We start from the raw sequence: 72089 nt of genomic DNA, 5'->3' as shown, positions 1-72089 counted from the left end.
TGCCCATTTTGGCATTTAATTATTTTTTATATTACCTAGGTAAAAATGTTGTACCATACACCGTTTCTTAACCTTTTTACCCCAATAATCTAGAAAACATAATAAATTACCAAAATGGAACACCTTACCAATTTGTAGCAAACAACCCATTTCGAAATTTAATATTGTAGCAAACAACGTATTCTCGTAATTAATTTATAAGTGACCCATTTTGATATTTAATTTTTTTAGATTATTAAGGTAAAAATTTGTACCACACACAATTTCTTCTCTTCTAATGCAAACAAAGAAATAAATAATAATTATAAAGTAATAATATTGAACAAATACAAAAATGAAATGTACACTAATGTAACAACACATAACACAACTAATAAATCCATTCAGACAATAAGGATTACAATACAATTAAATAATAACTTAATTAAAAATTATAAATGTAATGTACGTTTAAATCTTAATTTATTGCGGTGTCCTTTCCTTCCAAATCACAAAATAAGACAAATTGTTAGAAAAAAAAAACAAACAAAAAATTTATATGTGCAAATTGTTATGATTATTTTCTTATTAAGTAGATGTCTATCCAAATAATGATAAGTAGAGTTCTATTTTATTTATACTTCTCATGTCTATAAATATAGACTTTGGAGAAACATTATAAATATTCGATTGATTAATAAAATACGCTCTCTTTTTGCTCTCATAATTTCTTTGTCATTCACTTTCTATCTTATAACACAAACAAATTAATTAAAATTATACCTTTAAAACTAAAAAGGTTGTTGCCTCCTATATACCTTAAAACACAAAATATAAACATTTATGTTAGTTTTAGTTTTAACACAAAATTAACTTAAACCCAAACAAATAAATGATAAAAAAAATATCTTTCTAACCCTTTTGAAGTTGTTGCCTCCTCTTTCAAACACCCAAATCTTTCTTCAAACCTTTTTTCTTCTCCTTTTTTTTCTTTTTTTCTTTCAACAGACATGCCCTTATATGGGCAATTTTTAAGCCTCAAAAAGGAGGCTCAAAAATTGGGCTGATTACCTGACCACCAATTAAGAAATTTTTTTCTATAACCGTTCGATCACTTCCACTAGGAATGCCACCTATCGCAGCCTCTCCACCAGTGCTGCCTAACGAAAAGGCACCATCCCTATTGGTGATGCCTACAAACCGTCCTCCACCCAATTAAAAAATTAATTACCCCTAAACTCGTATTTAACCCATATAATTTCAACACCGGTGCCGCCCTAATACTATCCTCCACCATTAAAAATATATTTTTTAAAGTTAATAACGATCATATGATTGGTGTCAGAAACAAGGGTGGTGCCACCTATTCACCGCCTTCACCATACCATTTTCGTAAATAATGGTGGTAGGATACCATTTTCGTAGATTATTTTGTTTCTTGTATTATTTAGATAAAAAAAAGCCTTATTTTTATTTAAAACTGATTTTCTAAAATTAATTTTAGTTTTATTTAAAATAAAATTTTGATTTTATTATTATTTTAAAATAAACATAAGTGAGATATCTCTCATGCTAAAATTTCAAAAATAAATTAAATTAGAAATAATTTAAAATTAATTTCAAGCAACTTAATTCAATTTTAAATCTTTAAATAAGAATTCAATCTAGTCTCTATTTTAATTCCTAATTTAAAAATAAAGTTATAACAAAAATGGAAACAATATGATGAGGAGACCTTTGATAATTTTTAAGGACAAAATTAGATTTCTACAATTATTATTATTATTACTACATTAACGTGGAGTTGTGCGGTTATCCAAGACTCAAGGAAGAATGGTTAGGATAAAAGAAAACCATTGTGTCTGAAAACTTTTAATAATAATAGTGGAGAATTTCTAATGGTTTTACTTTCATGGATTCTCCCCGCCATTTTCATTCTATTTTCCTTCTTGCACCTTTGAAAACCTTCTTTTTCACTACCTTTTCTTATTTTTTATTATTCCAATGTGTTGAAAAAAGGGTTTTCTTATATTGGATCAAGGATTTAGGAAACAAAAGCTTGGAATTTTTTGAGTTTGGATCACCAGACAAGGATTTTCATGTTTTTGTATGGCTCTATATCTGGGAAAATCTTGTAGGAACAAACATAAGAAGATTTAAACCATCAAAGGTAAGGATTACAAGGGAACTGGAGAATGTCGGACACCAAGGAGACGACAGGGACGAATGATACTTCGTTCACAATTTATTCTCCGTCTTCTAAACACAATGCAAGCTCTAGTGATGCCTACAAAAGCAATAAATTGTCAAAGCCCAATGATGATTCACCGCCATCAAACAAACAATCACCAAAAGTAGAGCCACCTAAAACGTCACCATCGCCACCACAAGAAGAAAAACATTCACCACCGCCACCACTAGGAGAAAAACTTTCACCACCACCACCACCAGAAATAACAAATTCACCACCGAAACAATCACCAAAAAGTTCACCCTCGCCATCTCCGCCATCATCATCTGGCTCACCTCCTACTCCTCCCAAGCAAGAATCACCTCCAAGTACTACACCGCAATCGCCACCACAACCACCTCCAACGCAAAAACCACCACCGTCTCATACCCCTCCTACCCAACAATTACCGCCATCTCCTAACCCTCCTAAGCAAAAATCTCCGCCATCTCCCAGTAGCCGTACTCATGAACCATCACAATCTTCACCTAAAAATTCTCCTCCTGAATCTCAACCCACTGAAAGTTCTTCAGATAACAAGCCGTCACTAGCACCGCCTTCTCCTGAAACCTCACAATCACCACCGTCAACAAACTCCACATCAACATCAGTAAATGGATCTGAGGAATCAATGCCTGGTTTTTCTCCTAAAATGGCAGTAGTTCCGCCTTCACCGAGCTCGCCCATTAGTCCTTCTAACTCAGTTGGAGGATCTTCCAATAACAATTCAGAAAGCTCTAATAATAGACAACGCACCATTGATTTAAGACATCCTAGTTATGGAATTGTGATTGGTGTGGCAATAGCGTCTATTGTTGTCATTGCATTCATTGCCTTTTCATTTATTCGAGACAGAAGAAAGAAGAAACAAAAAAGTCACTCTACTAATTTCGTGGCACCACCAGCTAACATTTCGGTGACATTAGGTAAAAATCGAGTTTTGGGTTGTTTGAAGGAAATACATCATCCAATAAGCTTTAAACTTTTTATTTATTTTTTTTGTTTATTTTTAACATTTTATGTTAGATATGCAGATGTGACTAAAGGACATCCAACCCAAAACGATTATGCCTTTAGTAATTCTCAGCACAGTTGGGATAGTCGAAAAGGACAAAATCATAATTCTCCAGATTCGGGTATTATATCTCCTTCTAAGACATCTTTTAGCTATGAAGAGATGATGGAAATGACCAATGGATTTGCTCAACAAAATGTGATCGGCGAAGGTGGGTTTGGTTGTGTTTATAAAGGCCAGCTGCCGGGCGGCAAAATCGTGGCAGTTAAGCAATTGAAGATCGGTAGTGGACAAGGGGAGCGAGAGTTCCGAGCTGAAGTTGAGATTATTAGTCGCGTTCATCATCGGCATTTGGTCTCTTTGGTTGGATATTGTATTGCTAACGATCATAGATTGCTAATCTATGAATTTGTTTCAAATAGCAACCTTGAACGTCATTTGCACGGTAAGTTCAGTTATTCGGGCGAATCCAAATTTATTAGCTCTCAACCCTAATCATGTCTTCTATATTAATTAATACTAAAAATATTAATTCAAATTTATTGTCCATCAGATACGGGACTGTCGGTGCTTGAATGGGCCAAAAGAGTCAAGATTGCTATTGGAGCTGCTAAGGGTTTGGCATATTTACATGAAGATTGTATGTATCTCTTCTTTCATTCTTATGACATTTCTATATTTTGAGATGAGCATATTATTCAATTTTAGTTTTTGACTACCTACAGTGAAATCGAAGGGGAATCATCAAGAATCTTTAGACATTCATATCCATTTTATTTTTGTTTAGAGAGTGGCATATATTTAATTGCTGGTAGTAGAAATAAAAGTGTTCAAACAAGGTTTAAAATATTATCACTACATGCCAACTTTATACATTTCTCCTCAAATCTAATAACAATGATTGGAAATACAACTTTAGATCATTCATCGGATAATTGACTTGCAAGAATCAATAATATCAATTGAAAAAAATATTAACTTGAATCAAAAATCAAAAGTTATTAAGATATTGGAATTCATAAGGTCTCGCTGTCGAAGTTCATCTAATACAGCAATGAAAATTTCCTTCAGGGTTGATTCATATTACAAAAGGAGGCTACATTTCTTTCTTTCTTTCTTTCTTTCTTTTAAAGTTAGGGTTTTTCCTACGATCCTACAAGCTTAACTTAATAAAAATTAAGCCCAATTACAAGCTTAATTTAAAAATCAATCCACTAGTGATTTAAAATGACGACTGCGTCAAAGCAGATAACTTAGTCTGGTGGAGCATGTGCATATAACTACAAGGATTCTATTGGAATGGAAAAACTGGTTTAATAGGGCATACCTTAAGAAGAATCTAATTCAATATTCTTCTATTGGAGCCACTAAAACTTGTCCGTTGGAGCAAGTGGCCAAGTTTGTGAATAAAATGTTTTATCACAATCTTCATCCTTAAATCTACAACATGATGACCACCTTGGTTCCATAATCCAATTCATCAACTCACTTATCTCTAACAATCATCCTACAACTTATAAGCATGTTTATATCTTTTAATCCAAAATCAAATAATGCAATTAACACAAAAATAAAATATACAAAAATAAATAAGAATAGGTTAACTTGATTCAAAAGAAAAATTAAAATTATGATACCGAATGATGCGAATCTCACACGTTGCCATAAAACCCTATCATAATAATTAGAAATATAACATTTAGATTATCAAAGATAAATTTAAAATAAATCAGATTGTTTATAGCAAAACAAGAACCAATAATTTCATTATATATATATATATTTTTTTATCTTTAAACCAGAGTTAGATGATGACAGAATTCTATTTTCAATAATTATTGTTGGATTTCATGGCAAGTGCATGAAGCTTGTATCTATTTATATATAATAAAGTGATAGATGAGATGTTTTGTTGATAAAAATTACATATATAAATTAAATTAATTAACTCATTTTAGTGTTAATTTCTTACCAAATATGTGGTATATTTTTCAGGTCATCCAAAATTATTCACAGAGACATTAAGTCAGCAAACATTTTGTTGGATGAATATTTTGAAGCACAGGCAAGTTAAATCTTATTTCATATGTCAAGTTCCTTTCATTTACTTATGCATACACTTAACAGCTTAAAATGGATATATATATATATATATATGTATACTATTATTAAATTTTATAAATTATTCAACTATCAACTTAATTAAAAGATATAAAATAATTTTCTTTAAAAAGTAGAAAATATTATTATAATGTGCCAAAAATAAATATTATTCTGATGATATTTTCATCTTTTAATATAAAATTATATTAAAAAACTTTCTAAACCCAAAATAAATCTAAAAATAACCATGCTGAAATTTAAACACAAGATAACAAGGTTCCAAAGCCTAACTTTACCATTTCTTACCACGTACACAATGTCAATAGCTTTTTTCTTTTTACTTAAATTTTTATAAATATATTTATGGGTGTAAAATAATTTAATATATACACACTCACACTATATATAATACCTTTGATTAAGTTTTGCATCACTTAGGGACGTTCGTAAATATAACACTATGGCCCGTAATCTTATATTTTGAAATGAGATTATGATATTTGGATTTCAATATTTCAACCATCCGTAATCTCACTTTATAGTCATCACGTAATATAGTGTGTAATCTCATTACGACCTCTTTTTAGATAATCTAATATTATGGGCATAATCTAAATTTTAAGACAAAATTAACTTTTATTTTTATTATATTTATCAATATAATCTTTTTATTATATTTTAAGACAAAACCATTTTTTTCTTCTTTTTTCCTCTCTTAAGTTTGAAAACCAAAATCCCTAATCTTCTCCTTTCAATTTTAACTCCACACTCTCCTAGACATTCACTATCATCTCCAATTAGGTAAGTTTAATATTTTCAATTTCTAGTTGTGCCTTCATATCGCTTTTTGTGGTTTATTGCATTGAGAGATTTTTTTTAAATTCCATTTTTCAATATCTATAGTAGGATTCATGCTTGTTGATTGTTGTAGATTTTTTCAATTTATGTTTGTTGAGTTCTTATGTTGTTAATTGTTACGTGTTCTCTTGTTTATTTTTTTAGTAAGGTTCTCTCGATTGTTATGAGACATTATTAATTAACTAAGGAAAGTATATAAAGAGATAAGTAGAAAGAGGAGACCTTGTACAATGGCCACCATCACCATCCCTTAATTCAATAACACTATTTGATTAAAAATTAGTTAAAAATCATATTATAAATTCACTACAATATATTTATAAAGTTGGTTTAATAATACTACCTTCCTTATTAGCTCACTATTCTTCTTTTTACTCTTTAAAAACTAGGGTAAAATAAAAAATTAAAATTATATATGAATTTTCATACAATTTGTAATATTATACATTAACTTTAATTGGGTACGAATATATATTTCAAACTTTAATTTTAGTTCAATTTTCACATTTCACTAACCTTATAATCTATGTGACACAATTTTCATTAACTCATATTTAAATTGTTGATCTCGCATTTTATTAAGTTAAAATAAACAAACAAATTTAAAAATTTCACATAGATTAAAATAATAAACACACTTGGGAAAAATAATTCTTACATCTCAAGATTTTTTTAAATCTAAGTGGAAATCATTTAAATTTATCGATCACATGACTTAATAAAAAACTATGTCACATAAATAATAGGATTAACAAAATATAAAAATTAGAGTAAAATTAAAGTTTGATATATATAAATAAACCAAATTAAAATTAATGTATAATTTTGATATATACAAATAGACCAAATTAAAATTAATGTATAACATTGCAAATTATATCAAAATTTATTTATAATTTTGATATTTAATTGTAAAATAGTTTAAAATAACTTTTATCTTGAGAATGTTGTTGTCTTTCTATCTTTAAAAGAAGCAATTTAAACTTAAAATAAAGATTTACCTAATTGGGTTCAAAGTTGTCAAAATAAATTCAAAAATTCATTTATTGAACATATTCTTTTTTATATAATTTTCTTCACCCTGTGTATAATATAATCTAGTTACTTATATTTTTCTTTTGTTCTCTCTCAGTTTGTGAAGGGTAGCATTAGAATGTAAGCACTAACTTGTCGAGTACAGGTTGCAGATTTTGGACTTGCGAGACTTGTCGACGCAAGTCAAACCCATGTTTCAACTCGAGTTATGGGGACATTCGGGTAGGTCATGGTTTCAACAGTTGATGGGCTCTTTGTTGGGGTTCGGATTCTCTCACAACCTTTTCTGTTGTCTCTGTAACCCGCTGACTTTAGAACCTGTTATATGCTGATAATCGAGTTTAAGGTTTTATAATTTTTACGGTGATTCTTCATTTGGGCGTTTCATCAGATACCTGGCACCAGAGTATGCGACGAGTGGAAAGTTGACGGATAGATCAGACGTTTACTCATTTGGGGTTGTGCTTTTAGAACTTATAACTGGGCGTAAACCCGTTGATCCAACTCGGCCTTTGGGGGATGAGAGCTTGGTCGAACGGGTATGGATCATTCAATTAACTTTTTATTTAAAAGTTTATGTATTTATAATTATAAATTGAGGTGTCCCTAAGATATTGGCAGGCACAACCACTCCTGATTCAAGCCCTTGAAACAGGCAATTTTGGTGAATTAATTGATCCACGACTTGAAAAGCGTTACGTAGAGATCGAATTGTTCAGGATGATTGAGGCAGCTGCTGCATGCGTTCGGCATTCTGCTGCAAAGCGGCCCCGCATGGCGCTCGTAATTCTCTCAATCTCCACCAATTTCTCTTCTTCCACTGTTGTTTTTGGTTTTCCACACTTCCATGCTTTTTTTTTTCATTCTATTGTGTTTATTAATCAATCTTGGTGAATGTCGGCAATGAATATAGTTGTTGCACATCTTATAGGTGGTAAGAGCATTGGATTTCGAGGGAGATCCCGATCTCTCTGATGGCATAAAATTCGGACAGAGCACTGCATATGATTCCAGCCAGTACAGTGAAGAAATTACCAAGTTCAGGAGGATGGAATTCGGCAGTGACAACAGTTCGGATTATGATATGTACGGTGATGATCACATTTCTGGGGAATCATCAGGTGCGCAGCCGAGTTCCTGGAAGTCCTGGTATAGTTCCGGTGAATCCCAACCTCAAGCATCTAAACCATCATCAAGTGGCAGCTATAGTGATGGCTCAAGGAACTATGGCAGTGGTCGCTTCAGATAAATGTCTATTGCCTGAGCTGTTCACACTCCCTTTGGTTCCGACCACCAGCTTGAGAAAGCTTGTAAAAAGGGTAAGTTCTAACATAGGTAACTAAGGTGTATCAGGTGAACAATCTCGTGAAAGTTCTCAGTACATTTTAAAATCCAGATATTAATCAAAATTCTTACTATTTGTTGTTTTCGACCTTTGTGTCTAAAGACATATCCAAACATGGGAATAGGAATATGATCCTTCAAGGAACTTCAAGTACATAAAACATTGAGAAAAAATGAGCATACTGGTGTCGATATTGTTGGACACACATCCATGTCTAACATTAACACCCGAATCCAAGTAACATACCCTAATCCAAGTTTTTAATCCAAATCCCTATCTAGTTAACCCACTTGAGGACATTGCGTGCCTAAGGTCTCTTGAACATGTAATCTCTAGCAATCTGTCAGCAACATGCATCCGGTATAATACTTAGCTGTTTGCATCACATGATATTGTTGAATGATTCTGACATGCTGCTGATTGATTATGCTATTTATGGATGTGAAGCACAAATATCAGATATAAACTAGAAAGAAAAGAAGTTGATATGTAAGAAAAAGAAGCCGAAATGAAACAAAAACCTCAACTATCTTCACAGAATTAGCAATTTGTATGTAGAATTTAGTAAAAACTACATGTGTAAGAACAAGGGGAGGAAAACCCACAAAAATTTTACAGTCAAAAGTTTCTAATCATGATTGTTGGAGCTGCTTGAAGTAAAGTTCCATCAATGGAATAGTTTCTTTATCTCTCGGCTGAAAACTGTCCATTTTTACTATACATTGCTTCATTCTCAAGTCTGAATCTACATTTTCTGTATGGTATATTGAAACCATGAATATGATTTATCTACTTTGTTAGGTTTGTCAAGAAGTCCCTCAGTTTCCTGGATTGAAAATCCCTGTTTGCCTTGCATAAGTTGAAAATACAGTGTTAGCAGAAAAATTTAAGTTTGTTTCTAAGACAGAATTTCAATAAATAAACAAGAATTGTAATGATTTCTGTTTTTGCAATCTTTGCAGTTGTGGTGTTTATGATAACACTGTTAGACTTTGCCCTTAGTGCTTTGCAAAGCTAAAAGTACTAACTGAATCAATATTGTTCTTAAGAAACATGTTGTTTTGACTCTTCATTTTTTTTTAAGTATTTGTGCCGAACACCCATGGCTGACACAGTTTTAGACGTATGGGGATATGGTTCTCTAAGAACCCTCCAAATACATGGAAAAAAAATTATCATACCGTGTCCAGATACTCACTGCTAAGTATCTACCATCCGGTGAGTCTTACCTCAACTTTGAACATGCTGAGAACCTTTCCATTAAATGTTGTGACATTAGCATCAATCACTTGAAGTCCCAAAGAATCTATGCCCTCCATCAACTTTGCAAAGCTTCCTCTCTTGTGCTCATAATAGAGCTTGATCAAGAACTCCCGTTTAGTTAACTGGTTCACTTCTACATGTACCTGAGAAAAGATTCAAAAACATTAAGTTTAGTTGAAAGTTTCATTGATGGAAACCGTGACAGAGGTAACAACAAACCAGTGTTTAATTTCATTAATTTCAGTTACCTCCATTTTTGCCATTTTGGCAAGGCTGGACGAAACTTGGTTTGGCTTAACGGCAGACATGTTGTCCTTAGGTGACTTGTCTAACAATGTAGACTTCAGTTCTAAGTTGCTCTTTTCACAGTTTTCTTCATCGATTTTCATGAGCTCATTTTCAAGTTTCTTCTTCTCCTCCAGCAAATCTCCGATATATTCAATGGCATCCGTAAGAATGGCAGTTCTATCCATCTACACAACAAAACCATTAGAGATATCAGATAAGGATGCAAAAGAGTAAATGTGACTATCATATTTATATATGCTTTGGTAGTTCAGGCCAACCTTGGATATCTTAGGGACTAAAGCTCGTAGCTTGAAGAGCTGGTCGTTTATCTTCTTCCTTCGATTCCTCTCCATGACAAGATTCTTAGAATGGAATTTCTCTTTTGCAGGCTGCTTGGTAGTTCTCGTTTTGTCTTTTATGGACTTGTTACCGTCTGGAGCAAACCTTGCTTGTTGCTCGGGCACATTTTTGCTGCATCTTAATCTTTTCGTTCCATAATATGTGCCAATTAGCTGCTTGAATTGCTCATCTTGAGAAATATAGGCAGAATCTGAAGCAAATGGTGGATGTTCAATTGAAGGACTGGAACCACTGTGTGATCCATCCAAGCTATGATGGGAGTTTGAATCTGATATTGGTGGAATCAATTCGATTCTCGGAACAAAAGTCGACAAGCTGATGGAAAATGGCAAGTTATAGCATTTGTCAAGATTTGCTTTTGCATAGTTTTCTCCAGTTGTGATTTCTTGTTTTAAAACTGCATTGCATTGAGATGTTACCAACTCTATGAGGTTCTGATCTTTCGGCATCTGAATCAAAAGGACAAATTACATGTTTATCAGTAGGAGAAGACTAATGGGTTTCATATGAATATCTTAATTTCATTGTGAAGTAATGGTAAGTCAAAAAGGCCAAAGAATCTTGCATGTTCCGAAGTGAAGAGCTCGATAAGACCACTGAAAACTGGGATCAGAACTCGGGTTCCTGTCATTTCCTGCAGAAAACTCATTGATCATATCAAAATATGGACACCGTAGAAGCAACATCTTCAGACAAATTATTGTCATATATAAGGTAAAAAACTACAATTCAAGTAGTCAATGCATGTAAGTGGTTTTTAAACATTCTTAAACCAGGCATGACAGCCCACATTTGCATCTTGAGAAAGCTAAAACTGCTTAATTTGACTCTTCATTTTTCTTGAAATAAATACTGGAATCTGACACATATATGGGAATGGATATAGAGATATCATCCTCCATATATATGGAAAACTTGAAGAAACTAAACATGTATATTTTGGGTTTATTTTCACATTTTTTTACTTTCACTTGAATCCGACTACCATATTTTCTCATTTCTATCTGTTTTGCATTGGAAACTGGCCAAAAGAAGGTGAAAAGAGTGACAACTACCACATTTGAAGACTGTGAACCAGAGGGATTGCCATGGTTAACCCAACTTGGCTGATTTGACATAGCTACCTCTCCATGAATCCTGGGGTTTTTTTCAGTGTCACAAAATCAGAATATTTGTCTCTATATCTTGAATTTCCCAAACTGAACCAAACAATTTTGTAAGTTGAGAATACTGTACCCAGCATAGAGAGAAATGGCGAAAGGAAAATGTGAAAGAGCTTCACAAGCCTTTGATCTTATGGAATGTTGGAAATGACCATCCCTGCAAAATGGCTTCTGCGACTCATCTTTTTCCACGTTGACATTAAAACAAGCACTACAACAACAATCTTTCCATTCAATAAACCTTCAAGAAAAAAGGGGGAAAAAAGCTTCATTTGAGTCGAATGACTCCCTCAAAAAGAACAAAGAATGAAGATAATACTGGTTATGGTGATCAATGGTGATGAAACAAGTAGCTTGAGAAGTACCTCGATGGATCATCACCCAATTTCCAAACAACACAAAAATCCCAACCTTTACTATCAACAAATGGTCTAAGCCATTCCACTGCTCTATCAAAACCTCTCATTGTCTTTGTAACCACTGAAAAACAACCAAGAAATTACTGAAAATCATCGACTGTCTCACTATAAATAAACCAATCACAAGATTCTAGAAAATAAATGGTAAAGATATAAAAAGAAAGGAATAATTTTTAAAGCTAAAAGGCACTGTTTTATGTTAAGTACAAGACAAAGGGTAACCAACTAATATTTGGGTACTCAAAAAAAGGGATCATCTTAAAATTGGGTACAAAATCTGTGACAGAGAGGCATCTGATGCCGGCAGTAACAGTGGCAGAGGCAGTTTTTTACTTTTTAAAAAATCATCAGTCTTTGTAAACAACCGTTCAAAAGCTCCTTGTGACAGCTACCTCTAACTGCAAAAACCCATCTTTATCCGGGTGAGTACCAGGATATTATACGATCAGACGATATGAATTTGATATAAAATAATTAAAAATATGTTATGAAAAATGATAATGGGTACCATATCAATAGACCTGTCCATGGGCCGGGCGGCCCGGCCCGGCCTGACGGCCCGCCCCAAAATATGGGAGGATTCGGGTAAAAATATAGGCCCGAAATACGAGCTTGGGTAAAAAACGAGGCCCGTTTAAAAAATGGGCCGGGCTCGGGCTCAACTTTTTGACCGGGCCCGGCCCGGCCCGAATATAATAAATATATATTTTTTATTTTTATTTTTTAATTTTAAAATACTTTAAAATATATTTTTTATTTTTTATTTTAAAATATTTTTGTGTTTATTAAAATCGGGTGGCCTGGCCGAGCTCTAAGCTTATTATTTTTCCTGCCGGGCTCTGGTAAAATTTCAGCCCATATTTTGGGTCAGGTTGGCCTGGGCCTAAGAGTTGGGCGAAAATTTTTTCAGTAGGTCGCCTTACCATGGACAGTCTACGATCAATAACAGTTGTACCAATAGATTTCATACCATTTCGGTTCCAGATTATTAACAATTCATTTAAGTTTAATTCCACTCAAATTTTCAGATATATTTTATATATAAACTTTTACTTAATTAGTATAAGATTTTTATATTTTAACAACTTTTGTTTCTTAACCTTTTTTTTCATAGTTACATGAAAATATATATACCCATTATATTAAATTATTTATTCTATTTTTTTTGAAAGAAAGGATACATATATTATGGCAGTGACTTATGCAATAGATAGGCATTAATATCATTCACTAGGGTTGAAAGGTTCAAGCAAAATAGAGAAAACACATCATACACAACAATCATACCCTATATACTTATGTTTCATATGCTAACTTTATTGTGACAATATGTGCCATGTTCTAATTAGATATATGCTTAATATTTTTGTAGTTAACGTGATCACTTATGATCAAGGTAATTGTTGTAAGTTTCATTTGAATTTGCTAAGAATTAAATGTTTACCTATGGTTGTTTTCCTTACGTGTAGATCCTTAGATTGTGAAACTCTCAAAGTCGAATCAGTGCAGATATCACACTATCATCAAGTCGGGAAAAGTATGTTCATTTTGGTACCTATCATTGTGGCATGTATATAGGGTCCTTTGTTATGTAAATGGTCATCATTAATGTAAATGGTTGGATTTGCGTATTAAGGTTGGTAAATGGCCTAGTTATGCCTAGTTTTTTTATCATGAGTTTTGTATTATTTGAACACTTGATTTCAAAAATTTCGTAAGCTTTATTTGGAATAGGTTGGCATGATATATTTCTTGATGAATGTGAAATGAACATATATGTTAAAATGTTTTTGGTAGGAAGCATTGAATGTGTTTCAAAGTGATATTTGCCAAAACAGGAGGTAACATCGCGGTGAAAAGCTCCCAACATTGTGACTTAAATTGACAGTAAGTGATGTTGTGACCTCAAGTTTCTGAAGTCGTGACAACACTCACTGATTGATGAGGTCGTGACAAGATTGTCATAGTGTCGCGACATCATCTAGTGAGTTTTGAAAACTTTTCCATTAAGTCCTGAACTGAACTTGGGTTAGCAAAAAAGTTTTGGTAAGTTTGTATAAGACTCGAAAATTATTATAAAACATATTGAGAATGTGTTTTATACTTGTAAGCATGTTGGAATGGTTAAATCATATTGAAATTAGTTGTAGTTTCTCCGGCAACGAATGTGACATCTTGTAGCTCAAACCCTGTGATCGGATCGGGCAAGAGGTGTTACACACCAACACACATAACTATTTTAGTGATCTATTTCAATAATTATCAAACCTCATAATCATATTATAAAAGGAAAGATAACAAATCCAAGGGTACTTACCTCTTGAATGAGCCAAAAATCAAAACAAAACTTCTCTAGGACTTTGTAATGTGATCCAACCCAATTCAGTTTTTCTATTTCTCAAAATAAACTTTAATATTTATATATAAAAAAATTCATCACTATTTTACCCCCAACAGAATTTGGATGATTTTACCATTGGTAAAATTTTAACCATTTTACCCTTAGTAAAATTTCAAGAAAATATGTTCAATATTTCACAACTCAACATGTTCACTATGACCGAATGGTTTATTTTTATTTTCAGGCTTCAAAATAGTCCTAAAACATAAACTCATTCGTCCAATCATTTTTTAAGTAATTCATATAGGATTGCAAATGCATCATTTCCATTTCCATTTCCATTTCTAGAAACCTACATTCATTTCCATATGATTCCATTTCTCCATTTTGAAGAAAACCATAATCATTCTTAAATGTTTCTCATTTCACTTTTCCTATTCATTTTGCTCATTTCTATTCAAACATGCAATTCATTTCTAGTTTCAACGAGCTAAGCTAGCTGAGGGATCGATTGGACATATGTAGTTGAGGCTCAAGTGATTTATAATTAAGTTTTGGCTTTTCGCCTATTAATTATAAACTCATTTAATCACGAAGTAATTCCACTATAGTATTATGACTGAGCTCTCCCCAACGATATACGATTACGAAAGTAACTACTCAGTGCTTGTTCAATGACCTTGTCATAAGTGTGTTACCCTCATAGGATATCATTGATCTCTTTGGGATCATATTCGTTCTTCCAATATGATCTTATTTTATCTCATGGTAATAATTACATCTTCCTTCATGCAAAGTCAATGTAACAGCTCATTTTTCAGTGGTGCCAAAAATAGTGGTTGCGAGACCACAAATCCAACGAGTGAGTTCGTATAATTAGGATTTAAATTATACGAGTTAATAATAATTTTTATTGAATTATGATTTGAGGAATTTTAACCAATTGAATTAAAAGTTAGTATGAGTGGTTTGGTTCAAAGTCAAGTGGTTATTGAAAATGAAATATTAGGACTCGTTTCCGTAATTTAAGGCCGTAAATATTTTTATTAAATATTTACAGAGTCATATTACATGTGAATTGAAGTTTGGCCCGGTAATTTTGATAATTTATTGTTTAATTACGGTAAAAGGATTAAATTGTAAAATAGGCAAAAGTCAATTATTATAAATTTAAAATAGTAAAAGAACCAAAGTGGTAATTAAACCATAGTCAAAATTCCAAGCAGTGGTGGCATGATTAAATCTACTAACCTTTGGGCTATTTGCTCATTTAATCCTAATTAGTTTAGGAGTAAATTGAAATTAAGCTTGTTTAGTTAAATTTTAAAATAATTGAAGGACCAATTATGAAATTAAACCTTTCTTGGTTGGTAATTATACCATATACTTATATTATGGACATTTATGGACATGATTTAATAGTTTTACAAGTTATAGCAATAGGGTAATTTAGTAAAAAAATTAAAATTAAAGAAATTAAAAGATATTATCATCATTTTTTCTTTCTTCTTCGTGGAGGAGAACCGAATACACCATGGGAGGACCTTGCAAGTTTTAGCCAAGCTAGGGTTCCTTATTTAGTAGGTAAATCTTGCCCGTTTTTAGTAATTTTTATGTTTTTAAGCTTGTATTAGCTTAATCTAGTTAACCCGGGGACTAATTTGTAAAACTATCAAATGTTATAAATTGTGCCATTGATGAATTTGAGTTGTTCTTAAAGTTTTATGATAGATTATTAAGCTTGGTTGCTAAATAGGAATATTTTGTAAAGTAGTTTTTGTTGATTTTAATGTTCAAGGACTAAATGTGAAAATAATAAAAGTAAAAGGACTTGATGCAAAATAATAGCAAGTATGGGCTGTAATGAGGGGATTAATTGATAGGCTAAGCTTGGATTTAATAGAAAATGGTTAAATTATATGATTTGGATCTAGGGGCTAAATTGCATAAAAATGAAATGTTGGGGGTAATTTTGTAAAAATATCAAAAAGGACTTAATTGCATAAAATGAGTTAATTTACTGTTGGAATTAGTTAATTGAATGAAAATATTATTTTTAGATTAAGAACATGTGGAAAATTGAGGAAAAGAGAAAATTACCAAATAGTCCATGTACCTTTGTCATTGTCGCAACTTACGGTGAGTTTGGATGGGCGGTGCGTTTACCTGCGGTTAGTGTAAAAATAGTGGTGGCGGTGAGATTAGATACTGTAGCGATACTATAGCGTGAGACAAAAAGTAAGCTAAACGCACCGCACCGCACCCAATCGCCTATCCAGACCCACCCTTAGTTAGGTAAGTTCGTTCAATTTAATTTTAGTATATAAATGTATTATATGAACCTAATTTCATAATGTTTGATTATACTGATGTGTGTAATTGAAAATGGAAATAATGAATTAAAATAACATCGATCACTAATTGAGATACTCTGAGCCGTTACTGCAAATCAATCCTGTAAGTTCATACGTTTATTTATACTTCTAATTATTTTTAAATCATTTTTTAATATAATTTTATTAAATGTTATGTTGTATAATAGTATGATCTTGAAAAAGAAAAATGGAATACTGAATATACTAAACGTGCTTAAAAGAGCAATGTCTACTGATTATACTGAAAGTTGCTCAAACAAGCGATATCCATTGATTATACTGAATGGGCTCAAATGAGAAATATCTACTAAATATACTAAACGTGCTTAAAAGATAAATGTCTACTGATTATACTGAAAGTTTCTCAAACGAGCGATATCCACTGATTATACTGAATGGGCTTAAACGAGCGATATCTACTGATTATACGAAATGTATGCTCGAACGAGCATTATCCACTAATTACGCGAAATGAGGTCTCAATGTACCGATGATTCAAAAATAAATACTAAAATAATGTTCTGATCACTATTCGTCTATTGAAAGTTGTGATTGATAGGAACTCTATTCACTAATCTTTATTTGAATTATTATTTATGTTGCTTTGATAAGCTTTATTGTTCAATCAACGGACTTACTAAGCTTTATGAAAGCTTATTCGTATCAATTGTATTATTTCTTGTAGATACGTTTTGTGGATTGAGAGATCGTATCAGCACGAAGAAATCACACTACTCGGGGATCATTTGGTAGCTTTTGAATACATCTTGACTTATATGGCATGTAATAGGAACAATTGGTCATGATTGTAATGGTTCATAAGTATTTTGCAATGAGTTTGTGATGTACTTTGATGTTGTGGTATGAGTAAATAATGTGGTATACATGTTAGTCTCAAGTTAAAGCAAATGGATGAACATGAAATGGTAAGTTAGTATGAATTAGATATGGTAGGTGAAATTGAATGCAAAGTATTTTGGGTGCGTAATGATGCATAATTGCTTATGTTGTATAACTTGATATTCTTATGTCCTTGATGTATTTATAACTACTTGATGCATGAATGTATGGTACCAACTTAGGTGCAAGTAATATGGTTGTGTGATGTAATAGGAAAAATGACATATTAAGTAAGTTTGTGTAAAGGGTCGTGAAGTAGAAGTAACATGTTAAGTTGGTATGGTTTATAAATGGTTACTTTGTTAATGAATAGCATGAACATTATAATCTAATTGGTATGTGATACTTTAGTGTGTTTTGATGAATAAAAATGGCATATTTTAGTTGTCCTAAAGTGTATTTATAGACTTATGAACATGTGAGATAAATCGGGTTAGGTACTTGTGCACATGGGTGAGATACAAGAATGAATTTGGACATTTTTGGGCACACACGACCTAGGACACGGGCTGACACACAGGTGTATGTTGCACATGGTTAAGCACATGGGTATGTGCCCTAAACATGTTTATGTGCAGTTTTCACACGGGCTGACATATGGCCTGCGACACAGCTATGTGAGGGTATTTGGAATGTTACACGGGCTAGCACATGGCCTGCAACACAGTTGTGTGGAATTGTTTCGAAAGGTGCACAGTCTGCCACATAGGCGCACCCCAGCACCACACGATTGTGTGAACCCTGTCTTTTTAAAATTTTTCAGTTTTTCCTGAACTTTCTAATTTGCTTCAAAATGGTCCATGATTGTTCTTAAATTATTTTTAAGGCCTCGTAGGCTCGATTTAGGGTCTATAAGTGTTTGTTTACTTCAATCTGAATTATTTGAAAAAAATATTGTTAATTATTCTAGTGAATTTGATGTTATTGTTACTGAATGTTCTGAAACGTGTAGTGATACTCCGTAACTCTAATCCGACGATGAAAGCAGATATGGGTGTTACAGTCAATCACTATCAAATAGTGATCAAGTCATCCATCACAGAGATGGACGGCCCGTAACTACATTTACTTTTCATCAACCATGTAATTCCAATAAGAGGATATCATTTACCCATGTTTTGGGCTATGAATTCCACAGTTGTGAATGACGTTATATACTACAGAAGTCGTACATTGTAACACCCCTAACCCATATCCGTCACTGGAACAACGTTACGGAGCATTAACGAAATTTACAAATCAAATACAAACATTTTCATATCATCTAACATTCATATCAGAAACCAATCATAATCAATCATATTGTCCCTTATATGAGCCTTGAGGCCCAAAATATGCATTAGAAACAAATCGGGACTAAATCGGGTACTTAGAGAATTTTTTGCAAAACATCAAAATTTTTCTAAAGTGCAGAGGACACACACCCGTGTGGCCAGGCCGTGTGTCTCACATAGTCAAGAGACACGCCCGTGTCTCAGGCCGTGTGGACATTTGAAATAGGGACACACGACCGTGTTCTAGCCTGTGTCCAAATTTGGGAGGTTACTGACTTGGGTCACACGGCAAAACCACATGCCCGTGTGCTAGGCTGTGTGAGCGTACTGACTTGTATAAATAAGGTGCAGGGGTCACATGGCCAAGCCACACGCTCGTGTGCTAGGCCGTGTGAAAATATCTGAGCATTCTGTTTTGAAATTTTAAAGATGCAGGGAACAAATGGCCAAACCACACGCCCATGTGCTAGGCCGTGTATCACACACGACTGAGACACACGCCCGTGTCTCTACCCATATGGACGAAATAGGCCATTTTTCTAGCCACATTTCTCACCCAATTTGTCTTCAACCTACATTAACACTTTAACACATTCACAAGCTAATATAAAACATTCAATCCAAGCCAAAACTAAGTCTTATGCATGACATATCAATAAATATATTCAATTATCCAAACTTACCAAAATAACCATACACACATAAATGCATATTTTACTAATTATACTATCTCAAACCACTCATCAATAAGCCTATATGATTTCCATCATTCATCCATTTCAAACACACATTAAACATGATAAGGCCATTTACTTACACATCAAAACATGTCCATCACAAGCCATTCCAATGGCTAGTTACAACCAAAACATTTTTATGCCAACATTGGCTAATTAGCCTATACATGCCATTATAACCAAAACTAAAATTCGATATATACCGAATGAGACGATGGATAGTGTGGTGTGGCTCCGACCAACTTCCAACCTTTACGAGCTTCTGAGTACAATAAGACAAGGGGAAATAAAACAAAGTAAGCTATAAAGCTTAGTAAGTTCGTACAATAGGAAATTAACTTACCATTATTTCATACATAAGGTAAGTAAACTAAACATGCTCAAACCAATTTGGCCAAATGGCTAAACACATGTCCTCATCAAGCATGTTAGTCAAGTAATCACATAATAACCATTGATCATGGATGAACAAGGTCATCAAATAAATTTCACATTCATGTAACAACCAGTTCATGCTTCAATAAGCCAAGTAATATCATTTCCATGTATTTCAGGTATATATTAGTATAGTTTAGTTCATACGTTCATTTTAAATTTATGTTGTCTCATGTCAGAACTTTGTCCATTGAACCATTTAAAATATCGATGGATACACGGGTAGCACACACAAAGTGTACAAAACTGTAATTCGTCAATTCATATTCGAGAATGCTCATACGAGCACATAAACGGGAAACTCATGTGAGCCATGTAATGGGAAGCTCATAAGAGCCATATTCAGGAAGTTCAAACAAGCCAATATCGGGAAGCTTTGGAGATTCATTGATCAGGAAGCTCATAAGAGCCAGTTATCGGGAAGCTCTGAAGAGCCAATTATCAGGAAGCTCGCAAGAACTATATAACGGGAAGCTCATGTGAGCCAAATATTTGGACGCTCGTAAGATCTGTGGTGTGTAAGTAACACATGCAAGATCACAACCAATCGGGATGCTCATAAGATCTATGTATCAGGATGCTCATGAGAGCTAATAACGGGACACTCTTGAGAGCTGTGGTGTGTCCACAACATTTGCATGTCCACAACCAATTCAGGAACCCTGTATCCATCGAATTTCATTTGTTCAAATGGGACTTAATACTTGTTAGACATTGTCGGATATGTAATTGATTTTATACATGGCAAAAACTAATGCGATTCCGGCCGCACCATGTTTCGATACAACTCGACGACCTCAAAATTGGCCTAAGCTCGAGGGGCTCAAGTGCAAAATGAAGCTTAATTTCAGCTCAGTGAGCTCAATTCTAGCTTCTTCAAGCTCGTCTAGTTAACCCCAAGCTCATTTAGCTTAACTTCAAACCATTTTTAATTTGCTGGAATAAGTATTTAGTTGCTGGAATAAATTACTCATCTTAGTTAATTAAGTTGCTTGAATAAATTACTCATCGTAGTTAATTAAGTTCATCTTAGTTAATTTAGTTGCTTAAATCATTAGTTTAATGAATTAAGTTGTTTTAATTTTAGTTGCTTAAATAATTTCAACATTTAATATGTTACAGCTTAATTAATTTGCTACAGCCATTTAACTTGTTTAATTGTGCTTATAGGTTAATTAATCATTTAAATCAGCTGTTACATAGATTCGCATCAAAGGGATGAATGAGTTCAGCTGTTATGAAGTTGAATTAAAGGCCAGCAGCTGTTATGAGCTTATTCAAGTAACCGTTTGAAGATTTTGACAAGGAGTTGATTACAAAAGCCATTCAGCTTCCAAACGTTTTTATGTGTTAATGACTGTTCCAATTCATCCATTTACTCCTTGAATCAGTTTTCTTCAAAGCATTCATGCAACAACGCTATTCGTGTGCCAAATTTAAGCCAATTGATGTTGCTGTCCATTTGGTTTCCCAAGAAGAAATAAAGGGCTGTTATAACCTTTTTTTTAGCTGATCAAGCATTGAATCAAATTCATTCAGCTCATTAGAGCTAATTATCAGCTGATTGGGAAGATTAAATGAGTTGTTAATAGCCGTTACAAATGTTAGAGTTTCTCAAAGGTCTTTTAATTTTAATTAGCTTAATTAAGTTCATCAACAACTCATTTAAGCTGATTAGTTTGTGTCCATTTGGCTGGAACATGTTCAGCCTATAAATAGTTTGTTTTTGTAATTATTTGAGAGACTTTTTGCCAATTTGTTAAATGAAACTTTGTTTCTGTGAGGTTAACTTCCTCTCCAATTTCGTACGAGTCTCGAGTGACTTATCTAGGGTGCTAGTGCGTCGACCCGAACTTGTTTCTGAACTTATCACCAGCCTTTGGTGTGGCATTCAACTACCTTCTCCCAAACCATTTTTCCAATTTGTTAAATGAAACTTTGTTTCTGTGAGGTTAACTTCCTCTCCAATTTCGTACGAGTCTCGAGTGACTTATCTAGGGTGCTAGTGCGTCAACCCGAACTTGTTTCTGAACTTATCACCAGCCTTTGGTGTGGCATTCAACTACCTTCTCCCAAACCATTTTTCCACCTTAAACAATATAAGAACCAGGGTGACACTCGTTATAGTGTCGAATCGTTCTTGATGTTTAAGTTCACTTGTTTCCATTTCCATTTACTATTTCTATTTCACTATCTTATTTGTTAAACCGAGCCATCCACTTATCATCCCTATCTTCATTTTTGAAAGTCGTCCATACCTTATTGTTCTATATCCATTTTGAGCCTTATTCCATCATATATCATAGACTTAGTCAAATCTACAATTATCTTAAAAATTGAACTATACTTTCTCGAGACGATCGGGCAACTTAGGTGACTCGACTCAACATCACCGAGCCGGTTCACATCAATAACACAATCACATACATACAATTCAATTAACACGTATATATTCTCAATTTAGTTACACGAACTTACCTCGACAATGTTCGTCTGCACAAAAGTTACTAATCCGTTACTTTCTGTTTTCCACGATCTAACTCAGTATTTGATCTATCTAGATTTATACGAATGAATTTAACATTAATTTACATTCAATTCAATTCAATTTCCATTTTTGGAAAATTACCATTTTGCCCCTATACTTTTAATTAATTATAATTTCATCCCTAGGCTCGGAAAAATGAAATTCATGCAATTTAATCCTTATTCCAAGCCTAGCCAATTTTTACATGTAACAATAGAAGCCCAAGGATTTCACAAAATTCAAAAAATTTCCATAAATTTTACATCTTTCCAATTTAGTCCCTAAATCAAAATTTCATCAAAATTCTCTTTACAAAAGTTGTTTATCTATCAACAACCTTTCATTTTCTACTGTAAAACTTCAAAATTCATGCATACTCATCCATGGAAAAACCCTAGTACTTTGATAACTTTACAAATTAATCCCCGAGATAGCTAGATTAAGCAAAATAAAAATAAGCAAAATAAGCTTGTACATCTTCAAGCTTCATAACTAGGGTTTTCATGTATTTTTGTTTTAGGAAAGATGATGAAATGATGATATTTTATTATTTAATTAATTTATCATCTTTTTTATCATCTTTCCAATTTAATCCTTTTACGTTTCTCAATTTCCCATGATGACTAATCATCCTTATCTACTAACTCCTCTAAATGGTCTATTTTCCATATAAGGACCTCAAATCTTGAATTCCATAGCTATTTGATCCCTTTAGCCACTAGAATTCAACTTTTGCACTTTGTACAATTTGGTCCTTTTCATCAAATTAAACATGTAACCGGTAAAATTTCTTTATGAAATTTTCATACAACATTTCTATCATAATGCAGACCATGAAATAATATTAAAAAAAATTTCTTCCAACCTCGAATTTGTGGTCCCAAAACCACTATTCTGATTTTACTGAAAGCGAGTTGTTACATACACCCAATGCACCAGCTTTCGATTCCTTTTCTATTTAAACTCAGGCTTTTACTTACATCAAAGTGTACGAGTCACGCATACATAGTCCACCATCCACTCAAGATTTAGGTATACCACATTATGAACGTCACAAGTGGATAAATCCATAAACGGATTCAGGATCTATTCTGTTTGGATCTTGTCTGATGTACTGTCAGTCTAGTTAGTCACATCTATGTCTCTATCTTCTGGGAGTTGTAACGTTCGATTTGTGCAAGTGTACATAGTCGTTATCAAGTAATAAGTAATTAAAAGAGTTATCGTCTCCACAGGGACTGTGTATGTTAATCAATTTTTTGTAAAATTAGAGGTAACAATCTAGTGATAAAAACACAATATTTGGAGTGATGATGTGTAGTAGCCTGTTTTACAGTAATGTCTGAAATAGTGACTTCGGGACCACAAATCTAACGAGTGAATTCGTATAATTAGTATTTAAATTATACAAGTCAATAATAATTTTTATATTGAATTTTGATTTGATGAACTTAACCAATTGAATTACAAATTAGTATAAATGGTTCGGTTCAAAAGTCAAGTGGTTATTGAAAACGAGGTATTATGACCTCATTTCCATAATTTAAAGCCATAAATATTTTTATTAAATATTTATAGAGTTGTATTATATGTGAATTGAAGCTTGGTTCAGTAAATTTGATGATTTATGCTAAATTAAGGAAAAAGATTAAATTGTAAAAGAGGTAAAAGTTAATTGCTATAGATTTAAAATAGTAAAGGGACCAAAATGGTAATTAAACCATGTCAAAAAGTCCAAGTGGTGGTGGATATGATTAAATCCACTAACTTTTAGGCTATTTGCTCTTTTAGTCCTAATTAGTTTAGGATTAAATTGAAAATAAGCTTGTTTCGTTAAAATTTAATAAATTGAAGGACCAATTGTGCAATTAAAACCTCCTTTAATGGTATACCATTAAAGGAGATAGTGGACGGTATTAGGCTTTAAAATGTAAAAATTAATGCGTAATTAAAAAGGCAATTTGGTAAATTAGGAATTAAATTAAATGTAATAGATAAAATAAGTTAAAAAGCATTTTAATTTCTTCTTCGTCGTCTTCACTAATTGAAACCGAACCCTAAGAAACCTTGGGAGGGATCTTCGGCTAACTTTGATTCTCTATTTGGGTGAGTAAATTCCGTCTGTTTTTAGTAATTTTTATGTTTTTGAATTCTTATTAGCTCAATCTAGCTAACCCAGGGATTAATTTGTAAAATTGTCAAATGTTATGGATTGTGCTATTGAAAAATTTGACTTTTTCTTGAAGTTTTATGGTAGAATATTAAGCTTGGTTGCTCAATAGGACTATTTTGTAAAGTAGTTTTTGTTGATTTTAATGTTCAAGGACTAAAATGTGAAAAATAGTAAAAGTACAAGGACTTGATGCAAATAATTGCATAAATGGGCTTTAAAAAGGCACTTGAATATTCGGCTAAGCTAAAATTTGAATAAAAATGGTTAAATTGCATGTTTTGAGCTAGGGTCTAAATTGCATAAAAGTGAAATATTGGAGGCAATTTAGTAAAAATGGCAAAAAGGACTTAATTGCATAAAATGAGTTAATTTTACTGTTGGAATTAATTAATTGAATGAAAATATTATTTTTAGATCAAGAACGAGTGTAAAACCAAGGAAAAGAGAAAAGTACCGAATAGTCTCTATACCTTTGTCATTGCTGCAATTTAGTCATGTAAGTTCGTTCAGTTATGTATTGTATGAACTTAGTTTCATAAAATTGGATTATATTGATGTGTGTAATTGGAACTGGAAATAATGAATTGAATGACTTCGATCACTAATTGAGTTACTGTGAGTCGTTACTACAAATCAATCCTATAAGTTCGTACATTTATTTATGCTTCTAATAATTCTTAGATTCTTGGTTAATATACTATTATTGATTGTTATATTATATACCGAATGAAGTTCACCGAGCGACATCCACCACCAATATACTAAATGAAGCTCAAATGAGCGTTATCCACTGATATACTAACTGGTGCTCAGACGAGTGATATCTATTGAATCTACTGAAACGTATGTGCTTTCGAGTCATACCTACTGAATCTACTGAAACGTATGTGCTTTCGAGCGATATCTGTTGAATTTACTGAAACGTATGTGCTTTCGAGCCATACCTATTGAATCTACTAAAATGTATGTGCTTTCGAGCCATACCTACCAATCCCACTAAAATGTATGTGCTATCGAGCCTTACCTGCTGATTCTACTGAAAGTATGCTTTATCAAGCCATACCTAATGATTCTACTGAAAGTAGCTCAAACGAGAAAATTCTACTGTTATACTGAATGGAGCTCAAATGAGTAAAATCTACAGATATACTGAAATAAAGCTCAATTAAACAAAGTCCACTGAGCATATTGAACTACTGAATTGGTTGTAATGACTATTATAGGTTGCATATATTGGGAATCTCTATGTTAATATTGGTTGATACTATGTTCGATCGAAAAGTTTTATTGAATTACAAAACAAACTTGCTAAGCTTCATTCGAGCTTACCCATATTTGGTTCATTTTGTAGATTACGTTTTGAAGACTAAGAAGATCAGGTCAACATCAAAGATCACACTATCCGAGAACCTTGGTAGATTTTAGTTCTCAATTTTGGTATATAACATGTATTAGGACTCTATGTATAACTTATGTCAATTACTTAGTTTGAGTAAAATGTTATGCTATGATGTGTTTTGAATGACTTGTGAGAATCTACATGTTACTAAATGGGACTAATAGTTAAAAGTATGAAATGCTAGGTTATATGATAACTCAAAGTTTGTAAGACAATGGTTGTTATTGTATGTATATATAATGTACTTGAGTTGCAAATTGGAAGTGGAATGAGATGAAATGTATTGAGATGTTAATGATAACACTTTGGTTAACATATTGGTTGAGTTTATTGACATGTTTGAGCGTGATTGAAGTTGGTTTTGGTCTATGTAATTGTGTGGTTGAATGTGTTTTAGGTCCTTAAGCATATGGGTGAAAATTGAACTTGGAATTGGACATTTTTAGGCACACACAGCCTGGGACACGAGAACTCACATGGTCATGTGAAGCACAAGGGAAACCCACACGGGCGTGTGCCCAGAGCGTGTGTAAAAGCAGTATAGGTGTAGTTTTCACATGGGCAGATACACGGCCTGTAACATGATCGTGTGAGGGTATTTCGATTGTTAAACTGGCTAACACACGGCTCGTGACACAGTCGTGTGATCCAAATCAAAGAGTTACACGGTCCATACACACGAACGTGTGTGATAGTCACACGACCATGTTAGAGCCACACGGGTTGGGCTCTGTCACACGGCCTGGACACATGGCCATGTGACCCCTGACTTGATTTTTTTTCAATTTCTTCCTAAATGTTCTGATTTGTTCCGAAGTGGTCCCTAAATGTCCATAATTTATTTTTAGAGCATCGGAAGCTCGATTTAAGGCCCGACCTGAATGGTCTCTTTCATATTGAATATTACTTGTGATTATGAAATTGAATTAATTATTGAATATAAATTATTATTAATTTTTCCAACTTGATTGGTAACATCTTGTATCCTATTCCGACAACAGAAACAGGATAAGGGTGGTACATGATGATTAAGCTATCTAAATGCAAGATGATCCCTAATGCATTTTAATCTAAATGCCATGTATGAAATGAAATTAGGAGCAAATACATAAAATTCAACAATCAATAACATGAATAGGCTAGGATAATTATATCTTTCAACTTAGTTCATTTTCTTCATGTTTAACAGTGTTCGAAAAATATTTCATGGCAACTCAATCTTTGAGTTTTAAAACCAAATTAAGTCCTCTCGAAATCTTTTACTTAGTAAAACATGCATTTTACTAATCATATTAAACTAAGGGTTTCTTAGAATTAATGTGAAGTAACAGGGACGGGTCAAGTTGGAGATAGTTTAATCACATAAACCTAAAAACTATGCAAGATACTAGAGTTCGTCAAAGTTATTATGAACCTTCACTTTAGTCAGGTCAGGATCTAAATTAAGCATGCACATTTCAATTATTGCGTCCATTAGCCGTCGTCTGGTCAGGATCGCTCAGCTAATTGTAATGATACTAAATCTATTTGTGATTATTGTAGAAAGTTCCATAATGGTGTATGTTGAGCTATGACTGAAGCCTATTTTTGTTATGGATCTACCGAACATTTCATGAGAGATTGCCCAAAGAAGTCGGGCATTAATGAAAATCAATTTGTTAGATAGATGCCTATTTCTCAAAGAGGTAGACGACCAAGACAGAGCAGTAATGCTAGAACTTATGTTATTTGAGCTAGAGAAGGGACTTCTGCCCCAGATGTTATAACTAGTATTTTTTCTCTCTCTTTTTGATGTTAATGTATATGCATTGATAGACTTTGGGTCGATTCATTCTTGGTTTTGAACTACTTTAGTATCTAAAAAGAACATACCAATAGAACAGATTAAATTTGATGTTAAAGTAATTACCTGTTAAGTCAGAATATCATAGTCAGTTTGATTTGTACAAGTGTCTACTGAGAATTCAGAGTAGTAATTTCTCCATTTGATCTGATGTTATTGTCGTTCCATAAGCTTGAGGTAATATTGAGTATGGGTTGGTTGACTCTGCATGATAATGAAGTAAATAATTGTAGTAAAAAATGAAATGATTAAAGATATCAGATTTAGCGAGTTGATTACTGTTGAGCCAGACCAAATTGATTGTGTTTTGATGTCATATATGTGATTTCTACTAAGAGAATAGTTTGTAAAAGATATGAAGCATTTTTAGCTTACATTTTACATATACAAGCATTAGAGTCGAAGATTGATCAGATACCGGTAGGTAAGGAATTCACTAATATGTTTCCTGAAGAACTACTCGGATTACCATCAAAATGAGAAGTTGAGTTTACTATTAAGATAATTTTGGAACTACTCTGATATCAAATTCTTCGTATAAAATGGCTCTGATTGAATTGAAAAAGTTAAAGGCACAGTTGCAAGAGTTGATTGATAGAGGTTTCATACGACTGAGTGTGTAATCTGGGAAAAATGATATTGTGTGTCTGAAAAAGAAAACGAGATTATGAGAATTCTATAATGATTTTAGATAACAGATTTAGAAACACCATGAGGAACCTGTATTTGTTATTTTATAGAAATAACTTAAATGCTTAAAAAAATGGGCTACTGTATTTTTTAGTATTGATTTACGACCATGTGGCTTTCTACTCAGAGTTATGAGTCAGATGTACCTATTGTTACTCTTTAGGCTTGATATAAACAATATGAGATTCTGGTAACACCGCTTAGATTATAGATCGCTCAGTCGCTTTATAGATCTAATGGACAGAATTTGCTAGCTATGTTTGAACAAAATTGTTACTATGTTATCATTAATATTCAACCTATGTGAGGAATGAAATTGAACATGATTAGCATCGAAAAATAGTGTTACAGATTTTGCGAGAGAAACAAGTATTTGTGAAGATTAGTCAATATGAATTTTGATTTTGAAAAGTTTTTTCTAGACCTTTTGATAACCACTACAAATGTCTAAGTTACTTTGAATCAACTACTGGTAATTGCGAACTAGGGAATTATTTCAGAAGTGTGTTGTTCTCCAGGATTCACTATATATTACAAATGATTTGTTCAAGCTTTTTTATGTTAGCTCTATCATTGATGAAGTTGTTACAAATGTAAGTTTTGTTTGATTGAATAAATACCAGCAGAGTTTTGAATAGACGAAAGTTATATGAACAGAAGTTTTAAAATTGAATCTGAGATAGTGTAGATGTCTAGAGTATTGAAAAACTGTTATATGATCATCGATTACCATCCGAGGAATTCAAGAATTATAGAAATATGATTTGAAATGCTTAGCAAAATAGAAATTTGTTGAAAATTATCAAACTTTAATGTTTAGTAAGGATAACTACAAGAGTACATGTTTTCGAAATTGTTGATATGTGTCGAGAAATTTCAGAGTTTACAACAAAATGGTTAGTTCCGTCAGACTTAATACTACTTATGATAATTTTTATCAATGAAGTAATAGAATAACACTACAAATTAGAATTGAATGACATGAAACAAGCAGTAATTGAATTGTTATATGAAACATAAGAAAAGGTTGGGTTATTTGAGATCAGTTAAAATCTACTTTAGATAATAAGAAGTCATATGCAAATGTAAAACAAAAAGATATCAAGTTTCAGGTAATTGATAGTGTATTACGAAAAGTATTTCCATAGAGGAACGTGTTACGGTTCAGCAAAAAAGAACAGCTCAGTCCAATAGTCATAAGGTTGTATGATATTATGAAGAGAATGGGTTTAGCGACTTCTAGATTGACGTTACCTTTGGAACATGGAAAGATACATGGTGTGTTTTAAGTTTCTATGCTTCATAGGTGATAATTCCTAATAAAGTTGAATTGCAGTTTGAATTGTTGTACAGTGAAGAATCCATAAAAGTATTAGCTCGAAAAGTAAAAGAATTGTGGAATAAACGAGTATTATTGGTGATTTTTTTTTGAAATCGACATGGTATAGAAAAAGCCACGGGAGAAATGGAAAATTTAATAAAATCATTGTATTCGAACCTATTTTCAAGTAAAAAATTTTCGAGTACCGAATTTCCTAAGGGGGAAGAGTTGTAATAGCCCACTTTTCAGTGGTGTCAGAAACAATGATTTAAAAACCACAACTCTGACAAGTAAGTCTGTAATTATTATTTAACTCATGCGAGTCAAATATATAATTATATTAAATTTGATTTGATAATTTTTGTTATTTGAATAAATAGTTATGTTCAAGTAGTTTGTCCCTAAAGTCAAGTGATTTTGGAAAACAAGGTCCTGGGATCTCGTTTCTATAAAGCTAACCCGTAAACATTTTACGGAGTATTAGATAGGTGTATTAAATTTTGGTCTAAAAATTTTAACGTTTATATAGTTAATTAAGAAAAAAAAGACTAAATTGTAAAAGACGTAAAAATTAATCGGTATTGATTTTTATTAGTTGAATGGTTTAGTTAATGATTGTGCAAGGGTTTAAGTGGAAAATAAACCCTTGTTAAAGATGGTAGACGGTTAGTGGAACCTAAATGGCGATTTTGGTTATTATTTAATTAAATAATTAATAAAAAATATGTTAAGTAAAAGAAAAACAAATCACCATCCATTTTTCATTGTGTTTCATCTCCACCGAAACTAAGGGTGTGCAAAATTCGGGTAAAATCAAAAAAATTCAGTTAACCGATCGAATTCGGTTAATCGGTCAATTAACCGAAATTTTTCAGTCGGGGTCGGTTAATTATTTTTTGATTTTTTTGGTTAACAGTTAATTCAGTTCGAAACCAGTCGGTTAACCGAATTTTTTCGGTTTAACCAAAAAAATTAATAAATAAAATTATAATATATAAATAGGCCCACTATTCACCTAAACCCAATCCAAACCCAGGTATCCAACCCAAACCAATTACCCAACCCAACCCAATCATAAAAATTACAAATAATTTAAGAAATAAAAATAAAATTCTAAAACTAAATATAAAACTAAAGTCTAAAAGTCTAAAAAAATAATTTAATAAATAAAAATAAAATTCAAAGACTTATGTTTTTAATTATGTAGTGATTCAATTCGGTTAATTCGGTTAATTCGGGTAATTCAGTGAATTCGGTTAATTCAGTTAATTTTTAACCAAAAATAAAAAAAATATAATTTTCAGTTAATTCAGTTAACCGACCGAATTAACCGAAAAAATTTTGATTCGGTTAACGGTTAAAAATTTTGAAAGGTCAGTTAATTCGGTTAATGTTATTTTAATTCGGTTAACCGATTGAACACCCCTAACTGAAACCATAGGAAGCCATAGCCATTTTTTCTCCCAAACTCCTTCGACTCTCTTGCATGATCAAGGATTGAATCATGCAAAGGAAAACCAAGGAAAAAAAGGGAAATTGTAGAATAGTCCCTACGAACAAATTTGCTTCCTGGTTGTGTTAGGTAATTTCATAGTATAGACATATATTTATATTTATGATTTGTGTTATTATGAATTTATTAATTAAATTATGATTGAAATGCTAATGGAATATTGAAGTTATTAATCATTTATAGTTAAGTACATGGCGAGTAAGTACCTATTCAGAAATTGTTGAACATATGTGAAACATGACTTATATGATATCAGAAAGAACATAATTGATCTACAACACGTGTACAGATATTTTTGAAGTGCGTCTGAATGTTAAATGTGATAATTTTCTTAAAATGCCCGTTTGAATGTAGTAAACGATTAGGATACAATTGGCATGCTAATAGGGTTAGAACGCGCACTTGCACGGGTTTGCAATTCGATGCCTTTGTTTCCACTTTGATGCCTCTGTATGTGCTTCAATGCCTCTGTTAGCATTTCGATGCTCTCTAGTGTGTTTTGGGGTACCCGAGTATCCAAGTCATGTTACTATAGTTCATCGGGCCATTTGTTTAAAGAAAATATATGTTTTGAATTCATGAATTATTTGGAGATGATATGTTTATACAAATATTGAAATGTTAAATGATGAAATTGAGTAATTAGTGATTATGCAGTTAAAAGTTGTTTGAAATGATATTGAAACAACTGGAAAGTTTATAGTTATATGTATGAAACACTCACTTTGTAAATGCAATATTAGAGACAGAGTTATTTGTTTAAAAGAAATGAAATATGAATATTAATTGACATGATCAATTGGTTGATACGATTTATATGTCGAATCTTTCCTATTGAATGATACATAAATATGTCATATTCAATGATTGAGAGATTATACGATTGATATGTGAAACAATCACCTTATTGTTGTAAATGTCTTGACAGAATTGTATTAAATTAGTTATATTTGTTTACTTAATTGTAAACCGAGGTAAGAGTTTTGTTTAAGTATTTATGAACATACTAAGCTATATAATTCAAATTTTTAGTTGGATGTGTAATTAAGTTAATGTTATTATATGATGTTATGTTTTATGTTTCATGTTGAATTTGTGATGAATGTGATGTAAACGGTCAAATTTGTTGGGAAATGTGCCCATATTATAGTAAGCATGTTATTATTTTCTATTTATTTGAACGATGAATAAATAAAGTTAATTTCGCATTTCACTATTAAGTCTTTTGTACTTCTGTCTTTTATATTTTGCATGTATAACAAAATTGTGACAAGCAAATATTAGCTCATTGATTGTCCAAGTTCAAACTGAAGATAAGTGGTATTGTAAGAACGTTTACATTGCGAGAAAGACAACTTACTTCAATAGATAATCTAAATAAGTCCATAATCCCGTAAAAGAATCGAAGTGAGCATTTTATCCAAATATTGAGAAGGATTATTATGTTGTCTACAATTCCAATTGGAGAGATGGCTAACCTTGGTTATCGGAGTAGTTGACTTCACGGGTAGAGACATAGATTTATTCATTGGTAGAATGATACATTGGACTAGATCCAAGATGAATTAATTCTAAATTCGTTCGTGAATTAATTCTGAATTCATTCGTGAATTAATTCGCTTGTGACGTTCATGATGTGATTTGCTTAAATCCTAAGTTAGTCACTGACCATGCGTATGCAACTCATGTGTTTTGATATAAGTGGAGGCTTATGCTCTAAAGATGATCGATCCCATAGCCGGTATGTTGGGTACACAACTTGCGTATGGCATGGCTTTACTAGAAATAGTGAAATTCATAGCTCAATTAAAGAGTTAATGATATCCTCTCATTGACATTATGTGGATTGATAAATATGGAACGTGACCACGGGTTGCTTGTTCTCGATCGAGCAAATTATCACAGTCATTTGTTGACAGTGATCATATTAATCATTAAAAGGATACAATTGTGATAATGAGATAAAACATGATTGTATTGAGTGAACAAATTTAACTCAAAAGAATCAAGGATATCATATGAGGGTAACACACACATGACGAGGTCATTGGACAAGATAGTTGGAGGAATTGTTCTCGTAAAGAGTATACAATAAGGAGTTTTTAATCATGGTACGTTTTGTGGACTGACTCCATGATTAAGTCATTGTGAATTATCGGGCCGATGCTTCTAGACATAATTGCAATTTCTAGACCCTAATTGTATATGTTTGATTGGTCCCTCTGCTAGCTCAACAAAAGCTCGCTCGGACTGCATTTGAATCAGAAGAAAATTCTACGACTTTGGAAATAATTTAATTGAGTCAATTTATTTGATGTGAAATTAAATTAGGTGGTTGTGAGAATTGTTCAACTAGGAAATTTGATTAAAGAATTTTCTTGAAAAATTAATTTGGAAAATCTAAGTGATTTTTGGGAAAATTAATTTTGATCAAGTAAAATTAAATTAATCAAATTAATTAAAATTAATATGATACTTTTGAAAATTAATTTTCAAGTCAGATAATTGGCCCAATGAGTAATTGAACTTGAAAATTAGACCTAAGATCGTAAATTGGGCCCGGGAGCCAAAATTGAAACCAAGACCCAAAAATTGGTCGAACCGGGCCCAATATGTGAAATCAAGCCGATGACCCAACCGGTGGCTAGATTGGACCGGTCAGGTCGTCATTGAACCGGATCAAACTGGCAGTAACCAAACTGACTCGGGGTGTCAGAAGGTGTCAACTTTGCATCACTGAGACAGCGATGCTTGGCAATGCGACAACGGCGTTCTGGTGGCCGGTGGTGATTGGTCTTTAGTGGAAGAGTTACACTCTTATTGGGATTCTACCAAAGAATTTGATTTGGGATTAATTATTTTAAAAATAATAATAGTTTAATAGTTTAACATTGAATTTAATTTAATAGTTATCTTAATAGTATTTTATTAATTTAAAATTAAAGTGATTATCTTAATATTAAATTTAATTTAATGCTTATCTTGTAGATAAATATTCTATTATTTTAATAAGATTTAGTATTAAATTTAATCTAATATTTATCTTGATAAATATTATATTATATTAGTTTAATATTAAAGTGATTAAGTTTAATTATAGTTGAACTTTCTAAACTTTCCCTATATAAAGAGAGTCTTGGATCATTATTTTACACACACTTGAACTGAAGAGAAAGTTGTAGAGAGAAAATTCTCTAAAGAGATTATTTCAAAAAATTTCTAGATATATTTTTTGATTTTAAAACTTGACCTAAAAGTTTAGAGAAATTGTAAAATTACCCCATTAGTAATTTTTGTGAAAAATTTTCTAATTCGAAGCGAGCCTACACTCGGCAAATGTGAGCTTGAGGATAGTGGATAAGACTACTCAGTTGAAGCGCTCATCCTAGAGGAATCGAAAAAGTGCACTTTTGATTAAGTGTTTATTTTAGATATCAGAGTTAGATTGTGTTCTATCTATAAGTATAAACAGATAATCAAAATAAATTTCTCTTCTTCTTGAATGATATGATTACATAGAAAGTGGTATTCTTTAGATCTTATGCATGTTTTGAGTTATATATGGGAATGTATGCAATATTATATATTTGTTATATAATTTTTTTTATTACCAAGGTTGTGGTTCTTAGGAAATAGACCGTGGACTGTCATCTCCACGTAGGGTTTTTTTTTTTAAATTCATAGATTTCTTGTGAGTCGGAAACGGATATAGAAATTAAATGTAATTTTTCCAAAAAGAGTCTACGACAAGGAAAAGATGCGATGACAGTTGAAGACCCAATGACTGTCTTGTGGGAAAAAATTATGTAATTTTATTTTCTAGAAATAGAACTATGGAAATCTTGGCTGACAATTTTATTTTAATTACTTATCTCATTATATATATTTATAATTATTTATAATATTTATATTATGTAATGTTATAATTGTGATATATATATGAGATGGTCCACGGTTGATCGATTAAAAAATAAGAAGTGTGATAATGAGAAAATACATGTGTTGTATTGTTCTATTCTATTCAATTCTTTAGGTTATTCAATAACTGTGAGAAGTGTGGTAATGAGAAGGTGCATGTCTAGGATTGACTCTGGCTAAGAAAGGTTTGGTTTTTAAGCGGTCAAATTTGACTCAACTCCTTTTCTTGGGGCTGTCCTTGGTGCACGGTTCACATTCACTTCTTTGGTTTTTCCCTTAAAATAAAAACTGTGGAGAATCAAAATTGTTTGTTTTTATGATTGATTGATTCCTGTGAATGAATGTGAATATTATAAAATCGTCATAACACGCCATGCATATATTGGAAGTATGTCATTTAGATTAGATAAGAATGCCACTAGGATTATTGTATGATCATTCTTGAAATTTGGGATAAAAAGCCGATTCCTACCCTGGCTACACCCTAAGGTAAACTTTGTCATGTGGGTTCACTAGATGGGATTTCCTTTTAAGGACAACTAGTTATGCATGACTTTCAGAGAGATTGTCCTAAGATTACTCACAAATGAGATGATGTTCATGATGGGTGTTGATTCAATGGTTATACACTCAATATCATCTTTTATAAATAGTTTCCCAAGAAATGATATTTAAGCTAGAGATAATGGCTAAACATTAGCGGTCGATAGTTCGTGTGGAGTCTTGAAAATTAATGTTCACGAACTAATTGGATGTAATCAGTCTTCTTGCTAGTTAATCATAGGAACCCAAGGCGACATGGTTGATGGGTGTGAGAATGATCGCAGCAACAAAAAAAATATTTTTTTCAAGGTTTTAACACAAGACGCATGCATCATACTGTATTCTTGATATGTTGCTGAAATGAAAATATATTTGCTTAATACAAAGATAGTAATTAGTGAATCTTTATTTTTTTCAGTTTAAATATGTCTCCTACTCCTCTTGTTAGAATTCTTACTGAGAATAAATTAAATGGGGATAACTTTTGAGAATGGAAACAGAACTTGCTAATAGTTCTTAGCTGTGAGAAACACAAATTCGTTCTTGACAAAATATGCCCTCCTAAAGCTCAACCTAAAGTGAGAAATCACTGGAGAGATTTTGAATCGATTGCTCGATGTTATATGTTAGCGAGCATGAGCAGTGTGTTACAAAAACAACATGAGAATTTTCGTACTGCCAAAGAGATCATGACAAATTTGGAGGATTTGCTCGAAGGCCAAGTTGCATTGGCTTAACAATCCGCTATTACAAATTTAATGAATTCTGAGTAGAAACCCGACACTCCGGTCAAAGAACATATGCTTAAGCTTATGGAATTCTTTCCGAAAGTGGAGGACAATGGGGCTGAACTAGACGTGAACCATTTGAATATTAGACATGTGTTAATGATTTGTGAAACAAAGTGTTAGATGGTTTTGGTGTTTTCCTTATGAATATGTTTAGAAATGGTCATTTTAGTTTTGGCTATTTTTGGTTTTGGAATGGTTATGTTGGCTATTAGAAGATGATATGAAAGAATGGTTTTGGTGTTTGGTAATTGAAACTTTAGTAATGATTGAATGAGTCTAACATGTTGATTATGTTGTTGTTGAATAAGGTTGTTATATATGTTTAGATTGTGATGCAAATGAGGGCATATTGGTTAGGCATTTAAGATGAATGTTTTGGTATGTTTTAATCTTGTTTGGATGTGTTTTGAAGGCGTGTAAATGTTTGATTTTGGTTTGGCTTGGCACCTAAGGAATTGGTAATGTTTTGGCTTGTTTTAGAAGTCATTTTCAGTGCATGCATACAGGACACGGCGCTTTACGGCGGACATCATGCTAATTGTGTGGCCTATTTAATTTTGGTACAAGTTTGTTCAACACGGTTACAGGTTGTTACATGGCTTGGCGATATGGCCATGTGATTCTATTTTGAATCAAACACGGTCTAGCACACTATCTATGACACGACCGTGTAATCTTATTTCGAATTGCACACGATCGGGCACATGATCTAGCGACACGGCGCTGTGACCTTATTTTCGAATTGTGCACAGTTTAGCCACATGGCTTGGGCTTTGTCACCCGGCCTGGCCACATGGCCATGTGACCCTTTTTACCCTATTTTCATGTTTGATTCAATTTAATCACTGGTTGTTTCTAAACCATTTTTAATACCCTATATGCTCAAATTAAGTCCTGTTTAAGTTTGAATGGCATGTTTATTGGATGAAATTATTGATGATCGATTTAAAAATAAATTTTTAAACTAAAATAATCTATGTTTGTTCTGTTATTTATTGTAACTTCCTTTAACCCTAATCCGATGACGGAGACGGGTTAGGGGTGCTACACTATGATCCTATCACGTAATATTGTTTAGTATTAGCTAAATAATAGACAACCAATGAGCAGCATTTGCTTCTATTTTGTTTTGCATGCAAAAATCATTTGAGAACAATAATACAAAATATATTAATGTAATTTATGAATAATTTTATTAACTAATATGTTCGAAAAAATTACAAGTGTACTTAGACAAAAATATTACATTTAGGGCACCAGATCCAACATAAATCCCTTAGGGTAGATTAACGAGTGGATGGGGACATGGTTAATAGAGAATTTAGGGTTTCTCGAGAGGATTAGTTGGTATAGACTACGCGTTCTTAAACCTTAGGCTTGATAACCCTAGGAAATAATCATAGGGGGGATGAGATCGGAAGATAAGTCAAACCAAGTAAATCGTAGTTTATTCTGGTTGAGAAAGTGAGGTTGAGAGGTAAGCGAGTACCAACCAATCGATTAATTAGTTAGAGGCTAAGAGGTAATAATTGGTTAATCGGTAGCTAATCTACCCTAAAACCTTAATCCGAAGTTAATTACAAACCTGAAACAAGTTAATATTTCTATTGATTTTATTTGTTTAGTCATTTGTTTATTTTCCTTGTTTATTTATTTTAGTCATTCAAATTCTCTTATTAATCTATTTTATGATTTGTAATAATATATAAATTAATTATTACTATTTAGACTTATTATTGTAAAAAACCTTTTCTATAGATTTATTACATCCTCCCTTGGGTATGATCCTCGGAATACTACTTGCGTTCTGTTGTACATAATACTATATTATAATTTGACTCGTATACTTGCGGGCACTGTCGTTCTAATTTAATATATCTTTGGTGTGCTATTTTTATCATAAACGATAGCACATTTATAGGCGATCAGCATGCTATACCGAATGAAAAAGATTCTTATATATTATATATTATTTGGAATAGAGGGGAGGAGGAGGAGGAAAATAATAGAAGAGTTGTAATGCTAAGAAGATGTTATATGAAATTGCTAATACATAAGAGAAGTTTAAACAAAATTGTTGAAATATTAAGTGAGTAATTGTTATATGATGAATTAATGAAGTATTAGTTGATAAATTGAAGTATTATATAGATTTAAATTGATTGGCACATGTGTAGGATTATGTGATATTAATCTTAACACAAAAAATAAAGACGTTTTGACTTAGCAAAAGAGGAATCAAGGTCACGACATTGGTCCTATTTTCCTGTTCCTTGTTCTTTTTTATTCGAAAGAATCTCACACGAACCTTGAATGTAATCAAACTTTAGAGAAAGCCTAAAAATGATCTATAAAATCTTATATGATTTTAAAAGGTCTTAAAGATGAGAACTTGAATAATAAATTTGGTTCTTGAATAAAGTATTTATCCTGAAATGTAGTATTCCTTGCTCATGTTTAGGTATGAGCTCGGGTAAAGGGTGTTACAGTGTTTGATACCAAACCTAAAACTATGTATTTATATGACAAAATTCACATAAGGGAGAAAAGATAAAAGTGCCCTTAATGAATTAAAGCATTTTTTTCTATTAGTAGATTTGTATTGCAAACTTCTAGTCTATTTTTGGGCACATTTTTTTTTGTTGGCTTTGAATCACGAATTAAGTCTGATTAGATCCTTTAGTTCCCTTCAAAACGATATATTATAAACTCAAATCAAAATTTTATAACTTAAGTTATAGTCAAAGTACTAAAATAGTATCAAGTTAAAAGTCCCAATAGAGAAACTTATCAAAATTAATATTTAAGTTTATTTTTCTCCAATTCTTTCACCTAATCCATTAAAAATCAAATAAAATAATTAATAAGTCAAATAACACAAACAAAAACTATCACAAATAAATTAAAATATATGAAATCATGATTACAAAAACGCAAACCCACGTAATTTTATAATAATAAGATGTTAATAAATCAATCATCTGACACGCTGCTTTATCAAGAACTAAAACCTTTGAATAAGAAAACTTTCTTTAATTTTATTCGGAACTAACACTATTAGATCGTCAAAATTGAACAAATTTCAATAATGATGATCATACTCTACATAATAAGGCCCCCAATTGTTTGGAATAAATAACAGACGTAAGGCTTCAGCTTGATTAGATGTAAAACGGTGAAATCATTATATGCCCACTTGCCCCAAATCAAAATCAGTCCACCAATTCAATACAACTACAGTTCAATAAGGACAGGTGTTATCATAGCAGACTTGATGGGGTTTTAAATTTCCGGATCACACAATGATTTAATTATTAAAATTATAAAATAGTTTGATAATTTTAATAATTTATGTTAAAACCACAAATAATAATAAATTTAACCTTTAATTTTTACATATTATATCAATTTAATCATAATTTTAAAAAATAACCCTAAAAGTTTACAAATAATATCAATTTAATCTTAATTCTAAAAAAATTCAAAAAAATACATAAAAATCATTTTAAAAATATAATAATAAATTTAAATTTTATATTAATATTAAATAAAACAAGAATCCCTATCCCCATCTCTCTCCTTCTCTTCCTCTCCCACCGGACCTCCCATATTTTAAACAATCCAAAATGCCTCTGCTGTTCTCTGTATCTCTAGTTTCCTTTACCCATTTTTTTTCTCTTCTTTGTTTCTTCTAAATAAACACAAAATAAAAATTAAAAGAATCTTCCAAAAGTTTATTTCAATTTAATTTTTGGGAGACAAAATAAAAAGAAAAAAGCAACAATTCTCATCCCTTGAATGGGGTGAGGGAGTGAGTAGGATGGTGGGAAAGAAAAGAATAATTAAAATGATCTAACTATCTAAATTTGGATGTCAAAATTGTAATTTTATTAGTTTAAATATAAAATAAAAACTTTTTACAATTGGACAAATGTACCCATTTATATTTGTTGAAAAGGAAAAAGGAAAGGTGGACACGCGGTGAAGTCTAAAACCCCAAGATATTATTACATTTATACAGAAGTAGAGATTATCCAAATAAAAATGGAACCCCGTTAAAAAGGAAGGTCTCAAATTAATAAATTAAGATCACAGTCCAGAATTTAGACGTGTTGTACAGGAATCTTCCGTTTCTGGGGGTTGAATGGTTGAAGACTTTCTTATTTTCTGAAGACCAAGCTCGTTGCCGCCTTTAAATTAATTGCGTGTTTCATGTGCTTCAACTGTTTTGTCGCTTAACTTCTATAATTCTAAAGCAAAAGCAAAAAGTTTTCTACTCACAATTTCCTATTGCCTAAACTACTGATTTTTTTTTCACGTGGAATCTCAACTGGAATGAATATTCTTGTCGCCAGATTCACATTGTAAGTTGAACCCATTTTTCTCTCTTTTTTTTAATTAATTTTTCATTGCCAGTGTTGTTAGATTTCTGCTCGGATGTTCATGCGTTTCTGTTTCTGGGGTTTCTAGTCTACGCCTTTATCTTTTGATCATAACATTTTAGGTTGGCCTGGGAATTTGGATTTCAGATTTTAAAATGGTGCAAATTCGATGATAAAAACTTATAAAAAATATAATTTGTCGATTTTTTGGAGTGGTGAATTTGAAATACGTGTAGATAATTATGATCTTGAATTTCATATTTTCATAGTTTATATAACAAATGAAATTTGAATTCAAATATTCTATTTCTTGTTTCAAAACATACTATTTGATGGATTGCGGTTCCAGTTGATCTTGGATTTTGCTAAGAACCATTTACTGCTAAGAAGTTGTCATAGTTTCATTTATGCATAAATCTTTTATGTGGCTTTTTTTTTAGGAGATTAACTTTATTTGATTAATTGTTTCGAGGGTTTGTATTTGGGGATTATTGTTGGTTGAATTTGATTGCAGGAGTCTTTCCAAGGTTTCCTTGTAAACATATACTTTCTTTGAGAGGTGTACTTTCAGTTAACCAGCTGATGAAAAGCTATATTGCCATGACTCTTATTTTTTATTAAACCATGTTTGTCACCCGAATTTGGCGCATATTTAGACAGTGGTAGAGTGTATAGATCCTCATAAGATCTTCTAAATACATGAAAATCTTGGAAAAATATTGAACATATTTGTATTGGATGTATACTCGCGTCCGACAGTCACACCAAATCCAAGTAATATAGATGAAATTAAAGATACTTTGTAATGTTTTTGATCCAACCTGAACACCGAATCCAAATATGATTTCTTACTTATGTTTATGTCCTAAGGTCCTAGGTTACAGATACAAAAATCCTAAAGAGTGTAGCGTGTGTGATTTGCTAGTTTAACTAAGGGTCTGTTTTTTCTTATCTTTGGTAAATAGGATCTATTTTGCTCCGACTCTTTAACTTTTGTTGAAATATTGATATCCATGTCGGACATATTTTTGGAGATGAGTATGATGATATGATCCTCCAAAGACCTCCCTAATAAATGGAACAATGTAGAGAAAATGAATATCATGTGTCTAGGACACATACTTGTCCATCACTCTCACCTGAGTCTGAGTAACATAGCATAGAATGACAAATTTACATTTAACCTTGATAGATAAGCTTTTGTTCTATGTATATCTTTCATCCTGTACTTAGGTGCATTCGAGAAATTGATATCTAAGTGCCTATGTTACTCTTACTCGGATAAAGGTGCATTAAATTTTTTTTATGAAGTCTTGAGGGATTGTATTTCCATACCCATATCCAAAAATGTGCCAAATATGGGTATTTTAAGAAAAATGAAGAGGCAGGGTAACAAAACTAAGTGCTATCCGCTGTTCCACCGAAAATTTCAGAATATTTGGAAGAAGAACATTTTTTTTTTGAAAAAAGAACATATCTTTTAATTGGTAATGGATTAACATTTGTATTAATGTTCAGATTTCACAGGTAAGAATATGGAAGGGAAAAGAATAAGCTTAGATACTCCCAGGAATGGAAAATCCAAGGTTCTTGATCCAGCATTTTCTGCATTTTTAGTTCAACTTCCGTGCAAACTTCAAAACTGCCTTAAGGTTAGTCATATCTCTTATTTAACGGATGCCATACTGATAGATCAGTTTTTCTTTATTAGACTTTGATTGAAAAATTCCTTTTTTTTATTTCTTACAGTCACAGCTCAAGAGATTAGCCAAAGATGGTGACAGAATAAAACCGTTGAACTCTTTTCTTGAGAAGAAGAACGGTTCATCTTCCGGATTGGGGATCAATCTAGAGAAACAATTGCAAGCTTGGAGAGAAAATCCTTCATGGGTTAATCCACCTCCAGAAATAGAGGTAAGGAGTTATTGGGAAATTTTATGGTTTCATTAGGAAGAATGCTGCTAGTCTCATCCTCTGTCCATAACATGGTGTCTGGACATAGGTATTGGGATATGATCCTCCAAAGATTCTCCAAATACACAAACCTGCTCACATCTGAGTTTGAGTAACAAAGCATGATACTTTTGTAGTACTATTTCATTCGTAAAAGCGACATTGAAGTAAAACCTTTGTTTCTAATCATAAAAGATAAATTATATATCCAATGTTTACACCACATTGCTGTTACTTACTTTCTTGGGCTTCATTGGATATTTTTTCCTGATAATCGATCAGTTTGCTAAGTACTAAAATTCTAATGCTCGGCAGGTCAGTGTAGCGAAAGGTTCTCTTTGCTACCTTAAGGCAACAATTGATGTCGGGTTGCCCCCTGATGCTGTGTATAATATTGTCACTGATCCTGATAACCGGAGAGTTTTTAAAAACGTTAAGGTGAGTGTACTAGTTTCACCCACAATAATAAATCAGAAGTTTTGTATCATGTTACAATTACCCTATGTTGCTTCTACTCTTTATTTTTCCCAAATCACCCATGTTTGACAAGTTTTCAGATGTGGGTACGAGGATATGATCCTCAAAAGACCCTTCAGTGCATGAAAGAATTCGAAACACACTCAAGTCCGAGTAACATAGCAACTATCCTTATGAGGGAATGACATCCCCACAGCTTCAATGTTTCGAGCAGTTTCAGAAGTTTGGTTTTTAGATTTTTCGACCTGATCTTTGGTTTCAGGAAGTGATATCAAGAAAGGTTTTAATCGATGAAGGTCAAAGACAGGTGGTTGAAGTGGAACAAGCAGCTTGGTGGAGATTCCTTTGGTGGTCAGGAACCATCTCAGTTCATGTTCTAGTGGATCAAAACAGAGAAGATTACTCGGTATGGATTTGTTTTTCCCAGATTATTTGCTTTTATAGATTCCATGAGAGAGCCTTCTCCAGACTTCTGTTTTTGCTGGGTCGAGTTTGTAGTTTGAGCTTGTTACTTTGACTTTTCATGTTTCTCGAAAGTACCCGTCTCCGAGGCAAAGTGTCTAATGCATATTGTGACACGATAATGGAGATATGATTCTTCAAGAATTCCTTAAATACACAGAAAACCTATATCTGACTAAAGACCCGTGTCCAAATAAAACTTATCTTGGTTGGATTACTCAATGCATAAGTTTGCAAAAAGATCGCGCATGGGTTACTAGTGGTTAACTCTTAATTCTAATGATCATGGTTTAACAGATGAGGTTCAAACAAATGAGCACCGGATTCATGAAAAAATTCGAAGGTTACTGGCGAGTCGAACCGTTTTTTGTCGATGAGAAAACCTGTTTTCCTTTCAAACCTAAAACATGGGCGGAGTATTGTTCGTGTACTGGAGGTAAAGGAAGGATTGGATCAAAGGTGAGCTTAGACCAACTAATTCAACCAGCCATTGCACCTCCTCCGCCCATTTCATGGTATCTAAGTGGAATACCTGCAAAAACCACTGAGATGCTGATAAATGATCTACTTGCCGAGGCCGACAGACTCAAGGGTGGCCGTGACTCGGAAATTTCAGAGGAGCTTCGGTTATCGAAGGAAATAGGTGGATACCATCACCAACTCGAGCAGGTCTCTGACATTAAAGAAAGATGGAAGTCACATAGGAGAAACAGGAAGCTATCGCGGCATCGTAGGAAGCTGTTGACGGAGGAACCCTCGAGTGCTTGATTTGTTCGAATTCATTTGTATTTTGTTGCACGAGTATTTTTTATATGAAATTTGTTCAACAATATTGTAATCATATTCCCATTTTAACTTAATCTCAGTTTTAAACCACTTATGGATAAACCTGTTAATGGGCTAAGCAACTCGCCCGAGCTTAAAGACTCCTTGAGAGAGTTTGGACAATAATATTATGTTAAAAAATAAGCATCAGTAAAAAATATGGGTCCATTTAAAGTATGGGTCGGAATTTGACTTAAATATTCAAGGTCCAAGCTTGGTTTGATCCATATTTTAGTTTGTAATGTTTTATATTATTGTATTTTTATATATTATGTAATTTATAACTCATAAAATTTAAATTTATAATATTATTATAATGTAAACATTAAAAAATATTAAAATGATCATATGTAAAATTGCAATAAATAGATATATATAATTATTAAATATTAAATTAAAAACAACATAAATATATTTTTAAAATTTATTTAAAAATTAATATGATCGGGTTTAAAATGAGTTTGGATTAACTACAAATAGGAGGCTATCTTCCTCATATTTCACACAACAAAAAACATAACTTCTATCATTCTTCTCGTCTCCTCATTCTTTTTTCTCTAAGAGCTTCGTTATTTTACTAAAAATTACATTAGAAAAAGTTTTGTCTAGGAGTTTGGGTTTTAAGTAGAACCGTCTATGATCCCTCCAAACTTTCCTGAGAATTGATCCTTGTGTGGTTTTTCCAGACAAATTTTTCGACCACCTTTAAACTTATGTTGATCTTATTTCTCGTAAATTTAAAAAAAGAGTAAGATCAATTAAGTTCCATCTTCCTTATTCGAGTGTACAAATTTGGAAACATTGTGTTAACCTTGGAGGCGATGTCCATTTTCGATTACACCGATCAGGGAAAAATCGCTTCTAAGGTAGGGGTTCTTCACGGCACAGTATTTATTTATCTTTCCTTTATTATTTGTACTTGTGCTAACGTCTTTGTTTTGCAGTAGTAATTTCTAACAATTTAGAAGCAATACTTACTACTATAGAAACAATGTCTCTCGTCATTAACAACTACATTTCTGATCTATCCAAACTCAAACCACTAGTGCACCTAATTGAAGATCCATATGAGGTGATCGCCGCTGTGGTCTCCAAGATCAACCTGGTAGAAAATGACACTGAGTGGATAGTACACATGTTCTTCTAAACATTTCTGCGCCAACAGAGAGATGTTCACCAAATTTGAGAATGTAGTCGAAGGTGAACAAGTCTATATGGGTAATTCAAGCAATCCGGAAGTACTCAGTAAAGGAAAGATTTTACTTAAGTTTACTTCTGGCAAAATAATTGCTTTAAATAATGTGTTGTATGTTCCTGTTTTACGTGGAAACTTGATTAGTTGTGGACTTCTGAATAAGATAGATATTAAACTAGTATTTGAATCTGAAAAACTTGTACTTTCTCATAATGGAAACTATATAGGAAAAGGTTTTCTAAGTGGAAGGTTGTTTGTGATTGATACTGTGTCTAATGTTTATACTTCTGCTTACACTATTGAGTCTCTTATGGTCAAAAGATGAAGCTGATAAATCCTTTCTTCTTTATAAAACAAAAGTATAAAATCAACTTGATAGGAGAATAAAATGAGTCAGATCTGATAGAAGATATAAATATAGCACTAATTTCCTAAAAGAAGTATGTGAGAAACATGGCATAATGCATAAGACCACTGCCCTTTATACTTCACAACAAAATGACATAGCTAAAACAAAGAATATAAATTTAAAAGAAATGACAAATGCCTTACTTCTAAGCACTAGCTTGTTTGACAATATGTAGGGGGAGCCGTACTTGCTGCAAAACACATTCTTAATAGGGTGCCTCATAAAAAATTAGACTGCACCTCATATGAATTATGAAAAGGTTATGCCCTTAATCTGCTATACTTGAAAGTAGGGGGTGCTTAGCTAAAGTAGGTCTACCCCTGCTTTTAAAAAGAACACCATCGGGTCTAAAAAATTTGATAAAATTTTTATTGGTTATGCTTTAAACAATGTGTCATATAGATTTATGTCCTTGCGTGATCATTCCATTTGTAAATCTAGAAAAGTTATTTTCTTCGAAAAATATTTCCTTTAAAGAAATATGTTATAATGCATGACATATAATTAGATGAACATGCTTTTTCCTCTTCTAGTAAACATGCTAAAGATGCTCAATATGATGATTAACCTAGGAGGAGTAAAAGACAAAAAGCTGCAACTAGTTTTGGTCCTGCCTTCCTTACTTCTTTTATAACCGAAATTAAAAGACAAAAAGCTGTAACTAGTTTTGGTCCTGGCTTCCTTACTTCTTTTATAACCGAAATTGTTAATTTAGACTCAATAAGTGATTCTGTTGCTCATACTTTCCTAATAGATGAGGATCCAAAAACAAATGATGAAGCTGTAAAATCAATTGATGCTAGTTTTTGGAGAGATGCTCTTAACGATGAGCTACAACCTATTATGTCTATTCATACTTGCGAGTTACTGGACTTGCCTAAAGGTTGTAAACCTATTACTAATAAATGGGTTTCTAGAAAGAAATTTAGCCTAGACAATCAATATAAAGGTATAAGGTAAGACTATTTCAAAAATTTGGAGTTGATTTTTTCGATACATACTAAGATCTCAACCATTCGTGTTTTGTTTGCTTTAGCTTCTGTTCACAACTTACTTGTGCATCAGATGGATGTGAAGACTGCTTTCTTTAATGGTGATTTATATTAGGAAATCTATATGGAGAAACCTTTAGGCTTTGTGGAACCTGGGTAGGAAGTCAAAGTATGAAAACTCAAGAAGTCTCTGTACGGTCTCAACAAGCTCCAAAACAATGGTATGAGAAATTTCACAAGACTATCCTTAGTTATGGCTTTGTTGTTAATGATGTTGATGCATGTGTGTATTAAAAACGATTTGGTTTATATTGTGTTATCATAAGTCTACATGTGGATGGCTTATTGATTTTTAGTACACACATAGAAGCCATTAAGGAAACAAAAAATTTCTTATCAACTAAATTCGAAATGACTGACTTGGGAGAGGTAGATGTAATACTAGGGATTAAGGTTACTAAAATAGATAAGGTATTTTCCTTAACCAATCTCATTATATTGAGAAAGTGTTGAAGAAATTTAAAATTTTGATATAATCCCTATGAAAACTCCCTATGACCCTAGCATACAACTGAAGAAGAATAAAGGGAAGAGTGTATTGCAACTTGAGTATGCTAAAATTATTGGGAGTCTTATGTTTTTAATGAATCATACTCGTCCAGATATTGCCTATGCTATTAGTAGACTGAGTAGATATACCCATAACTTAAGTGGTGAACATTAGAATGCTCTTAAGCATTTGTTTGAGTACTTCAAAGGTACGACGACTTGGGGATTGCAATTTATTGGATACCCTGTAGTCCTAGAGGGATACTGTAATGCAAACTGGGTATCTGATAATTATGAGGTCAACTTTACCAGTGGTTATGTGTTTACTTTGGGTGGATCAGCCATTTCTTGGAAGTCTACGAAAAAGACGTGTGTTGCTCACTCCACCATGAAATTAGAGTTTATAGCTCTTGATTTAGTCGGCAAAGAGGTCAAGTGGCTTAGGAATCTACTTACAAAGATTCCTTTATGGGGGAAACCTGCACCTCCTGTGTCTTTATTATGCGGCTCACAAGTCACCATTTGTGTTGCTCAAAATCAGGCTTACAATGGCAAGCAAAGGCATATATGAATAAGACATGAATGTGTGAGACATTTAATAAAGAATGGAGTAATCACCTTGGAGTACGTAAGATCTGAGAGTAACCTAGTTGATCCACGAGCTAAAGGGTTATGTAGGAAAATGGTTCTTGATTCATCATGGGGGATAGGTCTTAAGCCCATTAGTTGAGGAGTTCACGGTGGATACCCAACTTAGTTTTCTAAGTTCAATGTGGTCAAACGAAACCATGGATAGACTCATAATATACATCTTTACTTATCCCTATGATGTATAAGGATGAGCTCTGTGCTTTTAATGAGTTCATAGCCCAGAGTTTGGATGGTCCTATTAAGATAGACTTGATAAATTCACCAAATTTATAGGATGAACTTCTAGATGTTTTTAATGAGTTCATAACCCAGATTTCGGGGGTTCCTATTGAGACAAACTTGATGAACTTACCAAATTTATAGGATGAGCCACTAAATGTTCTTAATGAATTCATATCTCAGGCTTTGGGTGGTCCTAGTGAGGTAGACTTGATATATTCACCGAATTTTTAAACTGAGAAGTTAAGCTTAATAAATGCTCTTAATGATTTCATAGCCATGGTCTAGGTGGTCTATACTAAGGTAGACTTGATGGAATCACCTATGTAAGTGTGAAGGATTAGCCACCTTCTGTGAAAGACATTAGGTCATTTTTCTAGAGCACTTACCAACATCCCAAGGTATAACGGCTAAATTGTTGATCTATCGTGGAACTCAATTGGACTTGAGATTAGTCGTGTGTTATGAGTTTACTCGTATTTTAACAAGTTCCAAATTCGTTCACTTCTTAAGATAAGAATTGATCATTTCACTATGTATTAGTGTCAATCTAACAGATACTAGTACTTAAGCGACTAATTCCACATCTGCATTTTTCCCTATTTTTCAAAAATATTTATTTCTTTGCATTAGTGGGGGAATGTGGGTAATGCAAATAAATCTCACATTGATTGTGTATAGGATAATGAAAGGGTTTAAAATAGACTTACTCCTTACCCTCATTGAGTAATTAGGCTAAAGGCCTAACACACTCACATCGTCGTCGCCGTCTAGCTCGGTGCATGTCGGTGTTAGGACGTTTCTACATACCGCACATGTTTATTTTTGGATAAAAGTCCTGTATTATTTTTCAGAAAGTAAAGAAAAATCTGGTCAACAGAAAATATCTTTTTTTAACTTTTTTAGAAAACTATATATGCTAGTTTTAACTTTTTTCCCCTGCAGTTTTACTATTTTGCCTTTCAACTAACAATATAAATATGAAGTTGTCTTCCTCATATTTTGCACAACAAAAAACATATCTTCTATCATGCTTCTCGTCTCCCTCGTTCTTCTTTCTCTAAAAGTTTTGTTATTTTACTTAAAATTACATTAAAGGAAGTTTTGTCTAGGAGTTTGGGTTTTAAGCGGAACCGTTTGTGACCCATCCAAAATTTCCTAGGAATTTATCCTAGTTTAGTTTTTTCGACCAAATTTTCCAGCTACCTTTAAACTTATGTTGATCTTTTTTCTCATAAAATTTAAAAAGAGAAATATAAATTGAGTTCCATCTTCCTCATTCAGGTGTACGAATTTGGAAGATGTAATGCCCCAAAATATAAGCTTTTAATTTCTGCATGTTATGACACAAATTGCTTGTTTGCTTTAATGGCTAAGTGATTTGGGTGTGTATAGGAGTGTTTGAGAAGCCTTGGCTTTTGCAGAGTTTTTAATTTTTCTCTTAAATGAACCTGGTCGCTAGTATATAAGCTTTAAAAATAATAGTGTTTGTTTTATGACACAGCAAGAGCTTGTGGTCTAGTGGCAAGGTGGTGTGTTGAGTAATTGTGAGGTCTGAGGTTCAAGTCCTATGTTGGGCAGTAGAGTATTTATTTTGCTATTTGAGCTGGGTAGGTGGTGGAGTTGGATTAGAATACTGCTTAAGGGAGTTTGAACTGGTCATAGAGGGAGTTGGGGAGGATTTGATGGAGAAAATCAAGGAGTTTGTGGGAGAGGAGGAGAGTGTGCCGTTTGGGGGGTATTCCAACTTGGAAAATCAACTGGGGAAGGGGTTTTATGCCGAATTTGCTCTTTAGTTAGAAGGGTAATCGATTTGGGGGTCTTTCTTTACTCTGTTTGCTTCGATTTTGTTTAATTTTTCTTTCTCCCTTTTGTTTTTTTTGTGCCAATTTTCGCAAAGGACCTTGGGAACCTCTCGGGTTTGCTCATCTACTTTTTCCTACTTTTCCTATCTTTTTCTTTTTGATTGGGGTGGCTGAATAGTTTTTGTATCCTCTACTAGATCCTTTTTCCTCTTTCTTCTTCTTTTTGTGTCGAATCTTCTCTTCTCATCTCTTCTTCTCCTCTCCATTTTTGTGTTGCAAGTATTGTTGACTACGGGTAAGTGCTGCTTTTCACTCTGTCCTCTTCTTTTCTCTTCCTAAAATTGGATAACCTCTTCCATAATACTTTGATTTTTGACTGCTGATGTTTTTCTCTCGATACGTTGCTTGTCGCGGTGTTAAGGTTTTCCTCGAGGTGTGGTGCAGTGTGAGCGTTGTAAAGTCGTTGATATCTCCCTTATTCCTCGATCAAGGTAGGTAGGCTAGCCTTCTTTTCTGTGATGGCCGAATATTCTATGGTATGCATATGATCATGTGTGGTTTCCAACCACAGAAATACGCAATACTGTTTAATGAGGGGTTGTATTGCAGATATTTGTCGGCAAGGTTGAAGTCGATCGTCATCGGTTGTAAAAGAGGGCTGAGCCATTTTTGTTAGTCGAGGCAAGTGTTAGTTTAGTTTTGGGTCAAGGTTGTAAAAGAAGGGGATTAGCCTTATTGTTTATCGATTTATGGAAAACGTGTTTGAATGCAGATTTTGGGGTATTTGGGAATCTTAGTGCATTTTCACAAACAGGTGTGCGATTGAGACCACACTGAAAAGCGGCAAGAGCCGAAAAGCCGTGAACACGGTGATTGAGACCACACGGGTGTGCGAACGCTCGAGTGGTAAGCCCAACTTTCGATTCGTGGGTAAATTATTGAAATACCCTCGAAGGGTAAAATTATCAAAATACCTTCGATGGGTAAAATTACCAAAATACCCTCGATGAGTAAAATTACCGAAATACTCTCGAAGGGTAAAATTACTGAAATACCCTCAAAGGGTAAAATTATCGAAATACCCTCGAAGGTAAAATTATCGAAATACCCTCAAAGGGTAAAATTACTGAAATACCCCTAAAGAGTAAAATTATTAAAATACCCTCGATGGAAAAAATTATTGAAATACCCTCGAAGGGTAAAATTATCAAAATACCCCCAAAGGGTAAAATTATCGAAATGCCCCCGAAGGATAAAATTACCGAAATACCCTCAATAGGTAAAATTATCAAAATGCCCCCGAAGGGTAAAATTACCACTATATCCCTAGCAGATGAAATGATTGTTAAGGCCTTATGCTATGTATGATCATTTTGCTTTATGATAATTATATTATTGTTACTGAGTATGACATATTACATACACGTATGATTTATGACATGACATACTGCATAGGGTTGGGGTTCTGATATAGGGGAAGTGTACTGTTCTGGTGGCTTTGCCACAAATCTTCTTGGCGCTCTGTTGTGATATCGATCTTGGCGGCTCTGCTGCGACATTATTCTGGCGACTTTCTTTGCATTATTGATCTTGGCGACTTTATTGCGATATTGGTGTGTTGGCTAGGTGGGGCGATTTTATCCCCACATGGTGTGTTGGTGGTACGGAGTGGTGTGTTTGCTGGATTGGGATAGGTTGCATTACTGCATTTGTACTGGTTAATGTATTGGGCTAAGGCCCACACTCTGTAATTGTATTGTGCTATGGCCCACACACTGCTACTGTATAGGGCTCAGGCCCAGACTGATTCTGCATGTTGTATGTTGATTGTTTGGTAGAGGATTACACATTGAGTTTTTCGTAAACTCACCCTCTCTTTTAACTGTGCAGGTAATCTTCAGACATAGGCGGTTCGGTGCAGCGAGAGACTCGGAAGTGGCCACACAATCACTGCTGTACACCTTAGCTTCTATTTTTATTTTAATTAATAAGTTGGGTTTTGGTTTTTGTAATAAGGCCTTTTAATTTGGTTTTAAATTTTTAATTGGGTTTTTAATTTTATATTTTATATTGCTAATTATTTGAAAACAGATTTTCAAAATAATTACTGTTTTCAAGGACACGAGCTTTAAACATTAGAGTTTTTAACACGCTTCCGCATTTTAAATCAACTTAATATAACAAGAAGCAGTTAACAAAGCAAGCATATGAATAAGTGCTCCGTTGTTTATTAATAAGAGGTTTCCAAAACTAAGAAATAAGTTTGTCAACAAGCCAAATTTTCGAGAGACACTTCAATGTGACACACCAGATAATACCATAACGTCTAGGCCTGGTTTGTGGTATTACAGAAGCACTATGTTAACCTTAGGGGAGATGATCTGTCGTAATTTGATACATCAATTTAGGCTCTCCATTACACTTAAGGAGCTTATTCTCAAGCAATTTAAGTGTCTTATATATATATTTTTGTCCATTTTTAATTTTGTTGTTAATAAATTGTTTTTCTTAGTTTTAAGTCATTTTTGCGACACAAATTGGCCAATCGTGTCATAGGGAACCTAAAAAGTTGATTGAGTGTTATAGGGAGTTGATAGTAGCCTGAACGTGAAAAAAACATCACTTGGAAGGGAGGTATCGTGATATCAAAGCATGGAAGTCGTGATACCCCTAACAATGCTAAAATGAGGAGATATAGGTCATCTATAGTGGTATCTCATACCAAACCATGGGTATTATGATACCGAGACCTCCAATACTCCCAATCTCAAGCCTGTTGTGGGTACCACGATAACCAAGCATGACAAGTGAAAAAACTGTAAGGATAATTTTGTCTTCAAACAAGCATATGTCTTCTTTTTACTTAAGGGAAAAATGGTCATTGTTAGGTTAAATGATAGTAAACTATAAATACAACACTATAAGCCTTTCATTTAAGATTTTATTAGTTAATAGTTTCCTCTAGTTTTCCATAGTTTTAAGGTTAGGTTTTCTTTTCATTTTTAATTTAGGCTTTCTCTTTTCTTTTTAGAGTAGATTTTATTCTTGTAATTTTCTTTCTTGTTTCTTGGACAAAACTTTGTAAATGAAGATGGATGAAACTTTTGGGTGCCATTGGTTCCACATTTAAATGTGCATTTCTTATCCTTATCTCTATATTGTGCTTATTAACTGTTTGATGAAATATTCGTTTGGATATAAGTTTTATCTTGTGCTAAATTGTTAGATGGTTGGGTTGATTGGTTGTTTGTTAACTTAAGTTAATGTGTATTATTGATTAGTTGGTTGTTCGATTATATTGAAATGCTTAATACATTAGAATTGACGGCTTTATGGAAAAACCTAGATAAACGAGACCAATAGGAGAGTTTATCCTTAGATGGTTCAATATAGTTTTACCGAGTAGTGAGATTGAGAAGTAAGGGTGTGCAAATTTTGGGTAAAACTGAATTTTTCGGTTAACCAACCAAATTCGGTTAATCAGTCAATTAACCGAAAAAATTCAGTTGGGGTCAACTAATAATTTTTTGGAAGTTTGGTTAACGGTTAATTCTGCTCGAAATCGAACAATTAACCGAATTAATTGAATTTAATAAATAATATTATAATATATAAATATTAGGCCACTACCCACCTAGACCCAAACCCCAACAACCACCGGCCTAGCCTAATATAAACCTAATGAATCCAATATATATATATATATAAACCCAACCCAACTCAATCCTAAAAACTACAAATAATTTAATAAATTAATAAATAAAAGTAAAAATTCTAAAACTAAAACTAAAAATCACGATTCAAACTTCTCCTTATTCAAAATCCTTAAGACCCTAACCCTTTCAAAATCCCTAATTTGAAAGCTCCCAAAATCTTCAATGTCAGTCACCTCCGGGAACCGTCTGGCGCCACCAATCACACCTTCCGACGTCCACCAGATCACCATCATTGTTCGAATTCCAACTCCTTACACTCTCTAATGTAACCTAAAAAGCTCCAAAATTTCTTCAAAGTTTACTCTTTTTCACATTATTCTCCAGTTTCCAGCATTGGAATCCTCAAAGAGGTACCGTATTTCTTCACTCGATCCCCTTTTTCCCTTTTATTATTGCTTAAACAAAAATTATTTTTCCATCTAAATTGACCTAGATTTGATGGCTCATGATATATCCTTTAAAATACTAATCTTGAAATCTTATTGTTGTTGAAGTGTTAGTATGATTCTGTTTAGGTTTTGATGAATTGGGTAGATATGGTTTTTGGGTAAATTGACCTAGATTTGATGGCTCGTGATATATCCTTTAATTTTTTTTGTTAATTGCAGCCAAAGAAGTGGTGAAAGCAAATAATTTAGCTAAAAAATCATTGTATTGCACGGGCGAGTTGAGGTAGGCTTTTCCTCTCAGGTTTGTAGATGTCTATGATCCTTAAATGGTTGCAAGAATATTTGAAAAAATAATAAGCACCTATAGCTCTTAATGTATAATTTTTAGCTTTCTTGAACATAAACCAAGAGAATATTGAACTACATAAAGGGTTATTCTGAATTAAGTAAGAAAACAATTAAGCATTAAAAAGCATGATTGATAGTTCTTCATCTATTAGTAAAATTTGAAATCTATTAAATTCAGCTACATTAATATGATTGAAATGCAAACTCTAGCTATGTTGACTTTTTGTGTATGCTATACCCCTACTAGGATCCTTATATATATAATACGAATTAAGCATTGAAAAACATGATTCATGTAAAGTTGTGTACGTGTCAATGTACTTGGACTCGTTAAATGGATAGTCGTGTTTTCTTTGCAAGATATCATCTATAGTAAGCAATGTAAGGCCATTAGGATCATTCGAACTTGTTTGATATTTGTAGTTTAGTGGTCTGTATTTTCATGTAATGCAAAGATAATGCTTTTTGTCTTTTATTATCAAAGGCCAACATCAAGTAATTTTGCCAATGGTATTTGGTCATTGTTTCATGGTTTTCTATGGCAGCTTCTTAGCTCAATATTGAGTATTGACCATGCTTTGAAATATGTTAGTAATAACTTGATTTTTGTCATTTCTTTTTTCCAATATACGAGGAATACAAGTTAGTGGCCTAAAAGTTTTGAAAGAAAAACTTGAACAAGAAGTAACCTGTCAAGGATTTATGTTTTATAATATTAGTGCAATTTATAATTTACTATTTAAGCACATGTATCAGTATTTTGTAATTTGGTTCTGTAATTCTACAGATGAATGTTGTAAGTGATTCAGTTCAAATATTTGATTTTTTTAAAATAGTTTGAATTCTATTTTTCTTTGTTGGCTCTGTAATTTTGGAGATGAGTTTTGTAACTGATTTAGTTCTAGTATTTTGATTCTTTATTTTTTCTTAAAATTTTCAATTATTAGAGTTTCCATTTGGCTCTATAATTTTGCAGATGAGTATTGCAACTGATTCCCCAATACACTCATCTAGCAGCGATGACATTGTTGTATTAATTAACTATTTGCTCGTTTCTTAATTTGGAACTGAAAAGGGAGTAAAATAGAGTAGCATCCCATGTTCTATGTTTTGAAGCATTGTTGTATTAATTAACTATTTGCTCGTTTCTTAATTTGGAACTGAAAATGGAGTAAAATAGAGTAGCATCCCATGTTCTATGTTTTGAAGATAATCCATCATTGTAGGTCCATTTAGGATCACTTCACATGCATACTTGTGTTGGTTAATTTCATTTCCCATCAATCAGTAAACCGGAACAACCCCTTTTCAGTGAAATCAGAATAGTGGTTTCAGGACCACAAATTCGAGGCAGGAAGAAAATTTATTTTAATATTATTTTATGGTCTACAGTATGATAGGAATACCGTATAAAAATTTCGTTAAGAAATTTTACTGAGTTCATATTTAATTTGATGAAATGGACCAAATTGCATAAAGTTAAAAAGTTGAATTCTAGTAGCTAAAGGTACCAAATAGCTATGGAATTCAAATTTGGAGGTCCTTATATGGCAAATAGACCATTTAGAGGAGTTTGTAGATAATGATGATTAAATAAAAGATGATAAATGAATTAAATAATAAAAAATCATAATTTTTCATCATCTTTCCTAAAATAAGACATGGAAACCCCGGCCATGGTAGTTGAGCTCAAGCAAGCTTATTTTGCTTAATTAGGTGAGTGTTCTTGTCATGTTTTTAATGATTTTTAAGTTTTCGAGATTGTAGTAGCTTAATCTAGCTATCTCAGGGATTAATTTGTAAAACTATCAAAGTAATAGGGTTTTTCCATAGATAAACCACTTTTGTAAAGTGAATTTTGATGAAATTATGATTTAGGGACTAAATTAAAAATATGAAAATCCATGGAAAAATTCTAAATTTTATGAAACACATGGGCTTCTATTATTATACATGAAAATTGGCTAGGCTTGGAATAGGGATTAAATTGTATGAATTTCATTATTCGAGCCTACATACAAAATCGTAATTAATTAAAAGTATAGAGGCAAAATAGTAATTTTGCCTAAGATGTGTACTAGACTGAATTGAATGTGAAATTTTATTAAATTGAGCTAAATTCATTCGTATAGATCTGGATAGACCTGGTACAGAATTGGATAGAGGAAAATAAAAAGCATCAGATTAGTAACTTACAAATCTACGAACACTTGTCGAGGTAAGTTCGTGTAACTAAATTGTATGTTTATATCTTTAAATTGAATGTTATGTTGTGAAATGTATAATTGTCATGTATAAGTATTGATCACATATCCGTAAATATCTAACAAGTACCAAGTCCCGTTTGACCCTAAGAAATTCGATGGATGCAAATGACATGGTCATTAAGGGTTTCCGGATTGGTTGTGGTCCTGCATGTATCACCCCTAACCCATATTCATCGTCAGAACAAGGTTACGGAGCATTACCAAAATATACAGATCAAACACAGACATTTCATATTATTTAACACTCATATCAAAAATTATTCATAAAGTCTCTTATATGTGCCCTCGAGGCCCAAAACATGCATTAGAAACAAGTCGGGACTAAACTGGGTACTTAGAGATTTTTTTTGCAAAATTTAAATTTTTTTCCGAGATGCAAGGGACACACGAAAAATTTTGAGCATTCTGTTTTAAAATTTAAAGATGCAGGGGACACACGACCAAACCACACACCCATGTGCTTGGCCGTGTATCACACACGGCTAAGACACACGCCCGTGTCTCTGCCCGTGTGTACGAAATAGGCCATTTTCAAGCCTTATTTCTCACCCAATTTGTCTTCCACTTACATTCACACATCATCACATTCACAAGCCAATACAATGCATTTAAATCAAGCCAATACCTAGTATCATGCATAACATATCAATACATATGACTAAGTCTTTATTTTTATCAAATTAACCTAATACTTATAAAATCATCTTTGTACTAAATATGTCATTTCATTCATTCATCAATATATCTATATGATTTCTATCACTTATTCATTTCAAACATATATAAACTCTTATATCTCACCAAAACACATCTATCACAAGCTATTCCAATGGCTAGTTACAACCAAAACACATACATGCCATCAATGGCCCAATTCAACCTATACATGCCATTATAACCAAAATTTAGTTCGTTACATATACCGAAATGAGCTGAAGGATAGTGTGAGATATCTCTGCCAAGCTTCCAATCCAACAAGTTTCTGAATTACTATAAAACAGAAGAAATAAAATAGAGTAAGCATTTAAATGCTCAGTAAATTCGTATAACGGGAAATTAACTTGCCATTCATTTACATTTAAGGTAAGCATACAAAATACATCCAAAGTAATTTGGCAATTAGCCTAAACAGACATAATCTCACAAACATGTTAGTCATGTATTTCACATGAATTTCAGAAACATGTATGAGCTCATCAAATATCAAAATTTCATGTTCATAACTTTCCTCATCTTGTGATCACATATATCAATTTCCATGTATTTCAGGTATATATGGGTAATAAATTCACTTTGAATACATATATTTTCTCATATCAAGATTTTTCCCATTGAATCATTTAAAATATCAATGGATACACAGGTAGTACAGACCAAGTGTACAAATCTGAAATCCATCAATTCATATTCGAGAATGCTCACATGAGTACATAAACAAGAAGTTCTCTCTCAAGCCATATAATGGGAAGCTCATGTGCGCCATGTAACGGGAAACTCATACGAGCCAATATCAGAAAGGTTCAAGCGAGCTAATAGCTGGAAGCTCCGGAGAGCCAATTAATCGGGAAGCTCATGAAAGAGTCTTTAATCGGGAAGCTCTGAAGAGCCATATATCGGGACGCTCATAAGAGCTGCGGTGTGTCCACAGCACATGCAGGATCACAACCAACCAAGATGCTCCGAAGAGCTATTAACGGGAAGCTCGCAAGAACCAAATAATGGGAAGCTCATGAGAGCCAAATATCGGGATACTCATGAGAGCTAATAATGGGATGTTCTTTCGAGCTGTGGTGTGTTCACAACACATGCAGGACCACAACCAATTCGGGAATCCTGTATCCATCAAATTTCATTTATTTAAACGAGACTTAATATTTTTCGGGCATTGTCGGATATGTAATCAATTTTATATACATAGCAATTACACAATTCAAATATACAACATTCAATTCAAACATATAAATATACACAATTTAGTTACAAGAACTTACCTTGACAACGTTCGTGTATGCAAAATCTACTAATCCGACACTTTTTCTTTTCCTCGATCTAACTCCGTATTTGGTCTATCCGGATCTATATGAATAAATTTAACATGAATTTAATATAATTCATACTCTATTCAATCTAATACGCATCTTTGGAAAAATTACCATTTTGCCCTTATACTTTTAGTTAATTATGATTTGATCCCTAGGCTCAGAAAATAAAATTCATGCAATTTAATCCTTATTCCAAGCCTAGAAAATATATATATATCAATAACAACCCATGAATTCCATAAAATTCATAATTTTCCATGAAATCAACATCTTTTCAATTTAATCCCAAATCATGATTTCATTAAAATTATTTAATAAAATACTTTTAAATACCCATCAACATTTCAAATTCATCATCTAATAACTAAAATCATATGAAATCATCAATGGTAACTTCCAAAATTTTCAATAAAATCAAAAACTAAGGTAAAGGTTAATTGGACCTAATTGTAACAATCTCAAAAACATAAAAATTTCATGAATCACAATTTGAAGAATCAGCTTAACCCTCTTCAATGGCCTTTTAGAATAGAAAATGACAATGAAATTGTCTAGAAACCTTTAATTTCCATTTGTTTTAATTTAATTTCAACTTATTTACAATTTTCCCTTAATTTAATTTAATTTATTGTTTTTTTGTGTTATGACGCCTATATTTATGCCTTAAGTCCTCCCTTATTTATTAGTTGATCTATTTAGTCCTTAACTACCATAATTAGTAAGTTTTGCACATTTTTCAATCTAGTCCTTTTTAACAATTTAGACATGTAATTGGTGAAATTTCTTAACGAAATTTTCATACGACATTCCTATCAAACCATAATCTATAAATAATATTAAAGTAAATTCTCTTTTGACCTAAGATTTGTGGTTCCAAAACCACTATTTCGATTTCATTGAAAATGGGTTGTTACACTTCATGAGTTGCAGACACACCACAGCTCTTATGAGCGTCCCAATACTTGGCACTCACGAGCTTTTTGTTATTTAGCTTTAACTAGCATTCTGATATATGGCTCTCTTGAACTTCTTGATTAATGGCTCTCCGGAGCTTCCAACTATTGGCTTGCATGAGCTTTCTGAATTTGGCTCTCTTCAGCTTTCCGTTTATGGCTCGCATGATCTTCCTGATATTTGGCTTGCATGAGCTTCTCGTTATACAGCTCACATAAGCTTCCTGTTATATGGCTCAGAAGAGCTTCCCATTTACGTGCTCATATAGACATTCCTGAATATGAATTGACGGATAATACATGAATGACGGATTACAGATTTGTACACTTCGTGTGTACTACCTATGTATCTATCGATATTTTAAATGGTTCAACGGGAAAAATTCTAATATGAAATGATATGTGTACAAAATGAAATATTACCGTATATGCCTGAAATACATGAAAATGATGTCACCTGATATGTTGAAATATGATATGAAAGATACATGTGTATGAAACTTGCTTGATGATTATGTACATTTGTGATTATGAGTTATTATATGAATAACATGAATAACATGGTTGATATGTATTTAGGCATTTGGCCAAATTGATTTGAGCATGTTTAGTTTACTTACCTTAAATGTGAATAAATGGTAAGTTAAATTCCATGTTATACGAACTTACTAAGTTTAAACGCTTACTCTATTTTATTTTTCCTTGTTTTATAATAACTCGGAAGCTCGTTAAGGTTAGAAGCTGGTCGAAGCTACATCACACTATCCATCGACCCATTTCGATACATATAGAAAACTAATTTTGGTTATAATGGCATGTATAGGGTAATTTGGCCAATGTTGGCTTATAAGCAATTTGTTGTAAATAGCCATTGGAATGGCTTGAGTTGGACGTATTTTGATGTGTATATATGTGTGGCCTTATCATGTTTGTTGTGTGTTTGATATGGTTGAGTGATGAATAATTTATAGGTATGTTGATGATTGGGTTGAGCTAGTATGTTTGATATAAATAAACATACATGTGATTTTGATTAGTTTAGTAAGATGGATAATAAGGTATAAGTAGAGATATGTTATGAATAAAATTTGATTTTGGCTTGACTTGGGTGCCTTATTATGGTATATTGATGTTCAAAAATGATTGATTAGTTGATGGCAAATTTAGAGTGAGAAATGTGACTTGGAAATGACCTATTTTCGTCCACACGGGCAGAGACACGAATGTGTGTCTCGACTGTGTGTCCCCTGTATTTTTTAATTAGAGTAAAATAGAATGCTCACATGGCCTGGCACACGAGCGTGTGAAATGACCGTATGACCCCTGTAGCTTATTTATGCAAGTCAGTATGTTTACACAGCCTAGCACACGGGCGTATGGCTTGGCCCTGTGACCCAAGTTAGTGAGCTCATAATTTTGGACCTGGGCTGAAACATGGTCGTGTGCCCCTATTTCAAATGCCCACACGACCTGAGACACGGGCGTGTCTCTTGACCGTGTGAGACACATGGCCTAGCCACACGGGCGTGCGTCCTCTGTACATTTGAAAAATTTTGATATTTTTTGAAAAATTTTATGAGTACCTGATTTAGTCCTGACTTGTTTCTAATGTGTATTTTGGGTCTCAAGGGCTCATATAAGGGACATTATGATTGATTTCTGATATAAATGTTATATGACATGAATTATCTATTTATTTAATCTGTGAATTCCAGTAATACTCTATAACCCTGTTCTAACGACAAATACGGGTTAGGGGTGTTACATTTATTTGTATCAGAGCCATGGTTTAGTCGATTCTTAGACAAACGTGGCATAAACACGTCTAGCTATACATGCCATTATATAACCTGTGATAGTGTAATATCTCCTGACCATTTTAAAACATGTTTTTCATATAGCAATGTCATCCAATGCTATATGATAGTGTGATTTTGAAGAAGCTGAATGTAATGCTCAAGCCTCTGTGCAAAGAATAGCCTCGAGTAGTAGAAGGCCCGTATCTGAGGGCCGAAGAGGACAAGCTAAAGAAGCCTTCTTCCAAATGATGAATGAATGGTTTACTGAATATGTAAGAACAAATCCAGCTGTGTAACAACTCCCACCCCCTCCTGCTCCTCAATCGGTTCCCAATATGCCTTAAGGAACAGAACTTATTAGAACTGGTAAGCCTCCTGTTGATAAAATTCATAAGTATGGAGTAGAAGAATTCAGAGCTACAGCTGAAGATGATCCCGAAAGAGCAGGGTTTTGGTAGAAAATACCATCCGAGTTCTTTATAAACTATCTTGTACACCGACTGAATGTCTTACATGTACAGTATCTCTGTTAAAAGATTCAGCTTACTAGTGGTTGAATACATTGATTTCTGTTGTGCCGAAAGAAAGAGTTACTTGGGAATTTTTCCAAACTGAGTTTCAGAAGAAATACATCAGTCAGAGATTTCTTGATCAGAAACGTAAAAAAATTTTGGAGCTTAAATAGGGGCATATGACAGTATCTTAATATGAATCAAAATTTGTGCAACTGAGCAAGTATGCTAAAGAATGTATCCCGACTGAAACTACAATGTGTAAGCGGTTCGAAGACGGTTTAAATGAAGACATAAAATTATTGGTCGGGATTTTTGAGTTGAAGGAATTTGTTATACTGGTTGACCAAACATATAAAGCTGAAGAGCTGAGTAAAGAGAAAAGACAAGCTGAGATTAAAGCTAGAACTTCAAGCAAAAGATTTACGGAAAAGTCATACCAGTCAGCATCAAAGAAATCAAAGAAATATCATTACCATTCTACTACTTTTGTGGGTTACTCCGGTAGAGACAGAGGTACCCGACGCTCTAGTCCTAGATCTCAAGCTATATTTGTAGGGAGTGCAGAAAGTGTTAGAAACACTAAACCCAGGTGCAAACATTGTAATAAGCTACATTTTGGTGAGTGTAGAATGAAAAGTGGAGCTTGTTTCAGATCTGGTTTTTTTGACCACTATCTTAGAGATTGCCCGGAGAAACCTGAAAAGATATTATTCAAACTTCAAGATCGAACAACACAGCTACGAGAGGTAGACCACCTCATAATCCCGACAATGTGAGTGGTAGTCGTGGTACGATAAAAGATTCAACTGTAAGATCTGAAGCACGAGCACCAGCTAGGACTTATGCTATTCGTGCACATGAAGATGCCTCTGCGCCAGATGTTATTATTGGCACTTTCTCTCTTATTGATACTGATGTAACTACATTAATTGATCCTGGTTCAACTCATTCATATATTTGCATGAATTTAGTATCTTGTCAAAACTTACATGTTGAGCCCACTGAATTCGTGGTTAAAGTATTGAACCCCCTAGGGACGTATGTGTTGGTTGATAAAATTTGCAAGAACTATCTGTTAATGATACAGGGTTACTGTTTCTTGACTGATTTGATGTTATTACCATTTAATGAATTTGATGTGATTCTGGGTATGGATTGGTTAAATCCGCATGATGCCGTGGTAAATTGTAAACAAAAGCATATTATGTTGAAATGCCAGAATGGTGAAATGCTCTATATTGAATCACATAAAATGGATGGGTTGTCTAATGTGATATATATCAGCACAGAAATATGTGAGAAAAGGTTATGGTGCTTATCTTGCTTATGTGTTGGATACTAAAGTATCTAAACCAAAGATTAAATCAGTGCCAGTGGTTTGTGAGTATCCTGATGTGTTTCCAGAGGAGTTGCCTGGATTACTGTCGGTTAGAGAGGTCAAATTTGCTATAGATCTTGTATTGGGAAAAACACCAATATTGATAGCATCGTATAGAATGGCCTTTATAGAATTAAAAGAGTTGAAAGCACAGTTGCAAGAACTGACTGATAGAGGTTTTGCTCGACCAAGTTTTTCACCTTGGGTGGATCATTGAGATTATGTATTGATTATCGACAACTCAACAAAGTTACTATCAAGAATAAGTATCCACTACCTTGTATTGATGATTTGTTTGATCAGTTGAAAGGTGCCACAATGTTTTCAAATATTGATCATCGTTCTGGTTATTATCAGTTACGAGTGAAAGAGTCGGATGTGCCGAAAACAATATTTTGAACCAGGTACGGACATTATGAATTTCTTATAATGTCATTTTGCTTAACTAATGCACCTGAAGTGTTTATGGATTTAATGAATAGAATTTTCAGACCGTATTTGGATAGATTTATTGTGGTGTTTATTGATGATATTCTGGTATATTCCCGAGATGATACTGAACATGCTGAGCATTTGAGAATTGTTCTGAAAATTATGTGTGATAAATAGTTGTATGTTAAATTTAGAAAATGTGAATTTTGACTTAGGAAAGTTGGTTTGCTGGGACACATAGTATCAGCAGAAGGCATCAGAGTTGATCCGAATAAAATTTCAACAATTGTTAATTGGAAATCACCGAAAAATGTATCTGTTCTAGGATTAGCTGGTTATTATCAGAGATTTGTAAAAGGGTTTTCGATGATAGCTACACCAGTGACATAGCTATTAAAGAAAGATTTGAAATTTGATTGGTCTAATAAATGTCAGGAAAGCTTTGACCAGTTGAATGCCCTGTTGACTGAAGCACCAGTTCTGGTTCAACCTGAATCAGGTAAGGAATTTGTGATTTTTAGTGATGCGTCATTGAATGTTTTAGGTTGTGTTTTGATGCAAGAAGGTAAAGTAATAGCCTATGCTTTCAGAAAGCTAAAACCACATGAAAAGAATTACCCGATACATGATTTAGAATTGGCAGCTATTGTTTTTGCGCTAAAAATTTGGCGACACTATTTATTTAGTGAAAAATGTCATATATTTACCGATCATAAAAGTTTAAAGTATCTGATGTCACAGAAAGATTTGAATCTGAGACAATGCAAATGACTTGAATTGTTAAAATATTATGACTTAGTTATTAATTATCATCCGGGGAAGGCAAATGTAGTTGCAGATGCTCTGAGTAAGAAGTCTTTGTTCACCTTGCGAGAAATGAATACTCAATTATCATTGTCTGATGATGGCTTGATTTTAGCTGAGTTAAAAGCTAAACCAACATTTCTACAGCAGATCTGTGAAGCTCAAAAAAGTGATAATGAGTTGCAAGCTAAACGGGTACAAGGTGAGTGAACTTCTGATTTAGAATTTTAGATAGGACGCGATGATTGTCTGTTATTCAGAGTCAGAGTTTGTGTACCAAAGAATTTAGAGCTTGTACAGAAAATTTTGCATGAAGCTCACAGTGGTACTATGTCTGTTCATCCGGGGAGTAATAAAATGTACAATGGTTTAAAACAAATGTACTGGTGGTTGGGAAAGAAACGTGATATTTTTAACTTTGTATCTAGATGTTTAATATGTCAGCAAGTTAAAGCTGAACATCAAGTGCCTTTAGGATTGTCACAACCAGTGACGATATCGAAATGGAAGTGGGATAGAGTTACTATGGATTTTATATTGGGATTACCTCTATCTCCAAAAAAGAAAGATGTCATATGGGTTATTGTCGATCGATTGACGGAGTCTGCACATTTCATTAGGTACGTATGGATTTATTCCTAAATAGATTAGCAGAATTATATGTTTCTATGATTGTTAGGTAACATGGAGTACCAATCTCCATTATTTCAGATAGAGATCTGTGTTTCACATCCCGGTTCTGGAACAAGTTACAAGAAGCTCTGGGTATCCAATTAAATTTTAGTACCGCATTTCATCCTCAAACTGATGGTTAATCTGAACATGTGATTTAGACTCTTGAAGATATGCTTCGGTGCTATGTTTTAGAATTCGAAGGCAATTGGGAAAAATATTTGCCGTTAGTTGAATTCGCGAATAATAACAGTTTTTAGTCAAGCATTAAAATGGCACCGTATGAAGCTCTATATAGTCGTAAATGTAGAACTCCATTGTATTGGACTGAGCTCGGTGAGAAAAAGATACATGGAGTTGATTTGATCCCTGAAATTGAGGAAAAAGTGAAAGTGATCTGAGACAGCTTAAAAGCAGCTTCTAATCGTCAGAAATCCTATACAGATCTTAAACGTAAAGAGATAGAATTTCAAGTTGGTGACAAAGTATTTTTTAAAGTTTCACCTTGGAAGAAAGTTCTTTGGTTTGGCCGTAAAGGCAAATTAAGTCGACGATTTATCGGGTCGTATGAAATTACTGAGAGAATTAGACCCGTTGCATACTGATTAGTTTTACCGTCAAAATTAGAAAAGATTCATAATTTTTTTCATGTGTTTATGTTACAATGGTATCGGTCAGATCCTTCACATGTTATCTCCCCAATGGATGTCGAGATTTAGCCTGACATGACTTACAGTGAAGATCCAATCAAAATTCTGGCACGAGAGGTGAAAGTTGAGAAATAAACAAGTAGCTTTAGTAAAAGTTCTTTAGCAATGACACGGAATAAAATAAGCTATCTGGGAACCTGAGGAAACTATGAGAAAACAATATCTGAACCTCTTTACTGGTAAGATTTTCAAGGACGAAAATTCTTTTAGGGAGAAAATTATAACAGTTCATTTTTAGTGAAATCGAAATATTGGTTTTGGGAGCACAAATCTGAGGCTGGAATAAAAATTATTTTAATATTATTTTATGTTCTACAGTATGATCGGAATATCGTATAAAAATTTTGTTACGAAATTTACTGATTTCATGTTTAATTTGATGAAAAAGACCAAATTGCATAAAGTGCAAAAGTTAAATTCTAGTAGCTAAAGGTACCAAATAGTATGGAATTTAAAATTGGAGGTCTTTATATGGCAAATAGACCATTTAGAGGAGTTAGTAGATAAGGATGATTATTCATCATTGGAAATTAGTGAATTATTAAGGTTAACTTTGGAAAGATGATTAAATAAGAGATGATAAATGAACTAAATAATAAAAATATCATCATTTTTCAACATCATTCTTAAAATAAGACATGGAAACCCTAACCATGATAGTTGAGCTCTAGCAAGCTTATTTTGCTTAATTAGGTGAGTATTCTTGTCATGTTTTTAATGATTTTTAAGTTTTTGATATCGTAATAGCTTAATCTAGCTATCTCGGGATTAATTTGTAAAACTATCAAAGAAATAGGGTTTTTCCATGGATGAATATAGTTGAATTATGAAGTTTTATGGTAGAAAATGAAAGGTTGTTGATAAATAAATCACTTTTGTAAAGTGAATTTTGATGAAATTATGATTTAGGGACTAAATTGAAAAGATGAAAATTTATGGAAAAATTCTAAATTTTACGAAATACATGTGCTGCTATTGTTATACATGAAAATTGGCTAGGCTTGGAATAAGGATTAAATTGTATGAATTTCATTTTTCGAGCCTAGGGATAAAATCATAATTAATTAAAAGTATAAGGGCAAAATAGTATTTTTTCCAAAGATGTGTATTGGACTAAAGTGAATGTGAAATTGTATTAAATTGAGTTGAATTCATTCGTATAGGTCCAAATAGACTTGGTACAAAATTGGATAGAGGAAAAGAAAAAAGTATCAAATTAGTAGCTTACAAATCTACAAACACTTGTCGAGGTAAGTTCATGTAACTAAATTTTATGTTTATATCTTTAAATTGAATGTTATGTTGTGAAATGTATAATTGCCATGTATAAGTATTGATCACATATCTGTAAATATCTAACAAGTATCAAGTCCCATTTGAACCTAAGGAATTCGATGGATACAAATGACATGGTCATTAAGGGTTCCCGGATTGGTTGTGATCCTGCATGTGTTGCGACACACAACAGCTCTTATGAGCATCCCAATACTTGACTCTCACGAGCTTTCTGTTATTTAACTCTTATGAGCATCCTAATATATGGCTCTTCGAAGCTTCCTGATATTGGCTCGCATGAGCTTCCCGAATTTGGCTCTTTTGAGCTTCCCGTTTATGGCTCGCATGAGCTTCCTGATATTTGGCTTGCATGAGCTTCTCGTTATACAACTCACATGAGCTTCTCGTTATATGGCTCGAAAGAGCTTATCGTTTACATGCTCATATGAGCATTCCTGAATACGAATTGACAGATAATATATAAATTGACGGATTACAGATTTGTACACTTTGTGTGTACTATCCGTGTATCTATTGATATTTTAAATGGTTCAACGGGCAAAATTCTAATATGAAATGATATGGGTATGAAATGAAATATTACCATATATGCCTGAAATACATGAAAATGATGTCACCTGATATGTTGAAATATGATATGAAAGATACATGTGTATGAAACTTGCCTGATGACTATTTACATTTGTGATTATGAGTTATTATGTGAATTACGTGACTAAAATGGTTGATGAGGATATGTGTTTAGGCATTTTGCCAAATTGGTTTGAGCATGTTTAGTTTACTTACCTTAAATGTGAATAAATGGTAAATTAAATTCCATGTTATACGAACTTACTAAGTTTAAAAGCTTACTCTGTTTTATTTTTCCCTGTTTTATAGTAACTCGGAAGCTCGTTAAGGTTGGAAGCTGGTCGAAGCTACATCAAACTATCTATCGGCCCATTTCGGTACATATAGAAAACTAATTTTGGTTATAATGGCATAAACTAATTTTGGTTATCATGGCATGTATAGGGTAATTTGACTAATGTTGACTTATAAGTATTTTGTTGTAAATAGTCATTGGAATGACTTGAGTTGGACATATTTTGATGTGTATATATGTGTGTCCTTATCATGTTTGTTGTGTGTTTGATATGGTTGAGTGATGAATAATTTATAGGTATGTTGATGATTGAGTTGAGCTAGTATGTTTGATATAAATAAACATACATGTGATTTTGATGAATTTGGTAAGATGGATAATAAGGTATAAGTAGAGATATGTTATGAATAAACTAGATTTTGGCTTGACTTGGGTGCTTTATTATGGTACATTGATGTTAAAAAATGATTGATTAGTTGATAGCAAATTTGGGGTGAGAAACATGACTTGGAAATGGTCTATTTTCGTCCACACGGGCAGAGACACGGGCGTGTGTCTCGGCCGTGTGTGTCCCTTGTATTTTTTAATTAGATTAAAACAAAATGCTTACACAACCTAGCACACGGGCGTATGGCTTGGCCGTGTGACCCAAGTTAGTGAGGTCATAATTTTGGAAACGGGCTAAGACACGATCGTGTGTCCCTATTTCAAATGCCCTCACGGCCTGAGACACGAGTGTGTCTCTTGACCATGTGAGACACGCGGCCTGGCCACACCGGCGTGTGTCCTCTGCACCTTTGAAAAATTTTATGAGTACCCGATTTAGTCCCAACTTGTTTCTAATGTGTATTTTGGGCCTCGAGGGATCATATAAGGGACATTATGATTGATTTATGATATAAATGCTATATGATATAAATTATCTGTTTATTTAATCTGTAAATTCCAGTAATACTTTGTAACCCTGTTCTGACGACAGATATGGGTTAAGGGTGTTACGCAAACAATGTTTATTGTAGGTGATATTGGTCTTTTTATAAGTTTACCTCAACAAATAGCTAAATGTTTGAGCTTACAATCATGGTATTTTTGTCGTGTTAAATTATAAAGATTCTGAGAAGTTAATATTTGATTGTTCTTAATAGTGTTTTATGAATTTTATTGTGGTCATTCAACTTTGCTTTTAATTTAATATTATAAATGTATTTTAAACTATTATATAATTTTTTTCTTGCAGAATGTCCACCGAACCATCATCTATTGAGGGTAGTGGTACATATTGTACTTCGATAGATTTTGGAAATTCGATAGATGAAGCTTCAAGCCAAACAAAGGGGACTATTGGGAAAAGAAAAGCCACTCCTCAAAGGTGAGAAGTTTGGTCTCACTTCACTAAGATTATTAATAGTGAGGGTACAAGTAAGGCTCAATGTAATTATTATGAAAAGGAATTTTGTTGTGATATGAAAAAAAAATGGTACATGGTCATTGAAATATCATATTGATTCATGTAAGAAAAATCCTAGTAATGTTGTTGACACTAGCCAAGGACAACTAGTTTTACCTAGAAAGGGAGTTGAATGGGGTGAAAGGCATCTTTCAACTTGGAGATTTGATCAAGAAGCATGTAGGGAAGGATTAGCACAAATGATTGTGATTGATGAATTACCTTTCAAGTTTGTTAAAAGTGAAGGCTTTAGGAAATTTATGTTCGTGGCATGTCCTATGTTTCATATTCCTTCAAGAACTACTATGACTAGGGATGTTTATCAATTGTATTTAGATGAAAGGGTCAAGATAAAACAAGTTTTGAGAAGTTCTTGTTCTAGAGTTTGCTTAACTACTGACACATGGACTTCTTTGCAAATAGTTAATTATTTGTGTATCACTGCTCACTTTATTGATAATGATTGGAAATTGAATAAAAATTTTTTTAACTTTTTTCCAATTTCTAGTCATAAGGGTGAGTCTATTGGGATGGTGATTGAGAAATGCTTGTTCAATTGGGGGATTGATAAGTTGTTTACTATTATTGTTGATAATCCAAGTTCAAATGATGTTTCTATTGGTTATTTAAGAAAAAAAAATTAACCCTCGAGGGGGTTTAGTTCAAAATGGTAAATATCTTCATATGAGATGCATGACACACATTGTGAATTTGATTGTTGTTGAAGACTTAAAGGAAATGAATAAATCTGTTGAAAGTGTTCGGGGGCTATTACACATGTGAGACAATCTCTAGTTAGATTAAAAAAGTTTAAAGAGTGTGTTGTGGGAAAAGAGAGAGTGCAAGAAGATGTTGTGTCTTAATATGAGAAAAAAATTTAACCCTCGAGGGGGTTTTGTTCAAAATGGTAAATATCTTCATATGAGATGCATGACACAAATTGTGAATTTAATTGTTGTTGAAGACTTAAAGGAAATGAATAAATCTGTTGAATGTGTTAGGGGACTATTAGATATGTGAGACAATCTCCAGTTAGATTAAAAAAGTTTAAGGAGTGTGTTGTGGTGGAAAAGAGAGAGTGCAATAAGATGTTGTGTCTTAATGTTTGTATTTGGTGGAACTTGACCTACTTAATGTTAGACACTACTCAGAACTTTGAGAAAGCTTTTGAGAAATTTGAGGAGCAAGATACAAACTTTAGGGTTGAACTTGAAAGGGGATAGGCTTGGCCTAGTGGTGATGATTGGGCTAGTGTTAGAAACTTCAAAGATTTCTTAGAACACTTTTATGAAGCCACTTTGCGTATATCTGACACTTCATATGTCATGTCCAATAATTTTTTTGACGAGCTTTCTGAAATTGATATTCTTTTACAAGATACTCAGTTAAATATTAATGTTGATTTCAGTGTTATGACCATCAAGATGAAAGACACATATGATAAGTATTGGGGTGACATTGATAAGATGAATTTTCTTATATTTGTTGCTTGTGTTATAGATCCTAGACAAAAAATAAAATATCTTAGATTTGCACTTAGTGAAATGTCTAATTCTAAAAAAGTTTGTGAAATGATGCAAAAATTGAATGAAGCTTTGTATGAATTGTTTGATGAGTATAAGCCTTCACTTCATAGTACTTGTAGCCAATCAAGTGTGTCAGCACATGTTTCTCTCGGTGAACCACAACAAAAAATGAA

General features: G+C 33.0%; 3 protein-coding genes across 4 annotated transcripts; 2 read left to right on the top strand and 1 right to left on the bottom strand.

Annotated features, from left to right (window-relative positions):
- Positions 1–1898: 1898 nt before the first annotated feature.
- LOC105766022 (proline-rich receptor-like protein kinase PERK13) lies at positions 1899–11771 on the top strand. The gene is made up of 9 exons (XM_052631645.1): positions 1899–3135; positions 3244–3669; positions 3778–3868; positions 5220–5289; positions 7366–7442; positions 7612–7759; positions 7842–8003; positions 8152–11190; positions 11509–11771. Exons 1-8 carry the CDS (start codon positions 2175–2177, stop codon positions 8467–8469), a joined length of 2253 nt encoding a protein of 750 aa, XP_052487605.1. The 5' UTR covers positions 1899–2174; the 3' UTR covers positions 8470–11190; positions 11509–11771.
- LOC105766021 (transcription factor bHLH90) lies at positions 9075–12371 on the bottom strand. Its single transcript, XM_052631644.1, has 8 exons — positions 12005–12371; positions 11713–11880; positions 11532–11613; positions 11042–11110; positions 10395–10925; positions 10077–10301; positions 9795–9971; positions 9075–9414 (listed from the first exon to the last, which is right to left on the bottom strand). Exons 1-8 carry the CDS (start codon positions 12103–12105, stop codon positions 9355–9357), a joined length of 1413 nt encoding a protein of 470 aa, XP_052487604.1. The 5' UTR covers positions 12106–12371; the 3' UTR covers positions 9075–9354.
- Positions 12372–40844: 28473 nt separating this feature from the next.
- On the top strand, positions 40845–45000 carry LOC105766020 (uncharacterized). Of its 2 annotated transcripts, none has more exons than XM_052631643.1 (6): positions 40845–41202; positions 42748–42872; positions 42970–43134; positions 43489–43611; positions 43913–44056; positions 44410–45000. In XM_052631643.1, the coding sequence occupies exons 2-6, from the start codon at positions 42756–42758 to the stop codon at positions 44878–44880; spliced, it is 1020 nt and encodes a 339-aa protein (XP_052487603.1). In that variant the 5' UTR covers positions 40845–41202; positions 42748–42755; the 3' UTR covers positions 44881–45000. The 2 variants fall into 2 exon arrangements, with proteins under 2 accessions (XP_052487603.1, XP_012440767.1); XM_012585313.2 differs by having other exon boundaries at positions 40846–41202; positions 42739–42872.
- The last annotated feature ends 27089 nt before the right edge of the window (positions 45001–72089 follow it).

This window comes from Gossypium raimondii, chromosome 5 (genome assembly GCF_025698545.1).
Source record: "Gossypium raimondii isolate GPD5lz chromosome 5, ASM2569854v1, whole genome shotgun sequence".
Taxonomy (NCBI): domain Eukaryota; kingdom Viridiplantae; phylum Streptophyta; class Magnoliopsida; order Malvales; family Malvaceae; genus Gossypium; species Gossypium raimondii.
This window is presented reverse-complemented; position numbering and strand designations above follow the sequence as displayed.

Bases quoted from the DNA above. Each gene is read 5' to 3' on its own strand.
- LOC105766022 (XM_052631645.1), top strand. From the start codon at position 2,175: ATGTCGGACACCAAGGAGACGACAGGGACGAATGATACTTCGTTCACA. The intron at 3,670-3,777 runs GTAAGTTCAGTT...ATTGTCCATCAG, and splicing joins CCTTGAACGTCATTTGCACG to ATACGGGACTGTCGGTGCTT. The intron at 8,004-8,151 runs GTAATTCTCTCA...CACATCTTATAG, and splicing joins AGCGGCCCCGCATGGCGCTC to GTGGTAAGAGCATTGGATTT.
- LOC105766021 (XM_052631644.1), bottom strand. From the start codon at position 12,105: ATGAGAGGTTTTGATAGAGCAGTGGAATGGCTTAGACCATTTGTTGAT. The intron at 11,881-12,004 runs GTACTTCTCAAG...TTTTTCTTGAAG, and splicing joins TTGGGTGATGATCCATCGAG to GTTTATTGAATGGAAAGATT. The intron at 11,614-11,712 runs GTACAGTATTCT...AAAAAACCCCAG, and splicing joins GCCATTTCTCTCTATGCTGG to GATTCATGGAGAGGTAGCTA.
- LOC105766020 (XM_052631643.1), top strand. From the start codon at position 42,756: ATGGAAGGGAAAAGAATAAGCTTAGATACTCCCAGGAATGGAAAATCC. The intron at 42,873-42,969 runs GTTAGTCATATC...TATTTCTTACAG, and splicing joins AACTTCAAAACTGCCTTAAG to TCACAGCTCAAGAGATTAGC. The intron at 44,057-44,409 runs GTATGGATTTGT...ATGGTTTAACAG, and splicing joins AAAACAGAGAAGATTACTCG to ATGAGGTTCAAACAAATGAG.